The sequence below is a fragment of the Pongo pygmaeus genome, chromosome 1 (assembly GCF_028885625.2).
Source record: "Pongo pygmaeus isolate AG05252 chromosome 1, NHGRI_mPonPyg2-v2.0_pri, whole genome shotgun sequence".
In the NCBI taxonomy this organism is placed as follows: Eukaryota; Metazoa; Chordata; class Mammalia; order Primates; family Hominidae; genus Pongo; species Pongo pygmaeus.
Window position 1 is genome coordinate 35,119,064 of NC_072373.2, and position 72,089 is coordinate 35,191,152.

Consider the following 72,089-nt stretch of genomic DNA (forward strand, 5'->3'; position numbering starts at 1 on the left):
AGGAGATCATTAATGGCTCAAGTGCTGTGAAGTGGACAAAAGCCAGTCTGTAGTGGGGTCAGATGAGAGAACCAGGGAAGAATAATTTTTTTAGCACCTAGGATCATAATAATTCACTTAGTGGTTCCCCCCCAGCCACTATTACTTTCGTTCTGGTTTTATCATGTTGGGATTTTGCCTGTATCAGTTTTTTTTTTTTCCCCAGGCGCTGATAAATGAAAACCTTAAAGAAATCCTATGAGTAAGTTTCTTTGCCCTTATTTTTGAACTGAAAAATAAAGAAATAATAAATTCTTTTTCTGAGCTGTTCTATGTGCTGGAAATGCTCCCATATAGAAATCTTAATATTACACTGTACATGCCATTTAAAAACAGAAGAACTTGATCGCCCAAGGTCATTTCACATGCCTTTTTTCCTAAGTGATTTGTGTATATTTTATCCATAAAAGACAAATTATTATGAAAGGATGTGAAATATAGGTTTAAGAAACTCAAAGAACAAAGTGCATTCTTTGCTCTTTGAATTTCTTAAAATTAAGTTCTTAAGACTCCTGCTGCTTACCTTCAAACAAGCAACCTTGAAACTGCTCTATGAAACCCGGTTAAAGGACGAACCAAAGAGTTTCACTTATTAAAAAAAAAAAAAGGCACATGGGAGAAAGAACATTCAAGTCTTCCAGTATCCATACTTATTAACTCAATTGAATGCCTGTGGTGGGTCTCCTGGGAGCACACAGCAGCAGCCTCTTTGTATTACAGCTCAGCCAGAAGCATGTATTCCCTTGTAATTAAGGCCAAGGGTGCAACCAGTGATGCGAAAGGAAGTAATTAGACGGATTATTCAGTTCCCTCAACATTTCTCAAGAGTTTGTGTGTTTGTGGTTTTATGTTTGCTTGAAGTCCCTGTATAGCTCCCTCGGTTCCCCTTGATACTGTAGGTCCAGCCGCAGACGATAACAATAACTAATATTGAAACAGCACTTATATGCCAGGTGCTGTTTTAGGGGCTTTAGATATATTAGAATCCATTGCTTAAAAACTGTATGAGGGCTAAGTGTTAAGCCCTAGGTTCCCAGGAGCAGACACTGAGAGGTTTAAATGCATGGGATGTATCCCTGAGATGGTTCCAGGAGGGACCTGTAATGGATTGGGGAAGGTAAGACAGGGAAAGGAGGCTGCCAAGCAAGGCTCTATCTCAGGCCAGGGTCCCTCAGAGGGTAGCTTCAGCCTGGTCCCATAGCATGACTGTAGGGTGCAGGCTAGGAAAGGGAGCCTGGCGCTCATCCTGCTGCACAGTCATTGGTTGACAACCTCCAAGGATGGCACAGAAGGTGTATATGTGTGATCTGTGGAGGAATGTGTCAGGTGCACACCGAGAGGAGTGCAACAGAAACACCTACTTTATCTGCTACAGGTAGATACTATCGCTACCCCACCATGTGACAGCCAAGCCACTGAGTCTTGCCCAAGATCTCAAAGCTTACAAGTGGAAGAACTGGGATTTGAAAACCTGCCGTTTGGTTCCAAAAGCCATGTGCTTAACCACTATGCTATTTTGGATAAGATCCAATCTTTACCATGTGCTATGGTATTATCAATAAATTTCTACAATTTTCACAATGGACTATGTAACATATAACTTTTGATTTTATTGGATTTTTAAAAACGCTGAAAGTATGTCTGAGATGAAATCCATTAATACTTTGTTGAACTAAGCTTCAGATACTCAAGCCCCTAAGCCTAAGATAAGTTCAGAGAACAGACAAAATATGAGACAATTGGTATACTTTGAAAAATGTAGTACTCCCAACCCTCTCTGACAGCATGTGCCCAGTTCTTATAGAATTATGTAAAAAGTGATTCCATAAGTCTTTTTTAACGAGACATACTTATACAGAGCCTATTTTTACATTAAGATGACAGTTTAAAATGCTGCGTTGATTTTCTATATACACATCATCCTCTTAAACCTCAGCCCTACCTTTTTTTTAGTTTTGGTGTAATGCTATATCTGATTTCTGAAAGTTTTAAAAATTTCTTTGTTTTAACTGTAGAAGAGTTTGCTTTATTTTCACTAAAAGAATTCTCTTTATTTTTCTGTTCTAAAAACAGGAGTATGTATAATACTTGTCTATCGCTTTTGCTAGATAAAAAGAGGGAAGGTTTGTGCATAGCGGTGGGTGACCAATTTCGTAACCTCTTCCAGATTCTTAGATTGGTGGTGCTGGAGAGCAAGTGACCAGAAGAGAAACAGTGGTAACCCAACCTGCATGAAGAAAATTCAGTAGAACCTTGCTGGTGTAGAGAAGATGGCGCAAAGAAGAGTGAGAACACTTTTATGAAAGGCTTAGGAAATGTTGAAGTTTTCCAGTTTTCTTCCTATGTGAAGGAACATAGTGAAGGGGGAAAGGCCCCTTTTTTTGCACATACCTGTGGAGGGTAACGCTGTGTGGGTGCATTTAGCCCTAATCTCTGCCGTGGATCAGGATCGTTGGTTGTGGAGGAGGGAAGAAGAGAGGGAAAGGCTTGAATACTTACAAAAGATTTTGAGAGCCTAAATAATGAAAGCTAACAGTTCTACAGTGTTTACTAAGTGCAAGAAACTGTTGTAAGAGTTTTGCATGTATTAACTCCTTTGATTCGATTCTAATGACCCTATGAGGTAGGTGCTATTATTATCATCTCCATTTTACAGAAAAGGAAATTGAGACACAGAGAGATTAAATAACTTGACCAAGATCACACAGCTATAATAGTCAGTTGTGGAGCTGGGATTCAAGCTCTGGTGTCTGCTTTCAGATTCATACCCTTACCCATTACCCTGTACTACCCATCTGGAATGTGGAGAATGTGCTGATAACATTGCTAATAATCATTTGTCGTTTATTTCTGACTGGTCTCCAATTTTTTTAAGAGACCTGTATCTAACCCTTGGTAATAACTAAACTATAGGAGAAAACTTGAATTCTGATAGTAAGAAACATTTATAAAATGGTCTGAAAGTTGATATGAAGTCGAAAACCCTTATATGTGTTAGGAAATTCTAGAGAAGAGGTGGCAGCCAGGCAGATGAGCTCTCTGTTCTGTGCAGAGCTGATGGTACTCCCTGCCCTGGGGAGCTGGCACTGGCAGCGATTACATCACTAAGTCACCCTCCATACTCAGCTGCTTGCTAAGAATTAAATTGCTGGAACCAGATCTGGTAAGCCTCATGATACCATGGCTTGTTTGTGGAGAGCACGTTAGTGTGATATATTCAGTCTTCAGAAACAGTTAAATTTAAGATCAGCTTTATTACCAAAAAGATAGTGTATGCTGTTATTACTCCTGGTTACTTGGTTCAGCTCCTCAAGTGAACAGTCCCACACCTATTTAGCCCATTGAGTCAAGCTGACCTCCTTTCCCGGTTACGGGTTTGTGGACAGGAGTGACTCAGGCGGGTTCACTTGCAAGGGAGCCAGAGAGCCGCTCGTGCCTCTGCTGCCCTCTAGAGGCGCGTCAGGCCAAGGCTGCTCATCTCTGAGCCTTGGCCGGCGGATTGCACCACCAGTCCACCTTTGTCTCCCTTTTGAATCTCCACTAAATACCATTTGTCAAAAGGGTGGAGGCAAAACCACTCTGAGCTTCCAAAACAATAATAAGACTTAATTAGAATTCCAAGCTAAGCCATTGAGAGTTGCTGTTTATACTGGGGAAGATGTAACACTTCAGTCCTGTGTTTTTCAGCCCCTACATCTCAACCATCAAAGAGAAATGAGTCAAGCTTGTTTTAAAACTATAAATAGAGCTAACACTTACAAAGCATTTGCCACATGCCAGGTACTATTCTAAGCGCCTCGCATATGATGACCTATTTAATGAGGTGGGTGGTATGAGCATCTCTATCTTATAAATAGGGGAACTGAGGCAAGGGACTGCTAAGTATTTCTCACAGTTCATGGGTGGTAGAACTGGCTTTGAAGCCCGGTAGTTCTGGCTCCATGAACTTGGCTTATAATCACTTTACTGTACGGCCTCTATTATAGCTATCAAGGCATGCATTGCAAGTCCAATTTTTAGGTAAAGGTTTTGTTAAAAATCTTTAACCTTAATCTTGTAATGAGGAAACAATTGGCCTGGACCCTTTAAAAATGTCAATGACATAATAAATAAAGAAGAAGAAGGAGGAGGAGGAAGGGGGGAAGTATTTTAGAGCTATGACAACTAAATATAATTCATTGTCCATGGTTAGACCCTGGATATAAAGAGACAAAAGTATAAACAATATTATTGGGAAATTAGGAAAATATGAATATGGGCTACATTTTGGATAATCATATTAACGTTGCATTTCTTGAGTATGATCTCTTATTGTTATTATATAGCAGTATGTCGTTGTTCATTAGTGATACTTGAACTATTTAGGGGTAAAATATCATGATATCAGCAAATTACTATCAAACAATTCAGGACAAAAATATACCTGAGAAAGAAAGAGAAAGCAAATGTGGCAAAATGTAAAATAATTAGGAAACTAGGTAAAGGGTATGTGGTGTTCATTATGCTATTTTTAAAACTTTTTTCTAGGTTTGACATTTTTAGCATAAAAAGTAGAGGCAAAATAATTACTTATTTCAAAATAAGAGGTAGCCATGGCTACACCCAAGGTATCTGCCTGGACACCACAAGTGGTACAAATAAGCAAAGTGTGTTAGTTGGGAATCCACAGGCAAGCTTTGAAATCTGTAGACATATGTTATATGAAAGTGTATGAGATATTACATCTTATTTATTCATGTTTTTCCATTAGTACTAGGAATTACATGCATCATTATGTATTTTCAAAAAAGATCAGGTTTCCATCCAATAGAAAATAAATAGTGCAAATTATAAAGCCTTGTATGAAACTAAATAAGGTCTAATTGTAGTCTTGGGATTATTCTGTTTTTATCATCAACAAATAAGGCATTTGTAGCAGAGTGCCTGCCCTATTTATTCAGCACTGTGTTTCAGGTACCGATTCAGTGCTGGGGATACACCAGTGAGCAAACCAAGATCTCTGAACTCATGGTGCTCTCCTTCTGACGGGACAGAGAGACAAACATTATAGCTCAGTAAACTGCAGAGAATTTTAGAAAGTGATTATTGCCAAAGAAAAGTAGAAAAATAGAGCAGCATAGTGGGAAATTGGGACAGGCAGTTGCAGAGAAGAGGGTTTTGGTTTTAAAGAGGATCCCCAGGGTAGGTTTCATCAAATATGACCTCATGGCACCTGGAAGGAAAGTAGAAGAGAACAGAGAAGAACAACCCTAAGGTGACAGCATGCCCAGAGTATGGCTGGAGCTGAGTGAGCAAGGGGGAATGAGGAGAAGGATATGAAGTCAGAGAGGAAATAGAGGATGAGTTCACAGAGGTCACCATGAAGGCTTTGGTTTTCATGCTGAGTAAAATAGGAAGCCACTGGATGATTTTGAGCAGAGGAGTGAGGTGATCTGACTTAACACTTAAAAGAAACAATCTCGTAGAGGGACAAAGGTGGAAGCAACATCTCCCGTTAGGAGCCTATGGCAACAATCCAAGCAAGAGAGGAGAGTGACTCAGCACAGGCTGGTAGAATTGATGGTGGAAAGGTGTGATCAGATTCTGGAAATTTTGGTAGAGCCAACAGGAAGGATTTGCTGATAAATTAGATGTGATGTCTGAGAGAAAAAGACAAGGGTGACTTGATATTTTTGTCCAGAGCAACTGGAAAAATGAAACTGTCATTCCCACAGATAGGGAAGACTAGGTAGAGCAGATTTTGAGGGAAAAGATTAAGAGTTCAGTTTTGGACATGCTGAGTTACAGCTGTCTATCAGACATTCAGATAGAGATGTCATAAAGGTAGTTGGATATATATAAGTTTTGAGATTGTAGAGAGGTCAGGGCTAGAGATTTAAAACTGGTCACAATTGGTGTACTGATGGTATTCATAGCCATGAGCCTGGATAGGATGACCAAGACAGTGAGTGTGGATGGAGAAGAGAAGAGTATTAAGGAATGTGCCCTTGAATTATTGTGTTTTATTGTTTATTTATACTTGTTATGTTTCTCATTTTGTTTGGAAAATTATTACGCTGTGTAAAATAAAAAGGAGAGTTGACAATTATTTAAATTACTGAAGATAGTCAATCAAATAATTAAATTTGCAGAGTATATTAATTTTCTTTAATTATCCGGTTTGATTTTCTACAAATGTCTGCATTATTCAGATACTATGACATCTACATTTTGAGCTGCTAGTGTTATTTACTCAATAACATACTCATCTTTAGGACAGTAAAGTTCAAAAATGCTTTCAAGCAATTCTCTGGGTGGAGGAATAGTCCGCATCTGTGTTTATTTTCTTAAATTAAGTGTGTTTTGTTGGAATATAAGAATTCTTTCCTCTTTTTCTGTTGCTTATGACTCGACAGTCCTCATTTTGGTGATATAGTAAATGGCTTTTAAAGGTTATGCCCAAGCATAGCTACTATAAACAAGGACTGAGAGGAAAGGAAATGCTATCTCTGGGGGGTGGGGGGGAATACACACACACACACACACACACACACACACACACACACTCACATATATTTGTTATTTTCATAAAATAAAAATAACTGGTGAAAATGAGGAGTTTACTCAACTGCAAATAAGTCCCTGTGGTGAATGTATTAATAAGTTTTGAATTTTAGTGTCAGACCCATTTTAACACTCTTATAACTGGATAACTGTTATAACTGGTTAACTGAACAACTGGTTAACTGGGTAAATGTAGGCAAGCTCCAGAACATATTTTCCCACCACAATACACTGTATAATGGTAGTAGACAAGCTAGATAATACAGACATATGATGAGGTTTATCAGTAGAGGAAAAACCCAATTTAATCTAACTTTGGAAACACAGGGGCTTATTGAGTCATATGTTGAAAAATACAGAGGTAGACCAGGCTTCTGTATTTTTTATCAAGAATCTAGTTTTATTTCTTTTTTTGTTTTTTTTTCTTGCTTCTCTGCTCTGCCATCCAAATTGTTGTCTTCCACCCAATGCTGACTTTCATCGCAGGTCTAGAGAGGCTGCCAAAAGTAAGCTGGGCTATTTGCTTTCTTGAAAATGCCCAAGGAGAAGAAATGCCTTTCTTCAATTTATCAGGGAAGTGATTTGAGTTTAGTGCCAATTCTTGTGGACAGTATAATGCCATGTGTTGGCAGTCTTACGGCCTCGGTCACCTGAGCCCTGTGACAAGTTCAAAGGGATTCCCTTGACTTGCATTTTTGGAGATGTTGGTGGCGCCAATGCCCTTTGAAGCACGGGCTGCTGTGCAGCAGGGGTTGGGGGGCATGGCTGTTGGGGAGATGAGCATCATGGCACTCCATGTGGCCTAATCACCCACATAATCCAAACTCAATTAATATTACCCTTGGATTTATTGTGGAGACTCAGGTCTCTAACTTTGGTTGATATTTCGCTCTCTCGGGTGCTTTCTCCATTTGGTAGTGATAGAAAATCAACTATATCTAGTTATGAAAAATTCTGAACTAAAACTCAGTAGACATGGACAAGAGGAAGATACTTCACTTTTTCCTTAGCTACTAGTCAATATACACAAATGTCTTTTTACTTCTATAGAGAATATCTTTTTTTCCTGTTACTTAGAGCAGATTTAGAACAACATATACATAAATATCATTTTTATATGACCATTTATCTGTCACTGATGTTGTTTGAATGAATTTTTATGATAGAAGCTTATTTCCAACACTTTCAAATTCCATTATATGGATGACTCCAAGAGAGACATTATATTTATGTCACAGTTTAATGGGGGCTTTTCAACTAAAGTTGATGAATTGAACATATATGATTACCACAGCTTCCTCACTGACACCATACTAAAATGAAGGTAAAGGTGTTTTTAAAGGCATACATTCTCAAGGACAAAGAGAATGTGAGGGGAGACAACAACAACAAAATGTTGGAAGTTGAAAGGCAATGGACAAATTCCAGATCATGAAAACTGAAAGCTTACAGTGGAAAAAGTAGAGAAGCAATCCAATTTGAGCCTCTAAACCACCAAAGGCTCAGGAACTGGCAATATGAGGTAACTTTGAAAGTGAAGGTGTAGACAGGGTGGAAACAGAATTGTTGATGAGATTGTTAAAGAATCAGTTAAGCCCCACGTCGGTATTCTCCTGCTGCTGTGAAGGTGGGCAATTGCTCCCCTTCTCATTCCTCCACTCCATAATATAAAGAGAGGAAATCTATTTTCTGGAGAGGTGAACCAGAGGATCTCTGGACGAGGGGACACCAGCACAGCTGAGGGTAGAGGATATAACCGGGTAATCAGGTGGAACTCTATACAATAAGAGGGGTGAAGTCCAATTTCATTGCCTCTCCAGACTCCCAAAATTCCAGGAGCCATGCAGAAGATTGGAAGTCCCTTCTTTGAGGAATTCAACTAACCCAAGAGCATAGACCTAAAATTATTGAAAGCCAAAGATCCAGTAATGAAAAGACCAAGCAAGGCTGGGCGCGGTGGCTCATGCCTGTAATCCCAGCACATTGGGAGGCTAAGGCAGGTGGATCAACTGAGGTCAGGAGTTCAAGACCAGCCTGGTCAACATAGAGAAACCTCGTATCTACTAAAAATACAAAAAATTAGCTGGGTATGGTGGCCGGCACCTGTAATCCCAGCTACTTGGGAAGCTGAGGCAGGAGAATCGCTTGAACCCTGGAGGCGGAGGTTGCAGTGAGCTGAGATCGTGCCATTGCACTCCAGCTCAAGTGACAGTGTGAGACTCCATCTCAAAAAAAAAAAAAAGAAAAAAAAGAAATAAAAGACCAAGCGAAATCACCTTAGAGTGAAGTCCATTACTCATGAAGCCTCAGTCCCTCACAACTTCCAATCAGCTCTTTAGTTCTCCACTTTAAAATATGAACAGGGCTGGGTGCAGTGGCTCACGCCTGTAATCACAGCACTTTGGGAGGGCAAGGCAGGCAGATCATGAGGTCAGGAGATCGATACCATCCTGGCTAACATGGTGAAACCTTGTCTCTACTAAAAATACAAAAAAATTAGCCAGGTGTGGTGGCACGTGCCTGTAATTCCTGCTACTCGGGAGGCTGAGGCAGGAGAATTGCTTAAACCCGGGAGGTGGAGGTTGCAGTGAGCTGAGATCACATGACTGCACTCCAGCCTGGGCAACAGAGCGAGACTCCATCTCAATAAAATAAAATAAAATAAAATAAAATAAGAACAGATTACCATACATTTGAGGGAAGCCTCTATCAGGAAAGACAGAGACCAAGCAACAGAAAATGAAATTTGGAGAAAATAGAGACTATGTGGAGAGAAAACTGTGAGGGAAAAACTAGCCTGAGAAATATAAGAGAAGTTATTATATCTGTGGAACAAGAACATAATGCTATAAAAAAAGAACAGTCAGAGAATATTAAAGAACCCTTGAAATTAAAACTATGATTGCCCCAGACTGGGCAACATAGTGAGACCTCCATCTCTACAAAAAATTAAAAAATTAGCTGAGCATGGTGGCATGCACCTGTAGACCCAGTTATTTGGGAGGCTGAGATAGGAGGATCGCTTGAGCCTGGGAGGTCAAGGCTGCAGTGAGCTGTGATTGTGCCACTGGACTCCAGCCTGGGCAACAGAGTGAGACCCCCATCTCAAAAAATATATATGATTGCAGAAATGAAAACGTAAAGGAGGAAATGGTGGAAATTTCCAATAAAGTAGAACAATTTGACAAGGATAGAAGATAGAAAAGATTAAAAATTTTAGAGGATCAGTCCAGGATTTCCCATATTTAAATAATAGGAGTTCCTGAAAAAGAAAATAGACCAACAGAACAGGTGGAAATAATCAGAGAAACAATTTATAAAATTTCTCATTACTTATTGAATGAGCCCACGAAGAGCCTAGCATAATGGATGAAAATAGATACACATTACAAGATATCACCATAGAATTTTAGCGTACTGGAGAGAAAGAGAAAATCATGACGTTTCTAGAGGGAGCAGGTAGTGGGTACTAAGTCACATAATAGAATATCAGAATGGCATTTGAGTTAGTCACAGCAACACTGGAAGTTAGAAGACAATGGAATAATGGCTTAAAAATTCTGAAGGTAAATGACTTCCAACTTGGAATTTTATATCCTTCAAAAGTATTATTCAGAGTAAATGTATTTTCTGACATGCAAGTTCTCAAAAAATATGACACCTGTGGCTCCTTTTCCCAGAACCAACTAGGGAATATGGTATAGCAAACAAGGAAACAAGTCAAGATGAATAACATGGTATCTCGGATACATATGATTGGGAGAAAAAAGTATCCTGGGATGCTAGTGAAGGAAGAACCTAGGACATCAGTTGCACAGCAGAACTACAGAGCTCCCAGTGCAGATTGGAACTAATCAGATAAAAGGGGGGAATGTTCCTGATCTTGCCTTCTTTCAGAAGATATTTATACTTTTAGAGAAAAATTTGTGGATGAGTTTGATAAGCATTTAGAAAACAACACAAATGAAAAATACAAAATAATATCTCTAGGAAAACAAAACGTCTGAAACAATAATCATAGTATATTATATTCCATGGCTTCTCGGCCTTTTGGCTAAGATCAATTGTGTTATATTCCATATTTTGTTGACTCTAAGATGCCATCAATTATATATGCACCAATGTTTCATGTACTACTAAGAAAGAAAAATCTCTGCAATCAAATAATGACAGAATGACAATGTTAGTTCTGTATAATGTATTAATCAGTCACATCTGTCTCTGCTGCTTTGAAATTTATTGCACCTATACTGAGGGTTTTGGTGTATTTTCCTGTCTTTAGTTGCATTTGCTATGATAGGGAATCTTTTCATATTCTCACTAACTAACATAATATAGTTTCATCTATTCGTGGATATCTTTTTGTTTTAGATTTTTTAAAGTACTCGATTATGCTTTGCAAGAAAATATTGAGCTACTGTCATTCCTCCAACATAAAACATTTATTACTAGTAAATTTATGCTCATTATTCTTTTTGTTGTCTTTCCATGTACACAATAACTTTTTGTTTTAATGCCAATTCTTCTTGAAGATATTTTATGTGGTAGTTAAACTCAGTTGATGTGTAATGCCAACCATGCACAAACTCACCTGAAGTAATGACATTATCAGTAGCTTTGACCAAACTTTTGCATATGCAGTGACAACTATATTACAATGACTCTCTGGCCAAAAGCAGTTTGAAAGACACACCCACACACCCAGTTTTCAGAGTTGATATAATATAGGGGGAAAAAAGAATCTTAGAATCAACTTAATAAAGTTGCTCATCTATTATTAGGATAAACATAGTAATAATACTATAAACACTGAATATGAATCAAAAGTTAAGATATAATTATATTGGGAGGATAGAGGGAAAGAAAATATACATATATATGATGGTGATGAGTTCAGCAAGTATATGTATGATTATACACACACACTAGTCTCGGTGTCTGCAGGGGATTGGTTCCAGGATTCCTGTGAATACCAAAATCCACGAAGTCCCTTATAAAAAGTGGTGTAGTATTTGCATATAACTGAGCCACATCCTCCTGTACAATTTAAATAATCTCTAAATTACTTATAATCCCTAATGCAATGTAAATGCTATGTAAATAGTTGTTATATTGTATTTTTAAAATTTTGTATAATTTTTACTCTTGTTTTGTTATTTTTTAGTATGTTTTTTTTTCTGAATATTTTTAATCCATGGTTGGTTGAATCCGCAGAGGCAGAGGGCCAGTTATATGCAAAAATCATATGTATATATGATGATGGTGAGTACAGTGATGGTGAAGAAAAGCTAAATCTTTAATTTCTAAGGTGAGGAAATCCATTGTTCATGGCTAATTTTGAATACTCATCCTGTACAAGTAATCATGTTATTGAAAGATAATATTAACAAATTAAATAGCTAAAATAATTGAGAGAGATTGTCTCTGGACAGTTTTTTTGGTGTCAGAGACTTTTTTTTTTAAAATAAGCCCTTGAGTTACTTGAAACTTTAGACTATCCATGTATAACATGGATAAATATAGTATTTAAATTTAAAATAAAGCAGTGGCAACACAAAGATTGCTAGCATAATTTTCTGTTCCTAGTAAGCTATATTGAAATTTACTAGTCTTAGTTGACATTCAAAACGTTTCTGGAACAATTTTCTTATGGCAAACATAATACGCAATATGTGATCTAAGTGTGGCATTGTAGATCTCTTGCTCTTATGAAGTTATATTGATCTAAGAAAGATAGCTCCTGTGTTGTTACTGAAGGTAAAATTTTGTGTTTTGGTTCAGATTTAATCTTACCTGAGATATATAGAAACGAAAAACGGTTTCTCTTTAAGTATCTTATTAATGAAGGCATTTATAGCTAAAATGATTCTCATGTTTTTGCATGTTAGTAATCATGACTGGCTGGGCTTCTAACCAGCCCCAAAGAAGGAGCCCCCACACTCCTCTATACAGTGTACAGATAAACCTCCCTCTCTTGCAATTTATTACATTTTTGTGGCTTCTCTTTCCTCTGCTCGCATCTTAGGTTGGATGTAAGCTGGTGGGTCAGATTTCTTCGTCAAGTGTCCGTATCTCCTGTTGTTTAATTAATCTGAACCCTGCTAATTAGTGACTATCAGGGCAGCGTGATTTAAGGAGGAAAGTACTGGACCATGAGTTAGGAAACTTGATTTTTATCCCAGCTGGGCCATCTGTATCTCACCTCTTTGTGCCTTAGTTTTCTTACTTGTTAATGAAAGGTTTAGTATAAGAGATCTCTAAGGCATTTTACAGTTACAACATTGTATGAACGTATATGCATTTATTTAAATGTTTTATTACTAGATTACATCACAGTGTAAATTTATTGACACCTTTTGATAAAGCTCTGGATATTGATATGTGCAATAGGTTGACAAATAACAGAAGGAACTACATAGACTTAAGTTACTGGGCAAAAAAAAATAAATCTAGGTAGAGCACAAACAATTTTTTAAGTTTAAGAAACATTATTAATGTTGCATTCTATGCTAGTAACTTATGTATAGCATGATATTCTAGGGATAAATGCTTCTTAACTGGTTGCAGCACATTTGTAAGGAAATGGGGCATATTTTTTCTAAATGTTGCTTCTAAGCAAATTAATTACCTTAAATATTAATCCATTATATTTTATGCTCCTGCAACTATCATTTCTTGTTTTCGCATCCTGTGATGTTGCCAACCAAGGCAGAAGCTGACTTTGCAAAATCAGATGAATATCTACATTGAAGACATAAGTCATCTGTACTCAGTTTGTTAAAGAATTAGAAACTATCCTAAAAAATGTCAGACTCTAACATAAAAATGCTCAGTAGGTATACATTATGTACCATCTAAGAAAAATATCTTCGATTTAGTTATGGTACTTAATGAAAACAGTAATAAACAAACACTGCCTTTAATAATAATAATTATGCCAAACCCAGGCAGGCTACAGTGTGCTCATTTTGTGACTGATAAGTACGGGCAGTATAGTCTTTCTGCTGCTAGGGGAGTGTTGGCCTACAGTTCGAAGACAATTAGCTTTTCTTTCTCAGTTCTACCCCCTCTGGCAAATGCCGTGCCATAAAGGGGAGCCAAGTAAACAACACAGATTCATTCTTGTTACTAGAAGAGTGAGTATAGAATGACAAGTCTTTGTTCAAATAATCATTTATTACTTGTTATTTAAAGCCCTTAAATATGGGCCAAGTCACTATTTCAATGGTTTTCAACTTGTGATACAAACTAGAATTATCTGAGGATTTTTATTTTTTTCAAATTCAAGTGCTTAGACCCTCAATATTTTGCTCAATCTATCTATAATCTAATTTTTTTGAAAAACTGCAGTAAATGCCAATTCAAATATCAACCAAAGGTTGAAAAAGATTGCTCTGTATGACAACTAACCCTTCAATGAGACAGATGTATCTGACACAATCCATTTCTCCTACAATTCATTTGAATTCTAGACCATAACTTTAGATTTGACCTTTGGGTGAGAAATGTTAGTGATAAGTCCTCTTAGCTTACCATGTTATGGCCTATTTGTTTTGACATTTTATTGCTTGAATGGAAATAATTAGTTGTATTCTGCCTTGTCTTTACATTTTTTCCTTTTTTTTATAAGATTTTACTGAATTATTTATTCTATACTTCTCAAAGCCTGGGGAGCAGGGAGACCTGTAAGTCTTAAGACATGGCATATGAAAAAAGTAGGTACAAAATTATGTTACCACCACTTTTAAATATCTCCTTTCTCCCTTCAGTTTTCCCTTGTTTGTATATAGGATCAATACCCATGACACGTGACCATTTTCTGATAATGTATAATTTCAGAACCTCGCATTGTTGGTAGGTTCTTATCTTTCTCGATCCCCTCAACTCATTTCCTCTCTGGTTCTTATCTAGTACAGTAGGTAAAGAAAAGTCCAAAGGAAATACAAGTTACAGGCAGAGTTCTCCTTTGCCCACCCCACCTCACCTGAATTTTGTTTCCTGTTATTCATGACTAGATAAATAGGGTTATGAGTGATGGGAGTGGAGGCAAGGGAGCAAAGATTGGAAAATTTTGACATACCTTGTTCTGTAGGAAATTAATTTCTTTAATGAAATCTTCTCCTCAGTAGATCTTGGTAAATTGCATGTTTTGACATGGATAGGAGGCTACAAGATCAAACTAGTTCCACATGCAGCAAGGAGCTGCCGTGTGCCTTTAAAATGTGGCTGGGCTGACTTGGTACCTGTTGCCTTCATGGTGGAGCTACTCAGCGGGACCCTCCATGGCCTTCTGATTGGGAACCTGAAAGTCCTCTTTCTGTTTTCACTTCTGGGCATGGACAAAGCCCTAGAGTCCCAGGCCCAAACCACCTTCACAGGTTTTAGAAACCAAAGTCTTTCTTGGGCTAGATTTTATCCCATCTTTTCCTAGATAGATTCTTTAATTCACACACACATGCACATACTTTACTTTCCAATGAACATGATGAAGGGGAGAGAAAGAAAGGTGAAGGATCCAAGAGAACAGACAGATCCTGTCTTTTATCTCAAGTCTCTTTGCTTCTATGGTTCATGGGACTTTGGTTTTGGAGTCTCAGCCCAATTTTAACGTTCAAGCTGCCTATTACTGGTGGAAAAGGGGGGGAAAAAAGAGCCGCTTCCCTGTCTCTTTGCCTTCATCTGCTGTTCACGTGGAAGTGTGTGCGGCTGACCCAAACCTCGCTGACATGTCAGCGTGCAGCCGCAGGACGAGGGGTGTTTGATTTATAAATGGAATGTATAATAGGCACGATGCCTTCTGAGCCGAACGTTCATGGAAAATCACATGCCGCTCACATGAGGGACCAAGATCTTTTTTTTATTATTTTAATGAATTGAGTTTTTTCAGTGCACCAGGGAGATAAGAAGATACCTGCCAATAACCCTCTGATTGTGTCCTCGGCCAATTGGTGGGCTTGAACATGGGTACTCCTCTCGTCAATTGAGTTTGTGTGTTAAGTCAAGGTTTAGCTTTGGATTTGAAGCTCTCGCTCAAACAAAGCCACAGACGCTCCGACAGTGGAAACCATCACATAATTCTCCTCTTTGTTTCTTTAAAAAGGACGAGGTTGGTAAAAAAATCCATTTTGGGAAGATTCAGTCTGAAGATAATGATAGTGAAGATGAGAAAAGACAGCAGGTTGTAAGTTCTGGTCTAAGTTCGGAAAGAGGAGGAAAAAAAAGGTTGAAAAGGCAATAAACTACAGCAAGGCCAACAGATCAACCAACATGAGAAAAACCAACAGGTAACAAGGGACCTCTGGAGCTTCTGAAGAATAGAGATCAGTAGGAAAGCGTTTTGAATGAGAAATAAAATGCTCCTTCCTGTCAGGGAGGAAGGGAGGTGTATGGTGCTTGAGAAATGGGAAAAAAATGCAATTAAAAGCCAGATATGAATAAAGATCAGGTGAGAGAGGATGTCACCCTGTGGCCTTTGGAACTGTGTTTCTGCTGCCTCCAATTTTTTTCTTTTCCTGGAACAAAGGAACAATGTTGTGGAAAAGTGGGTGCCAGATACTTTAGGAAAATGAGACACAGTGAAGCGGATAAAGGAGACAAAGACAATTGCAGTCATATGCAGTAAACTGGAGGCAGCTGAGGCCTGAGACAAAAGGTGAAAATTCAGAGCCAGCAAGATGACTGAACCATGGGAAGGAAGGAGGGAAAGATGATTCACAATAACATTTGAAAGACATTGGCTTGAATATTTATTAGCATGTTGCACACTGCTTGGCCTTGGGGGACTGCCTTTGTTCAGTGAACCATTTCCCAGTTTTAAGGCAATCAACAGGAAAAGAGCTCGAAAGATGGCCACGGATGCATGATACATAGTGTTTGAGAGCAAACCTGAGATAAGACTTTGGCTCTGAGAAAGTGGTGGGTTGGAGGCTTTGTCACCCAGGGGGATCATCTCCCTCCAGAATTAGACTCCAAGAGGAAATGCATGATTGAAGTGCCACGAAGGGATTCCTTTTCATGAGACTAAAGTCTGCAGCACATTCTAGTCTAGGGTAATTTCATTTAATTCATCCTGGATATAGATGAGAATAAAGAAATGAGTAAGGCCAACTGTAGGATAACTAACATTATAAACCCATGAATAATTCTCCTTTGGGGACATCAAGCCTATATACACATCTGTGTTCTTTCTTAAAAACAATCACATCAGAGGCCATTTGAAGTGAGACTTATGATCCACCCATCTCAGGATTTTTTTCCGGAAAATAGGACGGAAGGATAATTTATAGAAAAGATGATCATCATGCTTTAGGATGCTGTTCTCAAAAAGTTACTGATGCACTCAAAAATATAATATCCTTAACCCTTTCTTATTGGCATTATGGCTCTGTCCACAAAGAATTTCCCTTCTATTATTTGTTCTTAACAGTAAAATACATTTTTACTAAGCCAGTCAAGGACCTACTTATATAACTAGTTAGTTGGTGTTTATTCTGGTAATGAAAAACCACTCATAATTGTGGAGTTGCTGTTTAAGCATTTATTAGTAAGATTCTGCCCAAAATGGGAGACAAGAGAATCTGAATATAAATGAAAAGAATCCCAAAGTTCGTTTTCTACGGAGTTGAAATACTGGGCCAAATGGCACAAGAAAAGACATAGAAGAATGGAAAGCAAACTTGGAAAACAGAATTGTCTGAGGCATCAGTAAGCCCCTGAGTCGGCTCACGGTGTTTGTGTGCAGTTAGTGGAAAATGAATGACCTTGCTAATCTTCTAGAGCACTCTATCAGGGAGTAAATGCACCGGCGCTAGCTAAGGGAATGGAAAAGGAATTAAGTCCTGTCCAGCTCAATACCCACAGTGCCATATGTTTTCACTGTGGGGTTTGCAGAAGGGTGCCTGCATCACAGCAGACACAAGGGTTAGTAGAAGTGAGGCCATCGAGAGAATAGCACTCAGCAAAGACATTGACTTGTTGTTGGAAATGAAATAGATGTTCAGAATCTCAATACCTCCAAAATAATTGTTGTCATCTTATGTCTTCTGCAAAGGGGCAGCAGAACAATCTGGAAAAGTCCAGAGGCTCTTACTTTGCCCTCTTCTCATATTGATGATTGTGTAGATATACATGAGAGTACATGTATATATATGCGTGGGTCAGTTGAGCTAGGGCCATGGGGGTTTCTGGTTGGTTAGTTCAGCTAAAAGAACATGGAAGTTATTTTTCAGTCTTCCCAAATTAATGATGTGGAATCCTTGAGTTGCTCCATCATATATCAAAACATTTACCACTATTTCCTGAAAAGAAAAAAAAATGCAGAAGTATTTACTTCACATAAAATTCCAGGTTTTAAATGTAAGAAGCGATAATTACACGTAATATAAAACTAACATTTTATAGTTTGCAAGTGCTTTTAATATGCATTAACTAATTTAATAATTTGATGATTATTTGCCTTGACTAGATAAGATAATTGAGGACAAACTCTTTGTCTTATTTATCTTTATACTATCGTTGCCTAATATAGATTACAGCACATAGTAGGCATGTGATAGAGATTGCTGAGTAATAAAAAAAATTATTTTTATTTTGAAAGAGACTTAAGTGACTCTTTAATAATTCACTTAGTCTCTGTGGTCTCTAGTTTCTCCTGTAAAAAACAATATGTTTGGACTAGAATTGCCCACTTTGGACAGCAGGACAACTCTGGGGCTCCTTAAATGAACACATTCCTAGATTCCATCCCAGCCTACACAATCAGAATCTCTAGTTGTGGATCCAATAAAACCACATTTAAGAACCAATGCAATAGATAAGCTCTGAAGTCCCTTTCCCCTTTAAGATTCTCTGAAATAAAGAAGGTTCTATAACGCTTTTAAGTGTTTGTTTCTCATTAACTCCTTGACAGATAAATAAAGGGGGGGAGTTTTGATTCAGGCCTTTGTCTATTAGAAATGAAGATGATACATCTTGAAATTATCACATAAGAGAAAAGAAAAAGAAAGAGAAAAAGAAAAAAAAGAAAAGGGGAAGAAAAGCGTGCTTGTGATGTTTAATACTGAGTGTCAACTTAATTGGATCAAAGGATGGAAAGTATTGATCTTGGTTGTGTCTGTGAGGGTGTTGCCAAAGGAGATTAACATTTGAGTCAGTGGGCTGGGGAAGGCAGACCCACCCTTAATCTGGTGGGCACAATCTAATCAGCTGCCAGCAAATATAAAGCAGGCAGAAAAATGTGAAAAGGAGAGAATGGTCTAGCCTCCCAGCCTACATCTTTCTCCTGTGCTGGATGCTTCCTGCCCTCGAACATCGGACTCCAAGTTGTTCAGTTTTGAGACTCGGACTGGCTCTCCTTGCTCCTCAAGCTTGCAGATGACCTATTGTGGGAACTTGTGATTGTGTAAGTTAATACTTAATGAAATATATATTATCTATATATCTGTGTATCTATCTATCTCCTATTAGTTCTGTCTCGCTAGGGAACCCTGACTAATACAATGCTTTATTTATAATACTGTTTTATACACTTTCTAGAAGAAAGCCACAACTATTGTTGTAGGCTCTTGTGTTTGTGTAGCATGTTGTCAACCACTTCATCTCATTATCTTGTGTGCTTATTCCACAATAATTTCCCACCCATTATGTATGCGTCTCCGGAGACCCACACTGACAGCTTGGAGAGGAGAGGACAGAGAGAATAAAAGCACAGACAGCAAAGAACAATAGGAGGCAGCATGCTTGACCCTTCTGGTCATTATGGGATGTTCACATTGTTAGTCAACTAGCTGATTGCAATTTGGAAAGTCCTAATTTTCTCACTTACCTATATGAGCTCCATTTACCCAGATGCTTTCTTGCCATGGCTGATAATTAGATGGTGACTTCTGTCCTTCTTAAATAGGCAAATTTGGAGCCACATTAGATTGTTTTCAGCAAAGGGACACTGCTGAGCCTTCTGGGCAGTTAGGACAGCTCTGGGGCAAGATTCAAACCAAGAGCTGGTAAAGCCCCCTGGGATGGAAGAACTATTAATGAAGATTTTAAAAATACAGGCTAAAAATGTTTCTCTGCTGGTTTCTCTTCTCATTTTTAAGAAGTATAGTGTAGATCATTTTGAAATTAAAACCACATTAGGCCAGGTGCGGTGTCTCACTCCTGTACTCCCAACACTTTGGGAGGCCAAGGCGGGCAGATCACTTGAGGTCAGGAGTTCGAGACCAGCCTGGCCAAAATGGTGAAACCCCGTCTCTACTAAAAATACAACAATTAGCCAGGCATGGTAGCACACACCATCTACTCTGGAGGCTGAGGCATGAGAATCGCTTGAATCCAGGAGGCAGAGGTTGCAGTGACCTGAGATCGCACCACTGCACTCCGGCCTGGGCAACAGATTGAGGCTGTGTCTCAGAAAACAAAAAACAAAAAAACACACGTTAAATAAAAAAATAAAGACTAGAAAGAGCCATAGCCAAGAAGATAGGAAACTTACTTTTCATGTCTCTGATGACAAAGTCAGGTAAGAATGTTTCTGAGAAGAAGATAAAGATTTGGGGACGCGCCCATAGACAATTAATTGCACTTTGTCTTAGACAACAGTAGGGTGTGTGTGTGTGTGTGTTTGAGGGGCAGGAGGTGAGTTGAGGAGTGCAAGTTATCAGTCTTTCTTAAAACCCAAGTATCTTCAAAGGAAGAGGAAAGGGCTACAAAACCATTTTAGCTAAATTTACCCCAGAAAAATTCTCATTCAGACAGATCTAAGGCAACTGGAATAATCTCTTTCCTCTTCATTCCCTGGAGCTGTGGTTTTAATTGAGAAGCCTTGAGAAAGCCAGACTGTGAGCAGGAGGGCAGGAGCCGGTTGGAGGTCTGAAGGAGAGTAATGTTTTGCAGTGCTGGAGGTGGGAGAGGCGGCAGGGAGAGGCGGCACAGAGCGGAGAGAGAAATGAAGGGTTGCCTGGAGCTCACAGAGAACATTTTTGGAGAACAAATTCAGATTCATGAAAAGAATTTTGAGTTCGATTGTAACAATATGAAAACATCCACGTCTTTGCCAACAAAGATAAGGAGAACATTTAGAATACTATTTAAAAAGTCAAATTTTCGGCTGGTCACGGTGGCTCAAGCCTGTAAGCCCAGTACTTCGGGAGGCCGATGGGGGCGGATCACGAGGTCAGGAGATGGAGACCATCCTGGCCAACATGGTGAAACCCCGTCTTTACTAAAATACAAAAAATTAGCCGGACGTGATCGTGCACTCCTGTAGTCCCAGCTACTTTCCCAGCTGAGGCAGGGGAATTGCTTGAATCCAGGAGGCGGAGGTTGCAGCGAGCCGAGATCGCGCCACTGCATTCCGGCCTGGCGACAGAGCGAGACTCCATCTCAAAAAAAAAAAACAGTCGCATTTTCTTTTTTTGTGCAAAGATTTAAAAAGCTTAAATACTTTATGTTAAAAGAGCATTAACAATCAATGTATCAGGACATTAATTCATTCAACAAATACTGATTAAGAACCTACTGTACTCCAGGCATGTCTGAACTTCTGGGAGACAGCAGTGGACCCGATCCCTCGTTCTTGGTTCACCTGGGTAGCAACCGCAGCTGCTTCTCAAAGGTAAGCCCTCTATCTTGACCACAAACAGCATGAAGGAGCTGAAGCCCAAGGAAATGCAGTTTGCTATGTCAGCAGCCTCCTCCCTGCACTATTCCTGAAAGTGTACAGGAGTGAGTCTGAATGAAGTTAAAGAATACCAACAAGTTGATTTTATAGATACCTTTCTTTTTTCTGGCTGTCCTCAGAAAAACTCATCCTTTTAAATGACTATCAACTTGTTCACCTTCAGGAAATAGAAATAGAAATAGTCATGATATCACTTTGAACTATCAACTAGTTCCATGCCCCAGCATTAGTACTTTAATTTCCCTCATATAGAGCCATCACTTCTGCAAGTGTACTTCTCATCCAGTAACACCAGGGTAGACAGAGACCAGTCAAATTATGTGGTCACAGGGGGCCCAAGTTCAAGGCCTTCTGAATAGTTATCCTCTATACCAATGTCTACAAACACACACACACACACACACACACACACACACTTTCCTTGAAATTGTTATGAGGCTTTAGTATCGATGGTAAAGATTCTTATTTTCTAGGGTTAATGCTTGGAAAACCTAAAATGTGGCAAACATTAAAGAGATAGTATGACATTAAAAAAAAATACACTGGGCCTGTAATCCCAGCACTTCGGAAGCCTTGAGGGAGGGATCACTTGATGTCAGGAGTTCGAGAGCAGCCTGGCCAACATGGTGAAACCCCGTCTCTACTAAAAATACAAAAATTAGTTAGGTGAGGGAGCACACACCAGCTACTTGTGAGGCTGAGGCAGGAGAATCGCTTCAACCCCGGAGGCAGAGGTTGCAGTCAGTCGAGATTGCACCACTGTACTCCAGCCTGGATGACAGAGGGAGACTCCGTCTCAAAAACAAACAAAACAAAACAAAACAAAACAAAACAAAACAAAACAGAAACCACTGGGTCTATCTCAGCAGTATTTCTGCTAGTGCTTAGACCACCTACATTAAAATCACCTGGAAGGACTGATTAAAGTGCAGATTCCTGGACCTATACCAGACCCGAGGAATCAGTAGCTGGGGGGAAAGGGGAGATGAGAGGGTGGGAATTCCAAACAAAATTTTAAATATCAACAAGCAGCCTGGGAAATTCTGATGCACACTACATTTTGTGATCTAGTGCTTTAGAGAAGGCAACAAGAATGCTTTGATACCTCTATTTCCAATGAGCAAGTGTAGTTTATCAGCCAAGAACCATGACATCTTCTGATGCTGCCTTTAAAACTGGCTGGCCTTTGATGTCAATGGTGTTGTCCTCTGGAAAAACACAGTTAACTTGATCTGTGAGGTGGTGATGGGGCAAGGGTTGGCAGTATCTCAAGGTCAAAGGCATCCTGACTCTTTGTGGGTGAATAAGACTAATGTTAACCTCAGGAAAGTCTTCATCCTGACAGTTTGTCTGTACTGCTCTGTGCAGTCATCTGACTTAGGCTGGGAGGTTGTATTAGTTTGTTCTCGCACTGATATAAAGGAATATCTGAGACTGGGTAATTTATAAAGAAAACAGACTTAATTGGCTCACGGTTCTACAGGCTGTACAGGAAACATGGCAGCATCTGCTTCTGGGGAGGCCTCAGGGAGTTTTTACTCATGGCGGAAGGCAAGCAGGAGCAGGTGTCTTACACAGCAAGAGCAGGAGGAAGAAGATGGGGGAGGAGCCACACACTTTTAAACGATCAGATCTCACAAGAACTCATTCACTATCATGAAAACAGCACCAAAGGGGAAATCTGCTCCCTTGATCCCATCACTTCCCACCAGGCCTTACCTCTAGCACTGGGGATTGCATTTCAGCATGAGATTTGGGTGGGGACACAGATCCAAGCTCTATCAGAGGTATACAGCCTGATTGAACTGGTTAGCCAGATCAACAATTCCTAACTAAATGGGATTTTCATAACTGTGACTTCACTTTTATGAGCAGCAAATCAAAATCTCCAGACATTTTGTTATACAATTTTAGGTTCAGCTTCTATTTAAAATTATTTAAAAGTCCGTATGGGAGTGTTACAGGTCTAAAGTAAGATTTCTAAAGTTGTGGTGTTATCATCCTGCCAAAGAATTCTAATTTTGAATACATCAATCAACACGGGGACTCACAGACTATAGAAAAGCCTGCAAGCTTACCTGTGTTACTTATGTCATTCACGTGTCCCCTGCAAGAAGCTGCTGATCAGTCTCTCCAGGGCAGGCTGTGTCCCAAATTCGCTTCTAGACCTTTCCTCTTTTCTTCTTCGCCATCCCCCACTTTGTTCCTTCTTAGGATTCTTTTGTTCAAATGGACTGCATTCTGATCTGCAAATTTTTTTCTATGTCTTTATATATTTTCTTACCTTTCCCTCATCTTCCAGGCTTCTAACAGTTCTCAAAGGAAGAGCTTTAGAGGGTGTTTCTAAAATCCATGGAGAAAAGCCTGTGGAGCCATCTTCTTCCCCATGATCTTCTCCTCCCATGTCCTCCCTGAATAGAGGAACACAAATGAGTGAGACAGACATGAAGGTCACCTTGGAACAGTCCACCCAGGAATTCCCAGATTATTATATGTGATTGATGAAAATGTTGATGACGATGATGGTGATGGTGGTAAACGTTAACTACCTCATTGTGCCTTAGCTAATGCCACAGGAACTTCTCTTTAAATGTTATAGGTTGGATTTAGTTCTTTGGCACTGCTACTCTACTATCTGAAATGGTAGCAATGAGTCATCATTGGCTATTCCTTTCCCAACATGCAGAACATTATTTTATTAGAGACAGGAGAGAGGAAACGATACAATAATGTAAGACAATATAGTCCTTGTTGATTTTAGGCTTATAATACAAATGGTAAGCAGGTACATACATATGAATGTATACTACACACATATTTAAATCTATGTATATTCATGTATAAAATATATACTATAATTCAATATGTGTACTAAATATGTATTCTTTAATACATATATATTTTAACACCTTATTTGCCCTTGCATTTTTGGACAGCATGATAGAAAACTAGAATACAAAAATGCTGAAGAGCATTTAAGAATGAATGAGCATAAATGCAATCTTTAACAATGATGTGGAGGAAAAAAACAAAGGAATGATTAACACCATTTAGATTTGAGAGATTAACCAAAATGAATAAATTAGCTATTAATATTGTAGCATCATAAAACAAAAAGTGCTCATTATGATGACTGACTGAAAAGTTTGGTTTTGTTTTGCTCATTAAAATGTGTGAATCAACAAAGTTAAAAATATATTGCTCTCCATGTGGGAAAGCTGTGATCACTGAAAATTAATCTGCTTCAAATATTTCCATGAGTTATCAGCTACCCTTTAAGGATTCAAGGGATTGTTGACATTAACCAGGATTTCCAGGAAATCAAGATTTGATTTAAATTGAGACATGTAAGATTTTATGAACCCAAAGATTTAAAAGGCATTAAAATAAATGTTGACTAATCCCTTAGGGAAATCAGTCTAGGATTAGATTATGTTGCTATAATAAATTAGAAATATTCAAGAAAATGGATAAAACACTATGCACACATTAAGATCTATGTTTTACCTGGAAAATATGAAGAATGATACATTTATGTTGATATTTTGCCTTTTAAATCTACTTGTAATTCTTGTTTGCAAAATTTACTCAATTTTATTTAAATATCATATCATAGAATAATGCCATGGACATGTTGGATATTTTGTTGCTTTTTCAGGGAGGAAATAATGCTTACACCTAAAAATATATAGTCATAGGATGACACGGCTACAAAGATCTTTATAAGGTGATAGCCTTTCCCTTCTCAGGAGGGGAAAACAAGGCTCAGAGGGACACGATCTGCTCTAGGTCACACCCATAGTTCTCAAGAGAGACAGGTCTAAGATTGAGGTCCACAATTTATATCTTCTCCAGAATTGTCATCTTTGACAGATGGTTCCTCAAAAGGGAGAAGCAACCAGCCGAGCTGCCTCTTGAAATTTTTCCTGATTATTTTAAGTCACTTCGTGGCTAAAAATGTGGTAGAAGAGGAAGAATTAATTCCTTGCCAAAGAAAAAATCAACTGTTCCCTGAAATCTGAATGGAGTTTAGGGGGGAAAAAAATGAGACCACATCAAGGGGTCTAGTTACCATTAAATAACAGTTAAAATGTGTTGAGTGTTTACTATGTCCCAAGGGTTGTGTGCTAAGCATTCAAAATGATTTTTATTTCATTCACTTTTGAGAAGCATTATCTCATTTGATCCTCCCAATAACCCTATAATATAATTATTAGTTGCATTATTATTAGGTTCAGAGAAGATAAGTATAATTTGCCTATGGTTTCATAGCTGGGAGGCTAGGATTTGAAACCAGTCTGACTCTGAATCCTTAACCAGGCTTGTAAGCTTTCTACTATGTCCCATGAAGGAGGGATATTTCTATTGAACCTCAAGAGAATGTTGCAGGTGGGAGTGCTGATGTGGACAGTTCAGATGGACTTCTCCAGGATTCACAGGAACTCTCCCTTAAAACTGGGTCTGGGAACCAACCTATCATTTCTCTCCAACCTTGAAATAAAGAATTCCCACCCCATAAAATACGACAAAAACCCTTGCTTTGTTTTATACTTTATCAACAAGGTTTTGTTTATTTCTTTTTTTTTGTGAGACGGAGTCTCGCTCTTGTTGCCCAGGCTGGAGTGCAGTGGTGCGATCTTGGCTCACTGCAACCTCTACCTCCTGGGTTCAAGCGATTCTCTTGCCTCAGCCTCCTGAGTAGCTGGGACTACAGGCACCCGCCACCATGCCAGGCTAATTTTTGTATTTTTAATAGAGATAAGGTTTCGCTACTTGGCCCGGCTGGTCTCGAACTCCTGACCTTGTGATCCGCCTGCCTCGGCCTCCCAAAGTGCTGGGATTACAGGAGTGAGTCACCGCACCCCGCCGGTTTTCTGTGTTTGATAAATGTATTTTACTGGGCTACTAGAAATCTGAGGTTGGAGTAGCATTGTTCTCCAGGATAATGTAATGCAGTGTTTCTAAAACTCTGGTCTCAGGTCCGCATTACACACTCTTAAAAATTATTGAGGACTGGCTGGGCATGATGGCTCATACCTGTAATCTCAGCACTTTGGGAGACTGAGGCGGGGATCACTTGAGGTCAGGAGAACAAGAATTACAAGTAGATTTAAAAGGCAAAATAGCAACATAAATGTATCATTCTCCAGGAGTTTGAGACCAGCCTGGCCAACATGGTGAAACCCCATCTCTACCAAAAAATACCAAAATTAGCTGGGTGTGGTGGAGCATGCCTGTAATTCCAGCTACTTGGGAAACTGTAGTGGGAGAATTGCTTGAACTCGGGAGGCAGAGGTAGCAGTGAACCAACATTGCACCACTGGACTCCAGCCTGAGTGATGGAGTGAGACCCTGTCTCAAAACAACAACAAAAAATTATTGAGGACTTCAAAAAACAAGACAAAACATTTGTTTATGTGTGTTATCTCTTTTTTTTCCTTTTTTCCATTTAAAAAATTTAATAAACTGGAGCTTATTTCCTTACACATCGATAAAGCAACAGAACACAGATGTGAGGAAGCACAGCACGACCCAGTGGGTTAGATCATGCTATTTTTATCTTCTTCATAGAGACATGGGCAATTTAGATATATTTTAAGGGAAAGAAGACATTTTTCTTAGACTTTTTTTTCCTCAATGCAATTTTATTTTGCACATTTTTTTAAGTTCTGGGTTACATGTGTAGAATGTGCAGGTTTGTTACATAGGTATACATGCTGCACATCTTTTTTTAAAAATCGGTGTGATGGTAAACTTAACAAAATATATTTTAACTTTTATTTTAGGTTCAGGGGTACAAGTGCAGGTTTGTCATATAGTAAACTTGTAACTCGAGGGTCTGGTGTACAGTTATTTCATCACCTAGGTACTAAACATAGTACCCGATAGGTTTTCTTTTTTTTTTTTTTTCTGAACTTCTGCTTTCTCCCACCCTCCACCCTCAAGTAGGCCCCAGTGCCTTTTGTTCCCCTCTTTCTGTCCATGTGTTCTCATGATTTAGCTCCCACTTATAAGTGAGAACATGCAGTATTTGGTTTTCTCTTCATGCATTAGTTTGCTAAGGATAATGGCCTCCAGCGCCATCCATGTTCCTGCAAAGAACATGATCTCATTCTTTTTTGTGACTGCATAGTATTCTACGGTGTATACATACCACATTTTCTTTATCCAGTCTACGTTGATGGGCATTTAGGTTGATTCCATGTCTTTGCTATTGTGAATAGTGCTGCAATAAACATACACAGGCATGTATCTTTATAGTAGAATCATTTATATTCCTTTGGGTGTATACCCAGTAGTGGGATTGCTGGGTCAAATGGTAGTTGTTTTTAGTTCTTTGAGGAATTGTCACACTGATTTCCACAATGGTTGAACTAATTTGCGTTCCCACCAGCAGTGAATAAGCGTTCCCTTTTCTCTGCAACCTTGCTGGCATCTGTTATTTTTTGACTTTTTAATAATGGCCATTCTGACTGCTGTGAGATAGTATCTAACTGTGGTTTTCATTTGCATTTCTCTAATGATTAGTGATATTGAGCATTTTTTCATATGCTTGTTGGTCACATGTATGTCTTCCCCAGACTGAAAACTGGACCCCTTCCTTACACAATATACAAAATCAACTCAAAATGGATTAAAGACCTAAATGTAAAACCTAAAACTATAAAAGTCCTGGAAAATCAGCTAGGAAATACCATTTTGGTCACAGAAACTGGCAAAGATTTCATGATGAAAACACCGAAAGCAATTGCAACAAAAGCAAAAATTGACAAACAGGACCTACAATAACTAAACTGAAGAGCTTCTGCACAGCAAAAAAAACTATCATAGTAAACAGACAACCTACAGAATGGGAGAAAATATTTGCAAACTATGCATCTGACAAAGGTCTAATATCCAGAATCTACAAGGAACTTAAACAAATATACAAGCAAAAAACAACTCCATTAAAAAGTAGGCAGACGATATGTGGGTAATTTCTAGAAATATTTACCATGATGGAAGTGAAAATCGATAAATTTTTAAGATATGAGAATACATAAGCCCACCTTCTATTAGCTGTCAGAGTGTTGCTGTCAGCCCACATCACGTAGCTTCTGGAAAATTCAAGTGTACATTCATGAAAAAACAAAAGTGAAAAAAGGCAAATAACTCAGTATTATAAAAATAGTTTTGGCCTCAGAGATGCCCATTTCTATAATGAGAACCTCTGCTATAATTTAGGTTCAAATTCTGGATCTGTCACTTACTAATTAGCCAAGTTGCATAATCTCACTAGGATTCAGTTTCCTCATCTTAAGATGTGTATAGTAATGTCTCTTCATTCAATGAAATAATGTGTATAAATACCATAGCTTAGTTCCAGGTAAGCCCTCAATAAGAAGTAGCTTATTAATATGTGTTGTATATCTAACTGAGAAATTTTAGCCCACCAGCAGAATTAGGTAAGGGAGCAGGGATTGTCTGTACCCAGGCAGTATTATATCATCAATCCTAATGAGGTCCCACCCAGCCTGTTTCCCTCCATTTCTGAGTAAAGTATATTAGTAAAACTGTATTTCTAAAATGAATGTGACTGACAGAGGAAGAAAATAAAGTAATAGTTACTGAATACTTTTATAACTTCTGTGCATTTTGATCTATTAAAGAGGAACATTTATGTATTTTATTCACATTATTAAATTTTCGTTAAAAAATAAAATCTATTTTTACAGAATGATCTATTCTACAAAAATGGTATTTGTCCAAAGGAAAAAGGCAGTGAGGAGCTATCACAACAAATATTACTAAAGTTAGTATCTCTGATATCCAAAACAGATATTCTCTGATTTATTATCATTAGTTTTTTGAAACAGGGACTTACTATATTGCCCAGGCTGGATTTCAACTCCTGGGCTCAAGTGGTCCTCTCACTTCAGCTTCCCCATCCTGAGTAGCTGGGATAACAGGCGCATGATATCATGCCTGGCCAAATTTTCAAATATATGATAATAGCTTACTTATTTCAGGATCTCTTTTATATATAACATTGCAATGACATTGCAGAGTTGGGAATTTGCTGAGAGCTGATTTGATTCGAATAATTTGTGAATAGCAATTGTTTATGGGGTAGGGTATTTTGTAGAAAAATGCTCTGAAAACATAGTGGGAAAGAATGTATAGTATAAATTTCATCTTGGCTCCATGTATAATGAAGTAGATGAAATATAATTTTAAATAAAAATCCCTATGAACTTCTTTCTCTTATTCTTGCTATCAATAAAGGGTCTGCTTAGTCATCAAAGAGCTAACACTTGGACAAGTTAGGATTGAAATGTCCACAGAAATCTGTAGCTGAATTAGAGGGAAAAAATAAGGGTCACAAAAGTATCTAGAGTTTTCATTTTTGAGAAAGTAAAAAAATGAGAAAGTAAAAGATGTCTGAAATTTGTTCCCCAAAGCAATGTCTATTGGATGTCAGCTGAACTTCCTGCTTCTTCAGAAGTGCTCCACAGTAACTGAGGGTTAGCATCAGAGTCCTGTCACTCTGCAAGACTCAGGACCATTTTCTAGGTGAGGATGAAGAGGGCTGCCTCGGTTCAGAGGGCTTCAGGATCAAATGGATCCTACTTGATCCTATAGATCCTACTTGGTCACATAGAGGGACCTTGAGGACATCATGCTTAGTGAAACAACAGTCACAGATGAGTAAATATTGCATGATTCTACTTAGATGATATAACTAAAATAGACTCATAGAATCAAAGAGAGGAATGGTGGTTGTCAAGGGCTGGGCAGAGGAGGAAATGGGGAGTTACTAATCAATGGGCTTAAAAATGCAGTTAAGCAAAATGAACACATTCTAGAGATCTGCTGTACAACATTGTTCCTATAGTCAACAATACTGTATTATATACACTTAATTTGTTAACAGGGTAAATCTCATGGTAAGTGTTCTTACCACAATAAAACAATATTTTTTTTTAAAAAGCAAACTATTTTCTCTGAACATTCTGGGTTAATGTACTGTCTCATGAAAGTAAAAGGAAACCGATCTAGTCAGACCCAAGAAACACAGTTGCAGGGCTTTCTCTTCAACTTGTGATCAGGCACAAGTGACTCAGGCAGATTCTGACTGTAGTTTCTCTGTGATGTGTTCTTCAAGTTAAGTGGTGTTTTGAGGAGCAGTCATGGCAAAAACTCCAATTAGTTGTGAAATTATTGAAATAGGATCTGCATGTGAGAGTTGAGAGGACATCTTGTGAACCTTAAAAGCAAATGGTAATGTTTGCTTTTATCCTATTTGTTTTTAGAGAAATCTGCAATGGCAGTAAAAACCAGATTATAGGCTAACAATGAAGAAGAGTCAATAATGAGCCACTTCAGGCGAGAAGCCTAAAATGACCCCTGCCAGGTGCTCCAGATGTTTCCTCTTGCCTTGCCTCATCTCTTCAATTTTATCTGTATTGCACTCTTGCCAATTTCTTCTACCTAATTGTACTCCCCCCACACTAACCAATACTCCCTTTAATGTCTTTAAATAAGCCACAGACTAAGAGTTGAGAAAGGACGTGTTGACAAGAGTGATCGTAATTCTTCAAGCAGTGTCTACTTATCCACAAGTGTAAAAACACATCCTTATCTCTTCTCAACTCACTGAATGATATTTCCATGCCATCTCCAGAAGGTGTTTGGGTACCTATGCCAACAGTTTTTCTGAAGCCATAGAGTGAAAAAAGAATTTTCCCCAGAGGACAGAAGATTATTTATGTTGGAGCTACCCAGATATTTTGCAGGATCCTGTACGATCATTTCAGCTGGTGATGAGCGGAAGTTAACTTCTTCTGACACGCAAAGAAGAAAAATGCAATGTTCTCCCTGTTCTGATGTCATCTCCGATTGTTATTTTTATTGTACTTCTGAATAATAGGATTTCTGACATAAAGATTTATCTCAGGATTCAGCATAGTAGTGTTCTGAGATCAGGGCCACTTGCGATGATGGATTTATACCAGTTGTGATTCTCTGACTAATTTGCTTTGAATGAAATGAACACTTGGAAAAATCAAAACATCATTCCCAAGATTTTACCTCCCAACTAAAAATACAACAGGAAGTATAATGCAAAAATTTATTTATTTTTGCCACGGAATGACAAGATGAACTTTTTCACTTGTTATTTTAAGTAATTTAAAAAATAAATGCTGATAAACTCAGTGGGACTTATTTTTTCTTTACACAAAAATTGGAAGACCCTGCAGTACCTTTTTCCCTTTTTGCTAATGTGAATGATTTTAAACACTTTCCATTTTGCTGGAAGTATTGATTGTTTTCATGGCTTTCCCTCCATGTTCCATAGATATGTATGTTCACGTTTTCACTTTCAACAACAGAGATGAGGAGGGAGTTCAGGTCATGGTAGGGGTCTGTATGAATCTGCTGGGGATCCCATAACAGAATGCCACATACTGGGTGGCTTAAACAACTGAAATTTCTTTTCTCACAATCCTAGAGCCTAAAAGGCTAAGATCAAGGTGCTGGCAGGGTTGATTTCTGGTGAGGGCTCTCTTCTTGGCTTGCAGAAGGCCACCTTCTCACTATGTCATCACATAGCCTTTCTTCTGTGTGCCTGTGATCCTGGTATCTCTTCCTTTTCTTATGAAGACACAAGTCCTATTATGAAGACATAAATCCTATTGGATTAGGACCGTACCCTTATGACCTCCCTTAACCTTAATTACATCCTTAATTATCTCCAAATATAATATATAAATTCTGGGGAGACACAATTCAGTCCATAACAAGGTCTCTGATAGCATCTTATGATTATGCAAAAAAAGTTTGTAGAGTTCTTACATTGATGGAAAAAAAGGGAAAGAAAAATGATAGTTACACGTGGCTGAGAGCAAGTAGTTATTTGGAATTTTATGTATGGAAAACAGAAATTAAAGAACTGCTAATTCCCTTCTGCCAAAACAAGTGGCAGAGAGGGCCAGTGTCCTCATGCAGTGAAATGGGGGCCTCCAGGGCCAGGCAGCCAGTCAAAGTCCTTGCAAATCAAAGCAGAAGCAAAAGCATTTACGCCCATCATTTGGTGTGTAAGAACTTTGGCTGAACCCAATCATCTTTTCTTTAAGACTTGGGGAGTGTGGTGCTCGTGGTGATCAGCCAATCTGTTTTAAGGCATCAGGGCATTAACTTGATTATACTTTTCTGATATTATTATTCCCTTCTGGCTACTTGCATAAAATCTGAAGTATGTCAAAAGTTTATTTTAAATAAAAGTACACTATTTCATGGTTTGTGATCAATTTGATGAGGTGGAATAGGGGAGGTTTTATTTTTATTATTGGGAAAAATGTAATACAGGATGATTTTTTCAAAAGCTTACTTAAAATGAAAGCAGTGGAAGGAATATGGATATTGGAATTACATCTCATCTTGTCACTTGCCAAGTTACCTGTGTGACTTGCTTAACTACCTCTGCTGAAAAATTAACATTTCTCCTTTTTTTTTTTGAGATGGAGTCTCGCTCTGTCACCTAGGCTGGAGTGCAGTGGCACGATCTCGGCTCACTGCAACCTCCGCCTCCCGGGTTCAAGCGATTCTTCTGTCTCAGCCTCCCGAGTAGCTGGGATTACAGGCTCATGCCACCATGCTCAGCTAATTTTTTGTATTTTTAGTAGAGATGGGGTTTCAGTGTGTTAGCTAGGATGGTCTCCATCTCCTGACCTCATGATCCACCTGCCTCATCCTCCTAAAGTGCTGGGATTACAGGCATGAGCCACTGTGCCAGGCCAACATCTCTGCTTCTTGCAGTAGTTGTAACTATGTGACAAAATGAATCTAGCTCTCAAGGAACACTTAATGAATGCATGTTATCTACCAATATGTGCTAGGTAGTACCAAAAATATTTTTATTTTTTATTTTTACAATTACATAAAATAATATGAATTTGAGGCCCTTAAAAAATTCATTTATAAGTACTTTCAAATTACTAATCTCATTTTATCAATAACTGGAGTGGGAAAAGCTGTTTTTTTTTTAAATGAAAGAACCACTGCACGTTATAAAATATAGGCCTAACACGATTCTTAGGGATGATCTGATCTAACTCTTCCTGTCTTAAATGAGGAAACTGAGACCTGAACAAGTCAAATGAATTGCTCAAGGTCACACAGTAAGTTGTGGGACTGGATTTATCTGTCAAACAGTTTCAGAGATTTTACTCTTGGCAAGCATCCTGCTAGGTATTGAGCTTGTTCTTGGTGTGGAAGAGGAGTCAGCCAAACACAGACCATGATGATGCATTACTATGCATACTGAGATGAAGATGGTCTTAAGGTACAGTGAGAGCATGTAGGAGGCAGGCTGGGGTGGTACGGGAAGGCTTCCTGGAAGAGGAGGTACCTGATAGGAGTTTTGATGCCTGAGTACATTAATTAGGAGAAGGAGCAGGGCAAAGACCACATCTGACAAAGGAAAGAGTATGTGCGAAGCTACAGTGGCTTGACAAGGCCTGGTATGTCTAGGGAACTACCAGTGGTTCAGGACGGCAGGAGCCCAGAGTGGTTATGATGTGCAAAAAATGAGAGGCTGGAGAGGCAGGGCAGGGCCACATGGTGCCTTCCTAACCTGTGTGCCCTGCTGAACAGTATGGATTTTCACCAGAAGGTAAAGGGGAGTAGCTGAGGGATCTTAAGCAAGGATTGAGAGCTTGTCCTTGAGGGGAAATAGAACATCTCTTCCACTGGGTTTGGCAGAAAGGAAGTAAGAATTAGGTACTGGTGTTAAACTGAGAGACAATCCAGGCTTATCCCAGCACACTTCCTTCCACAGTATACTGTTTTAATTCTTGTTACTACATGTATGTTCTAAAGCACCATGTCTTGAAAAAAATTATGTAATTGGATCACATTCTAATTCAGAGTAATCAAGGCTAACATTTCTCCATAGATTTGTGGACAATGGGAAATGTATACCTGAAATGTTACCTTAGTACATGAAACAGTAAATATAAATCCAATTCTGCTCCAAGTTAGGAGAAAAAGCTAGGAATATGCAGCTTAGGAAAGTAAAGACACGGGATCTGGGAAAGAGCACTAGGTGAGGAGTCTGGAGAGTGGGTTTAGCCATAGCTCTGCCACCAGCTCCCTTGGTGAACCCTGAGAAACTGAGTTTGCACTAAGAACAAACACTTGCATTGTTTGCATACAGTACGCCATGGCATGGTCCTAAGCACTCCATACGTTTTAATTCTTTTAAACTCTCATAATTGTCTCCTCAGGTAGGCTTAGTAGTATTATCCCCATTTGAAAACTAACACATTGTGGAGTTCACAACTTGCCCAAGTTTCTACATCTGGAAAAGTTCGGGTGATTGCGAAGGCTCACCCGGAGCTATGAGAGTGGAAGGTTTTACTCACATAGCTTCTGTAGCCCTTTCTTTCCAGACGTTTTTTGGAGCTTCTCTGCACATTTCCATTAAGGAGCCCAGAATAGACCCTTTGCTGAAAGGTGGTCACACAGATAAGGTCACCCGGGAAAAGCAGGTGAGGTGGAACAGATGAGAGGAGCTGCCATTCCCTGAATGCCTCCGGGTGCCTGGCCGTTTTCTCCCACACATCCCCCAAGGAGGATGCATGATCCCAACTTTGCAGACAGGAAAACTTTGGCTTGCAGTGAGTCAATTGTACGTCTAATTTACAGAACCCGTTCGTGTGGGAATCTGGATGGGAATTTGCGTCCACCCAACTGCAGGAATCATTCATTGCATCCTGTATTTATGTCTAACTAGAGTGAGAGGTCGTGTGGAGTGTTCTGAGGGGTAGAAGTCAATGTTGGTGTGGGCATTTGGATTACATTAAACAAAATGTTTTGAATGCTTTGGAAGAGTTTCTGCAAGAAAATTATCTTTTTCTAACTCCTCAGCTGGAAAAGTTCCTAAGATAGGCCCCAATTCTGGGAGCTTCCCCTCTGCCGGCTCTTTCATGGATGATCCTTCAGAGTCAAAAGTGGAGCCACTCCTGGAGGCTGTGTTGTGACAGGTGAAGGAGGTGGCCACTAGGTTGCTGCTGATTGAGACCCCCTGGTCTGTGCATCACCCCCGCCACCAGGGCTGGCTGCCAACTTACACAGTGGCACCTCCATCCTTTTCCCCCCTTGGAGTGGTCCATTTTTTCATTTAAGCCGTTTTCTTATGTATCTGTGTATTGCTGAAAAGGAAGAAAAAGATGCGATTAAAAAAAAAACAACTGAGTCACACACACCATGCAGCTTGCCTGACACACTCACAGGAATTTTATATGATTTTCAAGAACTTCATTAGATCCGTACTTGGAAACCACCTTTCATATTCTCTTTCTCTTTAAGTGATAACATTTTTGTATGAATAAGTCACACAAACTCTGCAGGCCTCACAGTTAACTAAACTATGAAAAAAAGGGAGTTAAATAACATAATATTAAATGTATTTAATATAAGGTTCTGCAAATCCCAACTGTGTGGTTATATATATATCTATTTTAAAGCAAGAATGTAGAAACAACTTGATCGTGTAGACCGTAAGCTTAGACCATAAGCTCTTCAAGGGCAGGGACCACCTCTTTAATTTCTTTTGATTCCCCCTAATGCTTGGTGCTTAGCACTGAGCAGGTGTTTGTAAGTGCTTGTTGGCTGTCAAGCCAAGCGCTAAGATGCAGAAGCTTTATTTGTCTTCATGAATCTGTGCTGGGGCCATCCCTGCCAAAATAGGCCAGCGAATTATATTACAGTGTTCCACCAGGCACTCTGTGTTCCTGCTTGTCAATGTGTCTCCACAATGACGTAGTGACAGTTGCCAGTCTCTCTGAGGCCTGTGTTCAGCTGATGAGAATGTTAATTTCACTTTATTTTTATTCTTGGCAGAGGAGAAACTCATCATTCAAGCCTATCACAGAAGGGCTGTTATTTTATAATTCAAGAAAGGGATTTTCTTTGCCTTGAACTGCAAGTAATGGGTTGGGGGTCTAAATTAGAAAATTGAAAAAAGATCTGTCTGTAAAGTCAAACAAATGTAGTGTGAGTAGTCTGAAAAGGGAAATACATACACAATTCACTCCCATTTATTGAGAACTTATGTGTCAAGAATTTTGTGTATAATATGTTATTATCCCACTTTATCTTGACAGAAACTCCCTGGCAAAGCTCTTATATTATTTCCCCATTTTACAGATGAGGGGATGGGTTCAGAGAGATAAAAAAGCTTTCTCAAGGTCACATAAATGGTGTTAAATACAATTTGCAGGAGGCTACTGATATGGCTAAGCCACATGCACTAGGCTCTAATAAACCGAACCAAAATGGAATCACTTCTGCTAAAGTTCCATGTCACCTAAGTGGTTAATCTAAACTTCCGAGAAATCAGGAGAAAGAGATAATAGCCAAATATCCAAAGAGGACAGTTTTAGCAGGCATGATAAGTAAGTCCCTCTGTTTAAACCCTTACCAGGAAAGTAACTTTGAAATGACAGATCCACTTGGTGTTCTTTGTTTCTGCTCTCTTCAGCCTTTTCCTGCCTGTGAGTACTCAATGCCCACAGTTTGGAGTAGAGTTCTCTGAACCTCTTCTTGTCCTGAGTGCTGCCTCTTCGTGAATCGCTCTTTGATCAAATAAAATTTAACAAGTAAACTTTGTTAAATTGATTTTGACTAAAGTTTTCATTTTATCATTGGAGACTGGTGAAGGGGTCTCCAGCATGTCTCTCTGATCTCAAACTGTTGTGCTTAATCACTTCCTTTCCTCTCCCCTACCTCCTCTTCCTCTCTTGCTCTCTCCAATCCTGCTTGGTAGTTAGCCAGGGAGCAGGCACTGGTGTGTGTTTGCAGTGGCCCTTCTTCCTTCTCCCTATCTATAGTCTGGGTTAAACAATAAATGTATAGTTTTCTTGAAAATCTTCTAGAATTGTTCTGTTTGTAGGCATTTCTCTGTTGGGCTCTAGCAACTGTATATATTTCACAATTTTTTTTCATGTGCATTCTTTTTTCATTTCTATTACTTTAGCCAAAGAAAGAATAGAAGCTAGGATTAGGAACCATAGCCACCATAAACACACCAGTGTTTGGCACTGAGGTTTGGTTTTACTTGATCCTCACAACAAATCCTGGGGAGGCATGGAGGGCAACATGGCGAATCCTCAATTTTTTCTTGAGGAAGACGAACCTCATATTATAAGTGCTCAAGATCACTCAGATGGTGAATAAGACACCACACTGGAATCCAGGTCATTGACTCTAAATGTGGGATTCTTGAAAATACAGTGGAGTGTGATTTAAATGCTCAATTCCCAAAGGTTTCTCAGGGATTTGGGGCAGATGGCAACCTGACTCCATCCCATTCCCCGCTCTAAACTTGTTGTCTGCCCTGAGCCTAGCAGCTGGGGGGCTGGCAGGCAGCTCAGAGCAATTAAAAACTTGGGCTCCATGGCGATTCCAACAACTGGGTGAGGCCCCTAAGAGCAGGCAAGCAACAATAACAACACATACAAGGACACCCTTCAGCCAAATAAGTGAAGATCAAAGAGAACAATCTGAATAAAGTGGAGCAGGCTGGGAGATATTTGTCAGCTTTAATTAAAGAAAATAAGGTGACCTAAGGGAATTCAAGGATAGTTCAAAGAAGACTTTGCAATTAAAGGCTATGATTTGAGAAATTCAAGTTAATAATTTGGAAGACCAAGTAGAAAAAAATAATCTTAAAGGAAAAAGAAAAAGTCAACCAACCAACCAAAGGGAAGAAAATAGTGGGGAAAAGAAAAAAGCATTAGTGAATAAATCCTGGATGGCTAACATGAGACTATGAGGAGTATAAGAGGAAACAATGGAAGAGATGGAGAAGAAGCAATAGCAAAACAAAGAAAAGGAGAAAAATTTCCTGAGTTGAGGCTATTAAAGAAAACTAAGGGGGGAATGGGGTAGCTAGCTCCTCTAGCCCATGGGATTCAGACTTTGCCTGTTCAGCAATGAGAGGTTATTAATTTGTACACATGGTCCTTGACTTACCATGGTTCAACTTACAATTTTTCAACTTTGCAGTGGTGCAAAAGCCATATGCAATCTTGGCTTAATGATGCAGTTACGTCTGGATAAATCCATTGTAAATTGAAAATATAAATTGAAAAAGCACTTTTAACTTATGATATTTTCAACCTATGTTGGGTTTATCAGGATGTAACCACATTGTAAGTTGAGGAGCAGCTTTACTTGTTTCTATGAATTGAGCATTATGTGTATGTATATGTATAAGTTTATATAGTCTAAGGGTTGAAGAGACATATATGGGGAGAATAGATATATAAAATTTGTATTGCTATATATGGATGTATATGTATACACGTATGAAGGTATTGCTTGCAAACCCTGCCCCCACCAACTGTGTGTGTGTCTCTTTGTACCTTAGATTGTAAGTTTTTTTTTTTGTTTTATGGTTTTTTTTTTTGAGAGATAGGGTCTCACTCTGTCACCCAGGCTAGAGTGTAGTGGTACAGTCATGGCTCACTGTAGCCTTGAACTTCTAGGCTCAAGAAATCTTCCTGCCTCAGCCTCCCGAGTAGTTGGGACTGCAGGTACATGCAACTATGCACAGCTAATGTTTTAATTTTTGGTAGAGACAGGATCTCACTATGTTGCCCAGGCTGGTCTTGAACTCCTGGGCTCAAGCGATGCTCCTACCTTAGCTTCCCAAAGTACTGGGACTACAGGTGTGAGTCACCATGCCTGGCCCTAAACTACACGTTTTTAAAGACAAGACCTGTATGTTTGTGTTCTTTGTGGGTCTCTGTGGTGGCTTGTATTCTGAACCTGAAGGTATTTAAGATTGGTGACTAATTTACTTTTATCTTTATGTTCTACTTCTTTCTCTTTGTACTCTGGCCAGAACTTTAGGCTTTTTTGTTTTGTTTTGTTTTTGTTTGTTTAGACGGAGTTTCACCCTTGTTGCCCAGGCTGGAGTGCAATGGCACCATCTTGGCTCACTGCAACTTCTGCCTCCTGGGTTCAAGCGACTCTCCTGCCTCAGCCTCTTGAGTAGTTGGGATTACAGGCATGCGCCACCACGCCCAGCTAATTTTGTATTTTTAGTAGAGACGGGGTTTCTCCATGTTGGTCAGGCTGGTCTCGAACTCCCGACTTCAGGTGATCTGCCCGCCTCGGCTTCCCAAACTGCTGGGATTACAGGCGTGAGCCACCCCACCGGGCCTGTGCTCTTGATAAATGTTTGTTGAATATTGGCTGCTTAGGGTGGGAAGGAAACCAGAATAAATAATCTTGGGAGGGGAAGGTGGCTAACATTTTTTTTCCTTAAAGTCACAGCTGCTTCTAGGCAAAGTTGGGAAGAGGCACGTGGTTCCTCACCCACCCACCCCAGCCTCGGAACTCTGTGTCTCAGTCTTGCTGTCAGCTATCCGTCCACAGAGTCTCCAGTTCAAATGGGTACTAATAATCCTTGCTTTAGTATGCAAAACCTCTCAAAGTTGTTTGTGATTCTTCCTTTGGTTCGACCCTGAAAAAACCTATAGGAACAACTTCTGAAGAGGTGAAATATTAGATATTAACAGGCCATGAAAGAAAGTGGGGGCAGGAGAGCCTTTCATGAGCCCCTCAAATGGCAGGGATTGGCCCCTAGAAGAATCGTCGAATAAGAAACACTAGCAAGTGTGTGGGGCAGAATCATTCCGCCCAAGTGACGAAGAGGCTGAGCCAATGCTCTGCAGTTTCAAGCCGGTGGCGACTGGATGGGAAAACAGGCAGATTTCCATACAATCTTCTTCCCCACTCACCGTCTGAATTACCCCGCTCTAGAGTGGCAAACCGTGTGTAAGATACTCAGCCTTGTTTTAAAGTGGATCCAAGAAAGGCCTGACAGATCAGTGCGCAGCACGGACTGGGGAATATTCTACTGGGGGAAACTGAGCAGGAAGAAAAGTAAGCAAACAGCTGAGAGGGTTTCCCATTAGTATTAATTTAGGCATCAAAGAGAAACCTGACAACACAATGAAAGCAGCAGTCAAAGACCTTGGTTGTAGGAACAGAGGATAATAAGGCAGAATTAAAGAGCTGTAAAACACTCAGTGCCAGCGCCTCCCCAGAGCCAGGTGTCGCAGCTCCTAACTAACGAGGAGGGTGAGGAGGAGGGAGGAAGAAACGGGAGAACTGGAGAGACGAATTTTGCTCCCTATCAGTGTGGGAAACCAGGAAGGATGGAGGAAGGGAAGAGCCTGCAGCACTGCGCTATGTGACCTGCTTGGGCCAAGCCGCTGTCCCTTTCTCTCACCTCCCATATGATGCAGTGCCTGGCCCAAGGAGGGTGCTTGGTGAATGTAGAATGCCATTTGCTTGTATGAAGTTGGGTCCATGTTTAGTTGAGACTTGGCTGACGGTAACTTCTCTGCTTCCTTATTCTTGAGACAGAGTCTGAAGCTGGGAAGACAGCACCAGTTATCTTTTAATAATCTGCAGAGAAAGCAAAAGCAAATTAACTAAACCCCACAAATCCCTAGAAGTGAAAGCCTAACATTCACATCTAAGGGTATGTTTTACTCATCAGGGTACTGTAAATTCCGTTTCTCTCTTTCCTCCTTCCTTTTTTTTTTTTTCTTTGTGGGCGGCTGGGGGCATAATTAGTAAATGCAAAATTGGAAGAAGCCACACTTCTGAAGCCGTGTTTAGGCCTTCATTACTTCTCTCTTAGACCAATGCTTTCCAAATTTTGATGTGCATTCAGATCTCATAGAGATCTTGTTAAATGTGGAGTTTGATGCAGTAGGTCTGGGGTGGGGCCCTAGATTCTACATTTCTTTCTTTTTTTCTTTTTCTTTCTTTCTTTTTTTTTTTTTTTGAGATGGAGTCTTGCTTTGTCGCTCAGGCTGGAGTGCAGTGGCGCAATCTGGGCCCACTGCAGCCTCTGCCTCCCAGGATCAAGCGATCCTCCTGCCTCAGCCTCCCAAGTAGCTGGGATTACAGATGACCGCCATCACACTGGGCTAATTTTTATATTTTTAGTAGAGACAGGTTCACCGTGTTGGTCAGGCTGATCTTGGACTCCTGACCTCAAGTGATCCACCCACCTCAGCCTCCCAAAGTGCTAGGATTACAGGCATGAGCTATGGTGCCCAGCCCTCCATTTCTAACAAGCTCCCAGGTGATGTCAGTGCTTCTTGGATCATGGTTCTTGGTTCCCCTTGAATCTCCTGGGGAGGTTTAAAAATACTGATGATGGCTGCCTGATGTGGTGGCTCACACTGGTAATCGCAGCACTTTGGGAAGCAGAGGTGGGAGGATCGCTTGAGCCTAGGAGTTTGAGACCAGCCTGGGCAACATAGTGAGACCCCATGTCTACAAAAAATAAGAAAATTAGCCTGGCATGATGGCACATGCCTGTAGTCCCAGATACTCAAGATATTGAGGCAGGAGGATTGATTGAGCTTGGGAGGTCAAGGCAGCAGTGAGCCGTGATTGTGCCACTGCACTCATGAGTGACAGAGCGAGACCTTGTCTCAAAAACAAAAACAAAAACTAAACTGAAGTCAGTCTCCCACTCCAAAGATTCTGATCTTTAACTCTGGGTGCGAGAGTTTTCCAAGCCCTCCAGGTGACTTACATGTGTAAGTCAGGGTTGCGAACAACTGATATGGAGGGTGGAAGGAGGGTGGAATGGTGGTGTGGAAGCACATGAGCTGGCAGCAGATTCACCCTGGTTTGAATCCGGCTCTGCCCTTGACTGGCCAAGTAACCTTGGGTGTGCACTCCACTATATGAGCCTCAGTTTTCTCATCCATAAGAACAGGTGATAATACTGCTTCCCTCTTAGGATCGTGAGGCTTAGCCCGTTTATGCCTGAGGTTGCACTTTTTTGAATTTTTGCAATCAGACCTTGGCAATGACCTTGAGCAGTAGGATATCAATAACTCCCACATGCTTAGCACTCCAATAATGGAACACTAGGTATAAATGCGTTTTAAACACATATGTTCAGTTCCTAATACAGGGCAGGGTATACAGGATCAATCCATATGAATATTTGTTGCCTTCCCTCATGTTACCTTCTAGTCTAGAAACACCTGGAGCAAGATTAAAACTCACGGTTTATGATTCAAATTTGGTCAGTAAATGAGTTTTAATGGACTTGGATAGTATTTAAAATTTTTAAAAATCTATTGTTTAAATATCCGAGGGTTACATACAAGTCTAGATTTTGGCTTCTTTGGAAGCATATCAAGATTTGGTAATAATGGGCAACATTTGGCCTGTCTGGAGCTCAGTAGCTCTTTCCTCCTTTAGAAAGGGCATTGCCTTTCCGTTTGCTGAGCATCCTGTCAGTGTCTCCATCACATCCTCAATATCTACATGTGCACCTACATTACCCTTCCAGCTTTTGCATTTACAGTGCCTGCCTGCACCTCATCAACATTTGAGCTTGCCACTTCTGGTCTACAAACTCACGTTGCAATTCCTCATCTTCCAGAATCTGGTTACAAACCACTGGGTATGGCACTTCTTGCCATTTGTTACACAAACTCCAAATTTTCACACAACAATGCTTAAAGTTTTCTCCCTGCTTCCTGGGAGTGAAATGACTTTCCTTCTTCATATGTTGCTTGTCTCAGTTGTGTGGGGAAGAAACAGGTGTTATGGAATTTTATCTCCTTCCCAATTCACGTGTTGAAGCCCTTTGCTAAGGAATATGTATATCCCCCCTTTTTTTTTTTTTGAGATGGAGTTTTGCTCTTGTTGCCCAGGCTGGAGTGCAATGGCATGATCTCGGCTCACCACAACCTCTGCCTCCCAGGTTCAAGTGATTCTCCTGCCTCAGCCTCCTGAGTAGCTGGGATTACAGGTGTGTGCCACCACACCTGGCTAATTTTTGTATTTTTAGTAGAGACAGGGTTTTGCCATGTTGGCCAAGCTGGTCTTGAACTCCTAGCCTCAAGTGATCTGCCCACTTTGGCCTCTCAAAGTGCAGGGATTACAGGTGTGAGGAGATGTTTCAATAGATAAATAAATTAGTACAAGATTCAAGGAATCAAATCATTTAGTTATACTTTGGGGAAAAGCCCCTGGATTATTTGATTCAGCCCAAAACATCCAAAGGACATTTGTCTAACATCTGTTGGGGTAGGCATCAGCCCTTGGCTCATCCAGAAGTCCCTCAGTGGCACCAGTCTGATGCCCACTTTCCCTGGAATTACTCATCTTCCTAGTATGTTGACCGCATCACAACTGGCTCTGACAGCCAGAGATGGTATGTCAGAACAGGCTTGCTCAGCGGTGAGATGAGTTTACCTTTGATGGGCCAGGAAAAGCAGATTAAGTGGCTAGGGGAGAAGCAGTACTGGAGGAAATCCTAATAGCAGTAGATAAGAAGTACAAGGCCAAGCGCGGTGGCTCACGCCTGTAATCCCAGCACTTTGAGAGGGTGAGGCAGGTGGATCACGAGGTCAGGAGATCGAGACCATCCTGGCTAACACGGTGAAACCCCATCTCTACTAAAAATACTAAAAATTAGCTGGGCGTGGTGGCGGGCGCCTGTAGTCCCAGCTACTTGGGAGGCTGGGGCAGGAGAATAGCTTGAACCTAGGAGGCGGAGGTTGCAGTGAGCTGAGATGGTGCCACTGAACTCCAGCCTGGGTGACAGAGTGAGACTCTATCTCAAAAAAAAAAAAAAAAACTATGGCCAGAAGTACGACCAGGAGGGAAATGCAGTCTCCATGTGGTAGCCACGTACCCAGCTAAAACCTGGAATTCAAATACTAAGGAATGAAAGACACACTTTCACACTCCTTAGTATGAAAGCCTCTGCCCCAGTTACTCAGTCTTTGAGTTCAGGGTTCATTGGGTTTCCTCTTCCTATGGTTGAACTAGTTCTAGAATATCCAGAGAGGCTTGGGGCATGCATTCATTCATTCTACAAATATTTAAAAGTGAGCCCTTTCTATGTGTCAGGCAACATGCTAGCTGCTGAATTATGAAGGATAACAGGCAGACAAATTCACAGCTTGGGCTATATCTGTTTCTCTTAACCTGATCTCTTCTATTGATTTACATACTTACCTGTTGATGACAATAATAATATCTCACATTTATTGCTTTTTATATGCTTGTTATAATTTTATCTTTATCACACCAGATAAGATAGGTGCTATTATTACTACTATCTTCATTTTACAGATGAAGAAATTGTGGCTCAGAAATATTAAGTAACTTGCCTAAGGTCATAATTAGTGGATGGCAGCTCCAGGATTTGAGCCCAGATACGTCTGACTCAAAGCTCATGCTTTAACTGCTACTTTATATGGTCTTTCTAAAAACATAACAGTGGTTCAAGGCCATGAAAGATGGAAATTTCTTAGAAGATGATGGGTCTTTACATTTAAAAAATTTAACAAAGATATATATGCACATAGTTTAAAAGTCAAGTGGTTCTGCAAGGCTAATTACAAAAACCACCAATGCCTTGCCTACTTATATCTCCATTTGCCATTCCCTAGCAACAAACATTTCCAACTAGTCTGGCTTTTCTGCTCTTATTTCTTAATTTTTCAGTTTTAGGGATTATCCAATGAATTCTCACCATGGAAGACAAAGGTTTATCTCTCTTTAACTGTCCACCTCCACTGTAACACACATGTTGCTTTCTGCCCACCCACCTGCACCCTCACAGTGTGGTTAAATCATACTTTTGCTTAGCTCTGAACCCAGCATTTACATGATTTTGCCTATATGAATGCTAATCACATGTGAGCCATGTAGTACATATGATTATGTCTCTTTTCTTGTGCAACTGTTTGTATTCCTGGAGTTAATAATTATCTCATGCTTTGCTTTGCTTAGCTTTTCTATGTACTCATCACTAATTCATCCTCCAACCCCTCTCCCCGTTGTCTAAATCTCCCTCACACACAGCAGGAATTCTGTCCATTTCTTCTCCTGGGAGACAGCTCTCCGAGAGCCTCCTGACCTGCTCCATTCTGGGCTGCAACAGAACGGTCATCCTGGATTTTTTTTTTCTTCAACATGTTGAGGATTCCCTTTATGTTCCTCTTGAGTTAGATCCTCCTTTTCATGGATCCATTTTCTTCCTTTTCCTTGATCTAGAAATTTCCTGAGAAAGGTGCAGAAAAGGAATATTTTGAGACTTCGAATGTCTAAATATATCTTTGCCTTCATGTGTCTTTGATAGTTTTGCTGGGTGGAGAATTCTGTGTTGGAAATATTTTTCTCCTCAGTATTTCAATGCATTACAACATGTTCTACAATGCTAAACTGATTCCTGATGCTTTTAAAGGGACATGCTTTCCCCCACCCCTAGAAGAGGTAAGGATCTTCTCTTAGTCCCCAGTGTTGTGAAATTTTACCAGGATGCGCTTTGTGTTGTTTTATTTTCTTCCACTGTTCTGAGCACCCTATGGGCTCTTCATCTGGAAAACTTAGGGAAACTCAATATGGGAAATTTTCTAAATTGTTTCCTTGATGTTATCCTCTGAGGGAGAATGTTTCTTAGAACAATGGGCTGGGATTTCTTAGTTCCCACAGGGGAAAAAAATTATATATATATATATTTAAAAAATTTATCTTTACATTATTTAGCAATAGCACTGGGCACTTGGTGCTCAACAATTGTAAAACTCAACAGAATTGAGATAAGCTTCTTGCAAAGTTGATGTTTTAGGATTTAAATTTATGACTGTATTTGTCATATTTCTCAACAAAGGCACAAGATGCTCAGAGTGCTGAGTGACTGGCTCTGCTGGTGGTCCCTCATTCCATCTGAGGGTTCAGTCCAGCCAAATTTCAGAATGACTACCTGTAAATACGAGTGCTCCCAAACTTCCCATAACTTTTCCCTGAATTATTCCTCCATAGCCAACTCATCACTGTCTCTCTTGCCACAATGATGCTGGATTTTCCGTGGCTAGGGTGGGTTGTGAGGGCAGGGAATAGTGGTCAAAGAAGGAAGGAGGAGACGCATCCCCCAGTTTCCTGCTGAGTTGATGGAAGTGTTTCCTGCTTGACCTGCCTTTAGAAAGAACTGCCTGCTAAGGCATATACTGATGGCTGGGAGAGTCAGGGGCTGAGGGTAGGGCCGGAAAAGATGTGCAAACCTTTTGGGAAAATCCAAAGGAATGAAGGTTAAGTGTAAAAATTGTTGAATTTAAGTGGAAATCCTTTGGAATACTTTTTTCGGGATAGTTTATGTTTTAACTCAAGATTTATATTTGAAAGGCTTATGGTTATAGAGAAGAGGAATACTCAAATATCTTCTTTAAAAAATGAACAAAAATGTCATTCTCACCTCCAAAACACTGCACTTAATTTTAGATTAGTAATAAGTAAGACATCTGGATGGAACTGAACAGAAGTGTTTCTGAAGAATTTTGGGAGCTGGACGGGCTTTTCTGCAAATGAACAGCAGGCTCTGTTTTAAAAATGTATTTTTTAATGTCTAAAGAGACAGCTAAGGACAGGTTTCCCATTATTTTCTCCCCGGGTTACCTTCACCAACCACAAAAATTTTACGGAGTGTCTTTGGGGCCAACTCCTTATAAGAAGTGATCTAGACTTGGCTTATTACTTATTACTTAGGAAGGGGAGACTGGGTGCTGGTGGCTTATGCCTGTAATCCCAGCACTTTAGAGGCTGAAGCAGGAGGATGGTTTGAGACCAGGAGTTCAAGATGAGCCTGGGCAACATAGTGAAACTCTGTCTCTGCAAAAAATAAAAAATGTAAAAAGGAGGCGAAAGATTGAAAACAAAGCCAACTTTTTATGAGGTCTGGTTTAGTTTAAACCAAAGGTAAAAAGGATACCCCATAAGGAGTAGCAGCCGATAGGATTAGGTTAGTGAGGAAGGATCGTTGATAAGGGGCAACCCAGGTATTTTTTTTTTTCCTTTCTATCTATCTTCTGCTTCTACAGAAGCCATGCCAGAACTGTGGGATGGCCTTCAATCTGGTTTTGCTCTGTTCCCTTCCACAAATATTGATAACACAGTCAGCCTTGCTGTCCCTGTGTCCTCTGTTCAATGCCCGGCTTGACCACAAGGTAAAGCAGAGGAAATATAACATAGAGCTCTAATAATGTTTCCTGTATTCAAGAAGTTAAATAGATATTGTGAAGTCCACTTGTTTTGTCCCCAATATGTACAGGTGGCTTTGAGAGCATCGACTCTGGGTGAGGCACTGGATTGTTCCTCATGAGAGGAGTACAAAAGAGAAATGGCGGCGACTTTCAAGAAATTCTTGTGAAAGGAGTGGATGAAAGGCCAGCACAACAAACCCATATAAACAGATTCTCAAATGTGTATGATTTCTGCTATGGAGAGAGCTCTTGTAGGAAGAGTCCTCCAAGCTCGGAACAAGGAATCTGCTCCGGGAGATGATGTTGAAAGTGTATCCCAATCCGCCTTCCCCCATTCATGTTTCATCCCTCAGCTGTTGCATGGGGCGTGTGTCCCTCTTCAAGTAGATCCTAGGTCAAGAAGGGCCCATGGAACTTTGACTCTTGTACGTAGGTGTAACGGCTTAAGTTTTTATTTTACTTGTAAGAGAATCCTCTCCTTAGCTAATGGGCTACTTTTCACCAAACATGTGGACTTTTCTCCTTGTAGTCTTCATCCCTGCTACATAAAGGTGGAATACAACTCCTGCTATTGTAGTGTGTTGTTTCATTAGCATTGCACTTTTGGAATACTGCTATTTGGGAACTACTTTCATGCCATTTCATTGCTCAAGAAAGATCCTGGTTAAATTTCCAAATTTAGAGCGAGTCCTTATGTTTTCATCACTTTGTATGTTTAATTCTAGACAGAAAACCCACAGCACTGAAGATAAGCATGCTACCTGAATAACCAGGCTGCCTGAAATCCTGCCTAACCCTGGAAGCATTGCAGTTGCATGAGTACAAAAGGAGGAAATCCCCCTGAAGGCAAAAATGAAGTCTGTCTGGTCGTGCTGAATACCTATGTCTGGCCCAGCACCTGGCACATAGTGCATGCTCGATAAATATTTGTTCAGTGAAGGAGAACAAACAGCGAATGCAATTTAATAAACTCTCCCTGGTCCTTGAAAATGTTCCTGTCTGCATCAGATTCTGACACAGCTGGTATCTAATGGACAGCCATTAGGTACAAGGCTCCATGTTTCACATTTGCCAATTCATCGAATCCTTCTAGCCATCCTGTGGTCTTGCTTAAAAAATCAAATCTAACAATTACAGTTTTCTCACCAGACTTGAGTAGAATATGCTTGCTAAACTTGTCCCAAACTTTTCCTGTAGTGTCAGGTTTTACCTATAAAAATTCAAGGCAGGTTGGGGCAAAATTTCTTTAGCAGCCTGGAAGCTCAACACATTTCCCTGTTACAGCCTAACAACAGAGTAGTTCTCTGGGGCGTTATCTGATTTAAAAGTTAAAAAATATTGTAAAAGTAACAATATGCTTTGCCAAACATTTAAACCATACAGAAGCATGTTTAAGCAAAGACGTTACATGCCTGGTCTCTTCTCTCTTCCCCAGACCTTTCTCTGTGAACTTCATTCACCACAGGTGGCTACCACAGCCACCCATCATCTTCAGATGCTTCCCTGAACTTCTTCTGGGCCTTTCCCTAAGAGCATAGTATTCACATTGCTTTGCAACCTTGGTTTTTTAATTTAACCATATGTTGTGGACATCTCCCAGGTCAGTACATTTGATTTAACTCATTCTTTTTATTGGCTGCCAAACAGTGACGAGTTGCCAGTACCTAACATTTGTTGAGTGTGTCTATGTACCAAATACCAGGTGTCATTTTTATTTTATTCTCACAAAAGCCATATGAGGTAGGTACTTTTTTCTACCCTATTTTTATATGAGGAAACTGAGGGTTTTAAAAAATTATAATCCACTTAACTAGTCCCTATTAAGGCAGAGTTAATTGAATATATATTTATATACACATACACACACACATCTGTAGGGCAAGTCCTGGATTCATTCATCCCACACTGATTTTTGAGAGCCCACTATGTGCCAAGAAATGTCGTAGGCACTAGGAATGCTGTGTTGAAGACAATATAGATCCTGCTTCCGTGGCGCTTATACACTAGTGCCTAGACAGACAAGAGTCTTGACATCAGGTGGTGACGTAAGCTAAGAACAATTAGACAGTGGAGGGAATGGAGAGTGACAGAGTTACTATTCCAGAGTGTGTGGTCAGGAAAGACTTCTCTGATGAGAGACCCGAATGAAGCAAGGGAGAGAACATTCTGGAACAGGAAATCAAAGATGGAAATGTGGCAGGTTCAAGGACAGAAGAGCATCTCAAGGATGACTCCAGGGTTCCAGGACTTCACTAATATGCTGAGTGGCAGGGCCATTTACTAAGAGGGGATGGGGAGCAGGGGCAGTTTTGAGAAGGTAGGGGAAAGGAAGAAGAATTCCATCATGGACTGATGTTTGCTGTGTTTATTACACATCCAAAGGGAGGTGTTCAGAAAGGAGCCTGGGGCGCAGAGGAGAGGTCAGGGCTGGAGACTTAATTTGGCCACTGTTAGTCTACGGGACATGTTGAAAGATACGGGACCAACTGAGTGCACCTGAGTGAGGGAGGCAGAGAAGACTAGAATTTCTAAGTCAAGGAAATGCAAACATATTCCTAAAAGTTGTCAAATTGTTCTTGAAAAAGTTTTGCCAACTTATACTTACCAATACCCCAGGAGAAGGCTGGCTCCATACCCAGCAGTGAAAAATAAACTACTGTTTCCATTTAAATTTGTATTTATTTACTATGAATTAAACTGAGCACATTTCCAATGTTTTATTGGCCCTTTGCTCCATTTTATCCTCTGATATGCCTCTTCATGGCATTTGCCCATCTGATCAATTTATAAGAATATTGATTTACAGGATTTATTGATATATACATAGATTTATATGATATATACATTTACAGGATTTAATGATATATACATTTATCAATTTATAAGGGCTCTTAGAATATTTATATTTAAGAACATTAATTCTTTGTCATATATTTTACAGCTTTTTATTTTTTCTTCTGATTTTCAAAGTGCTTTTTGAAGTTCAGATGATTAAAATTTTTATGTAGTCAAGTTTAATAATATCTTTTCCTTTTAAAGCTTCTGAGTTTAATACTTAGAGTGGTCTTTTATAATCTAAGATGGCAATAGGATTCCCCAGGTTTTCTTGTAATTAAAAGTTTCCAGTGTGTCTGATGTCTCTTATTTTCACTGCAGAATTACTCAGCAAAGGAATCCATGGAACTAATTTCTTTTTAGGCTCATTTGGCAACAGTTTGCTGCTGGTGAAGCAGGAGGAGGTTAAATAGCAGCTGTCAGGCTTTTGGTTGTGCCCAGAGCCCAGCACATGATAGGTGCTTAACATATCTTTGCTGAAGGAATGCTTTGCTGGCTTTTGTCTTAACATGGGTAAAACTCTTCATAGTTGCCAAGTACTTCCCTGATGTTATCTCTTCCGAAGCTCCAGCCTTTCCTGCAGTAGAAAGAGGGGCCGGGGAGGAGGCCAGGGTGACTTGGTCAGCACTGACCAGAGCTGGGGACGACAGCTTTATAGAGGAAACACCTCGCAGACGCCACTGGGGCAGTTCCTCTTCACCTTTCTAGGATTTGGTAACTGGAGAATTTCAAATACACAATTGCAGTTTCTACTCTGGAGCTCGCTTTGAGTTTAGAGTGTTTGCTACTCTAAACAAACTATATTGTAGGCAAAATGCATTTTGTTCTGCAAGCAGGGAGCTAGTGTGTGTGTGTGTGTGTGTGTAGTGGTGGTTTGGGGGGGCGGGTTCCAGTTTCCAGTCCTTTCCTTGTCACTTTCTGCCATCTACCGGCCATAGCACAAAATACTCTGGAATGACTTCAATGATGCCTATGAGGAAGGAGGCTTTATTCCGGTACATTCTCAACCTGAAATGTAATTTCCCAGATAAATTGTGCCATAATTCACCGGGATCCAACATTTTTTTTTTCAAAATAACAGTTCTGTGAAGGGACTGAATTATTTGAGCAGTGACTTTATTATTTTTGTTCCTTTGTCTGAGAAGCAGTATTTGAACTCTGACCACCTGAGTTTAAATATTGGCTCTATAATTTATTGTCTGTGTGACCTTGAGCAAGAAACTCAACCTCTCAGTGCCTTATTCTCCTCATTTGCAATATGGATTTGATACTAGATCTTGCCTCTTAGGATTTTGCTTAGATTACGTGAGTTCTCAAATATAAAGCATATAGTATCTTGCACTGCAAGAGTACTTCATAAATGTTATCTGTTATTTGCTTGAAATCTATGTGAGTTTAGGTAGGCATTACTCTGGGACATAGAGAATTCCATAAATTAGATATTTATAACCTATGCCCAATATTTGTGTAGCAATTTTGTTTCCAAACTGCTTGCATTTTAACTCTGGAAATTCAGCCCAAAAACAGCAGCCTCTGTTCTGGAGCCCTCTTTATTACCTCCTGCTGGAATAATCCATATTCCCTCTGAGCTCCCATAGCCCAGTATCTGGGCCTCTCTTGGACTGACGATTTCACCTCGGAATGTGAACTTGTCTCGCCCTGTACATTGCCTGGGTCCCTGAGGGTAAGACGCAGTCTGATTCATCATTATCTCTCACAGTCTCCCTTACACTATGTTATTCAGCAACTACTCAACAAATATTTGTTGAAAGTCCGAATGAATAATCTCATTTGATTCTCCCAGGAATCCTGAGTCAGAGCAGATATGAATTGTACACATTGAATAGATGAGGAATTGTGAGACTTGCCCCAGGTGAGATGGAATGGGGCTAGAATTCAAGGCTGGGGAGAGTCTGTGACATGCCAAGAATGTGCATGAAGGAGAATCAAGGGAGCAATATAGAGGAGAAGGCTCATCCCCAGCCCGTATGCAATGGAGCTGCACACCGAAGAATAATTTTGGTGGGGCTAGGAGGAAGGGTTCGTGTCTGAAGTTGATCTTCTGGCTGTCATGCCTCATCCAAGTCCCATGGAACTGCGTTTTCATAGTCCAGTGCCAACTTCCACATTTCCACTGTCTCATCAATGATTGTCAGTCTCATGACTAATGCTTTGGGACTAGATGTCAAAATATTTATTTCTCAAAATCATTTATGATTGTCAAGGGGCCGGAGAACTCCTTCAGAACGTCCCTGTTACTTATGATTAGGTACAAAGATCCTAGCTTTACTGGGAGTCAGGGACCATGAAGATGTCTCTATTCTACTATTCTCTATTACATTTTCATCCTTTACTTCCACAGACAAAGGCCAAGTGAGTCTCTCTTGATGATGTTCAACCTTCATTCAACAAGTTGAATAATTACAACAAGCCATAATTACTGTTGTACATGTGTACAACAAGTGCCTATGGAGCACCTGCTAGGGGCCATGCTGTGCTGTGTGCACAGGGAAGATGTGGTCCTTGTCCTCTTGCTTACAACCAGGTGGAAAGCCAATTGCACATATGAGCCATTGATATCAGTCAACCTGGAGGGTTTGATTTTAACTGGATAACTCAATCTAAACATTTTTTTTAAGTAGAACTCTTTGGGTTATTTCAGACATACAGAGGCTGACTGGCCAAGGAATCTATTCCTCTTTCTAATATTAGAAAGGAATATATTCTTAGGAATCTATTCTTCTATCTAATATTTATTGTCTTTAGGCTCACTTTTGCATTCTTTCATAAAAGGTGGCCAAGTATCAAGAAAAGGCAACCCTTTCCCACACCTGCAGCTACTGGCTGGTCATCACCCCAAAGAGAAGACCTCTAGCTGAGAATAAAAGTGGTACATCTTTACAGTCTAACAGATACCGTTCCCTTGTGTCAGAAACCATATCTCAGATTTGTAGGGAGGTGAGACTACATAGCTAGGAGATATTATGGATCCTAGTGAAACATTCTAACCCCAGAAGTAGGGGTAGCACATGACAGTGTTAGGACCAGATGAGACATTACTGTCCCTCTGGAACCTGGGACTGCTGGAGAAATTGGCCTGTATCCCCCAAGGACACCATAGCTGTGGAGGTTACATGGGGTTCTCAGCCCAGCCAACAGACACTGTACATGTCAGCAGTGGTGTGATGCCAGCTCTTGGGTGTGGCAGATGGGACAAAGAAAGTGAAGGGTTTTCTTCTCTGTCCAGCTCTCTTAAGTAACTAAACTTTGGCCCCCAATTCTCCGACCCCCACTGCTGATTTTCTGTAGCCCATCCAAGCAAATGAGATCAGAGAACCAAACCAGACCAGAAATGTGATATCTTTTTCCTCCCTATTCCTCATCTACCAGAGCTCTATGATTTTCACCAGTCTAGCCAGGAGAGAGAGCTCTGAATGAAGAGTAACTGAGACAATAATATCCAAATATCCTAGACCATGCTAAATTTTGAGAGCTGGGTAATGTAAGTGTTTGGCTCTCAGCAGAGCAAAGTGGAAAAATGTGAGGCAGGCAGAAGGTGTTTGAATCTCCCACCGTTAGCTTCGCAGCCACAGGCAAGTCATTCACCTTTGCATTTGTTTCCTCATTCAAAAAATGGAGATGCTAATATATCCCTTTCAGATCCATTATAAGGATTAAAAATGTATAAAGCATAGAGCATAATACAGCATCTATTATTATTGTGAAGAATATGTTGTCTTGCCCTCAAGAGACTTGTAGTGTAGTTTGGAGAACTAAGACCATCACAATAATCATCACAAGAATGTGGTCTGTAACAAACAAATGCCTGCGCAAGTCAGATAGAAATTGAAAGTAGGGAGAAAATTATCCCACCAATTCCACTACATCTGCTCAGTTTTGTCCAAATACATTTATTAAACATCTACCATGTAGCAGGCTATATTATCATAGTTGTGTAATTTACAGGTTCAGGAGTAGTGCAATTTACAGGTTCAGAAAGACCTGGCTTTGAATCCTGTCTCTACCACTTACCAGAGGTATGACTTTGGCCATTACTTAAACTCTCTGGCTTTGGCCATTACTTAAACTCTGAGTTTATTACCAAGTGTCTTCATCTATAGGATAGGGTTGTTAATAGTACCTGGCTCACAGGTTACTGTGAGTAATAAATGAATTAATATATATAATATATATTATATATATATACTGTGAGTAATAAATATATAAGTATATATAATACTGTGAGTTATAAATGAATTAATATATATAAAGGAAACAGCAAAGTCCCTGACACATTGTAAGTGCTCAATGAACAGTTGCTGCTATCATCATCGTCATCATCATCATCATCATCACCACCACCACCACCACCAGCACCACCAGTCCCTATGCTTAATGTCAGGGATTTTAAAAATGAATGATACATTTTCTGCCTTCAAGTACTTCACAGTTCAATAGGTCCTGGTATTCCACTGCATCCCAGAAGCCTTTGGTAAGTGATCCAGATGAACATAACCTATTTTTCTAGAACAGAAACAAATTTTGCTTAGGAAATTTGCAATATTTTGACCTAGAGCAGGGCATTGGCTTTTACCCCAACCACGTCTGCTTTGGGAATGTGCTTCCCTAGAGCTCCCTGTGAAACTGAGATAGAAATTTGAGTCTTTCCTAGGCCTATTGGTTTTTACAAGAGTGAAATTTATCCTGTTCAGTCCTTATAATTATGCAAGTGAACGGACTTATTTATAGATTAGGAGTCTCAACTTACTGTATCCTTTTATATATATATATATTTATGCATAGCTGTGGTTTATATATTCCAGGGTATTCTAGAGTTCCCAAAAAATAAGATTGAGCTGCAATTGTACTGCATAAGATTAGGAAAGATTGTACTGCATTTAATTAGGAAAGTAGCATTTTAGAATTAAAATGCATAAAAGTCATAAAGTGTGCTGCAGAAAAAGGATTTCCTAGTATCTGAACTCAGAATTGAGGATTTCACTCCTGGTTTATGGGGTTGGAGTGGTAGAATCACGAGAGCTGATTAAAGTCATTTAATCTAAGAATATTGAATGGTTATGTGTAACTCTGCTCAGAGGTGGGGGCTAGACCAATTGGCTTTAAAGATTTTTTTGCTTTGCAGTGTTTAGCTCAGCTGGTGGAAAGATGAAAAGAACACAGAACAGTTAAGTGGGAACTCCCACCAATCACAGGCTACATGGAATTCTCATAAGTTTTTCAAAGCTGTCCCCAAACTATCTATAACAAGTTAGCATCCACTAAGGAGAAGGACATCTGTGTATTTTTAGACAGAAAAGTGCTGTCTCCTTGTTACTTTGTAGAAAACCCTTTTCTGTCTGCTTCCTCTCATTGGGCCTTCTGATATCTCAGAAGGGAAAGGAGCTACCTGGTAAATAAAGATAAGCTGTGCTTATTAGCAGAGATTTGCAAGGAAAGTGGCTGTTTAAAAAGGGATAAGGAGGTCATTGTGTTCATCTGGCTCTAAAGCAGGGACTCATTTTCCCCAGCCAGGGCAGAGCAGCCACGAGGAGCTGAGCGAGTTGCTGGCCACCCCAGGGTGACCTATCGTTCACATGGAGGAAGCTGCACTCCCTTCGTCGCAGGAATCCTTAGGCCTTTGAAGCTGCTCAGTTGTCCTGACAGTAGGTGCCTTCCATGAAGGACTGATGCTCTGCCAGGAAAGCAAAACCTAGTGATTTTTAGCGGGCCCTTTGGAATAAAAGACGCAGCTGTGCCTTGCAGCCCTGGTGCCAGGCTCACATCCGATGGAGCTGCCATTGTTGAGTCACCTCCCTTGGCCCTTGGCTCCTCACTGAGTGAGGACTGGGACACTTTAGGGCTCTTCTGTAAGTTGTTGGGGGGACCAGGTAAACAGTTGGCTACGGAAATGGTGGGTGGTGGGAGAGGCCGTGTCTTGGGATGCCTAACCTCTGGATCTAAACTGAGTTCAGTCAGCTCTCCGGATGTTTTTACATGCACAGATGTTTGCCAGCAGGAAGACAAAGCAATCTCTTGACCGCATGTTGCTGTTTCCATCTGATCTTTCTGCAGAAACTGGTCTGTGCTATCAGGTTTGCGTTTGGACCTGACGAAGTGATCAAAGCCAAAAGACGAAGGCACCCAAGTTTCTCTACTTAATGTTCATCTCCGGCATATTCCACTTCCCTGCCATCCGCATCACGAGCTGTGTGAAGCAAGCAGAGATCTCTATGCTGAGGCAATGAGTCTGCTCTTTGTCCGCACATGAGCTCAGCTTATCCCGATTGTGCTGACTCTGTGGGATTCCCAGAAAATAAAAGCCAGCGACAAAGCACCAGGAAAATGACCTGGTCCCCTTGAGCCTGGCCTCTTTCCCAAATGCCTGCTGTCTGTGCATAGACGGGAAGGCGTGCTTGGAAAGGTTATGCTGAGAAATGTGGCTACCTCTGCAGGCCCCACGTCCTCTTCAGGCTAACTTAGGAGGCAGAGCGGGCGTGTGTGTATCTGATGGCTCAGACGGTGTCTCAACGCAGAACACAAAGACTGTTCCCTGGTATTAGCTGCAGATCAGTTGTCATCCCCTACCCCCACCTACTGTGAGTTTTTTGCTTAAGACATTTCAAATATCGTCTGGATATTTGGTTCTTTCTGAGGAATAAAGAATAGCTGTGTACTGAATGGTATTGGAACATCCATTTACAACTGTGATTTTAATTGCTTGGAAATGTGGAAATTCAGTTTTTAAATGTCCTGACTCCATTTCTTCCTGGCAGTGTCTCTTTAGGCTTCCTTTGCAAAAATAGAGAGACCCCCAGATACTTCTGGACTAAAACTGCAATTTAAGAATACCCTCAGTTAGAGGTGTGTTTACCGTGAATGAATAAAACTTAAGCTGCAGGGCTTCTCAATTTCACAGGTTGCTTTCAAGGACCTAAGAAGGGGTCTGGTGATGTGGTCACATGGTCCCATGTTTTTGTTAAATCTGTGAAAATAAGACTTTTTAATACAGTTTTCCTTAAAAACTTTTTGATACAGTTTTCCTTAAATACCCCAATTGTATAAGCTTTAGGCCCCTGAGCAATCTTAGAGCATGTGAGTAATTTCTTATTGCTGCCAGTATCCATCTTAATCAGGGAATATAAATTAGGCTAACAGAATAATTTAGGAGAGAATTTCTTTTTTTTTTTTGCAATTGCCGTTATCCTCTCAATATGCAAAACACCATTTATTATACTTGGATGTGTCTTGAGAAAAATTGCTGCAGATGATTGAAGAGTTTCTGGAGGGTTTCACAATGCTGAATAATGGGGAAGAAAATAATACCTCATATTTCATGACAGAAAGGGCTGCCTCCTTGTTATTTGGTGAAACATGAGCTATTGACAAAAGAACTGCAAGGCACATCCTCTGGGCCCTTTCTCCAGCACTGGGAAAAATGAGAGGAATGTTTGAAATGACATAGGGGCCTTCAGATTTCCTTTGCTCCTTTCATCTATCAATTTTTTGGGTGGCAAGGCTTTGGCCTATGCATTTCCTGTATTTGGCCTTGGTGAATCCAGTGGTTCCAGAGAAACAGGGAGCCAAGAAGATCCCTAGGGCAGTGTGTGGGCTTGGGTGGGGGCCTGAGTTTCTTGAGGATCTGTGTTGAGTTTCTTGAGGCTCAGTGAGTTTCTGGAGGGTTTGTGTTGCCTGGACCCCAACTCTGCTTCTTACAACTGCACCATCATAAGGGAAGCTTGCTGAATCAGAGGCAGGACATATGAACATCATGTGCCCCGGGATTTAGTTAGTATGGGCCAGGCCTCAGTGTGTTAATGTACCCTCTCTCTTTCCTTCTTGCTTTCCTTGTGTGTTTTACATTAATTCAATAACTCATGTGATCAGAGCATTTTGACTTGCTCTGTGAGCCTTTCTGTTCTGTGACCTCTGAGGTAGTCTGCCTGATAGTATCCCTGCAGGCTACCTCTGAATCAAGGTGAGTTCCTACATAATCTCATTAGGGTTATTTAACTCTGGTAATAATAACTGCTAAATTTAACAAGTTTAACAAACTGAGTTTTTTGCTCAACAATGATTTAATGTGGATGCTTGTTTTCAGGCAGCTTTTCAGAGCAGGTCTCCTTAAAGCTCTGATTTGGGGACATGGAAACCTTCCATCTTTTGGCTGCACCTCCTTTAATCATTAGAATTCTCTCCATTAAATGGGCAGATGGGGAGGATTCCATGTGGGAGGATTTTATGGGCCAGAACTAGAAGTGGTACACGTTACTCCCACCCACATTCTATTGGCCCAAACTAGGACACATGGCTGTGCCCAGGTGAAAGGCTGCAAAATGTAGCCTAACCATGTGACCAGAAGCAAAAGGGAAACTGGGTTGTCAATACTCAACCAGTGTGACAACACACCTGTAGCAACTATGAAGGAAGCATGTGGAATCTTCATTCTCAAAATTAGTGTAGCAAGATTATTCTAATTATTTTCCTTGAGGCAGGGCGGTTGAAGATAGTGCCTTCTTAAGCCAATTAAAAATGGCACAAATAGGCCGGGCGTGGTGTCTCAAGCTTCTAATCCCAGCAGTTTGGGAGGCAAAGAAGGGAGGATTGCTTGAGGCCAGGAGTTTGAGATCATCCTGGGCAACATATAGCAAGACCCCATCTCTACAAAAAACAATTCAAAAAAATTAGCTGGATATGGTAGCATGTGCCTGTAGTCCCAGCTACTTGGGAGGGAAGCTGAAGCAGGAGAATCACTTGAGCCCAGGACGTTGAGGCTGCAGTGAGCTAAGAATGTGCCACTGCACTCCAGCCTGGGTGACAGAGCAAGACCTTGTCTGAAAAAAAAAAGACAAATAATCAATGCCATTTTGGTAAAATGAATAAACACAGATTTAGGCAGCTATTTGTTATACATTTTCATCAATGGTATAATATATTGGTACAATTCTGCTGGCTGGTAAGGCATGTGCAGCATGATCTTTTAAGATTATATTGAATCACAGAATAATTTAAGCAAATAACTAAGAATGATATAATTTTAGAATTAGAAGAAATCTTAGAAATCACTTAATCCGAAGTTTTAATGAATGATGAAACTAACTGAATGTGAAGCAAAGGGAAGGTAAATTTCTTGATCCTCTATGATGCTCTGAGGTTAATGTTCTCTCCATTCCATAGAGAAGCATAATGACTTGACTTGCCCAAAGTCACACAGCTAGTGAGAGAAGTGAGACTGGGACCCCATGCTTCAAATTAGAAGTCAATGTGCTCTTTGCGTATATTTAATTAACACTTCCCTCTGTACATGCACACATACATTCATGCCTCTCTTCCTACCCATTCATGTGAACTTAATTTACAGTCTGCTGACATGGAAGGCAGATATGATTAATGTGCATCATTCTCAAAATATGAGGCTAGCCAGTCTGTGGTGTTACAACTATAATAGCATCATTTTCACGGCTTGTACGCTGTTTTGCAAATAGCCAGAAAGTATTTTGCGTGGTGGTCACCAATTTCCAAGAGAAATGAGATATTCTTCTCACTGGTCTGGAAAAGAGCAAGTTGCAGTGGCTGACTTCAGAATGACCCATTGTTCCAAGCCTAACAGGTGCAGGTTTCGACACTAAGGGTCGGATCCCATTACCACTCAAGTTGCATGGATCACTGATTTTGAAAGGGGTCTGCACACACATCAGTGTGGGATCTGTCCTTTAGGAGCCAGGGCCACTAATCTGAATGGCTATTTAGGGTGTGAATAGCATTTAGCTGGCGTCCCTCCATTCTTCCATGCTCATTGAAGAATCTCAGTCCTTCTCCTCCTGCTCATTAGAACTGACACTTCCCAGGCCAGAGGGATGACCAGGGTGAGTCAGAGAGATGAGATCTTCATCGTGAAGGACAGGGTACAGTTTGGGGCCAGCTGGGAGTGAAAGAAGGCACGTTAGGCTATTGGGACTTGGAGCTTATGATTGTGCCTCCATCACAACAAACACACAGTGACACGGAATATCTCAAAGATGCCTTGGCTTAAAAGTTGGTTGATCCAATCAAGTCATTTTATAATGGCCTGTTAAAAAAAGAACAAATCTTTTACCTCTCCTGGGTATACCACCCTTGCCTACTCCTGATTTCTCAAATAATTAGGCATTTTCTCTCTGAAGCTGGTTTAATTTTTTTCTGTTTTCATTTTATTTCCTCTGTTTAGTGTGTAGTTTGCTTTTGTGTACATGGAGGTCATATTTATCACTTTGACTAATTTCTGGATATTGAAACATGAGAAATGGCACTACAAATGTTTTAGGAATCCAACTGAATTTTGAGGGCATGTGGCCACTGCCTGGCAATTTCATGGAGCAAATTTATTTGCTACTGGGTGCAAATGAGATATTTGCCACTCTCAAATCCCATAGTTATTGTCAGTTGCTTAACTAATTCTCTGCTGATTGATTGAAGGCAGTAAATAGCATTACATAGAAGTATCAAAATAACTTTTGTTTAGAGACGCCAGGGTTTTGATTATCTAGCTAGTCCATCTATTTTAATTGAAGTAGATGCAGTCTACAGTTGTGGATGTGATTACAAGGAATGATGCCAACATGGGGAATGATCGCCTCCTTTATATACTTTGAGGATATCATGAGTGATCTTTTCAAAAAAACAACACTTTGAAAAATTTTCAATTATTTTGAAAAGTATCACTGTGGCTTACAAGTGATAGTTATTTATCGTATTAATTAATGCTTTCATTCATTCGTTTAGCAAACAATTGAATACTTCCAATGTGCAAGGTGTCAGAATACAAAGATCAGTGTGACATGATCCTGGCTTTCAAGGGGCTCACAATCTAGTGGAGAAGACAGACGAACTCCTGACTATCACATGATGTGCTAAGGGTTTTGATGGCTGATACGGCTTGGCTGTGGCCCCACCGAAATCTCATCTTGAATTATAGCTCTCATTATCCCCACGTGTTGTGGGAGGGACCTGGTGGGAAGTAATTGAATCATGGGGCTGGGTTTTTTCTGTGCTGTTCTCGTGATAGTGAATAAGTCTCACGAGACCAGATGGTTTTATAAAAGGCAGTTCCTCTACACACACAATCTTGCCTGCTGCCATGTAAGATGTGATTTTGTTCCTCCTTTGCCTTCGGCCATGATTGTGAGGCCTCCCCAGCCATGTGGAATGGTGAGTCCATTAAACCCTTTTTCTTCATAAATTACCCGGTCTCGAGTATTTCTTCATAGCAGTATGAAAATGGACTAATACAGCGGCCATACATGCAAACTTATGTATATGTAGGCATTTATACACTCATGCTCCTCTTCCTAGCTATTTATGTAAGCTTCATTTATAGCTGTCTGGAGGACTAGGGCAGTTCTCTAAGGGGCATGTGGAGGAGGGATAATGAGTTTTTCCAAGGAAAGTCAGAGAGGGCATCAGGGAGGAAACGTGGGGGGCTTTGCTTGGAAGGGTGAGAGAGGGCATTCTAAAGACAAGTTATTTGGCCCTAAAACTCGTAAACATAGAAGAGTAATGAGGGCAGTGGAAACCTAAGTCCACATGCTCAGGTGCAAGGGGCATGTACCTTCACTTATTCTTCTATTGATCAACCTATTTTATAAAGCTCTCATTCTGCCACGTGAAGAAAACTTAATCTCCATCTATTCTGGAATCCTCTCTTCTTTTCCTAAGTTTTCCCTGGGTTCCAAGGCTTTAAGTAGATATCAATGGGAGTGGAGAATGGTCAGGTGACTGCTATCCTGTCTGACTCTTGGTCGTCAGCTCTTGATGGCTGCTGCTAGGTCATTCTGGGAAGGCTGCCGAGCTGCTCCCAGGGTCCCAGGAGGCAGCCTCAGGCTCTGCGGCTCTCTGACACTAAGATCTGCTTTGCTTAATCACACTGCATTCACTTCTCTGAGCTCCAGTTGCCTAGTTGGGGCTCTATATGGGAAGTAAGGCACAAGACCTTCTGATTTTGGATCCACAGACTTATCAAGAAGGACTTTGTCTCCCTTCTCCCCTCTACCCCAGGAAGACAGAGTACAAGCCCTCCATTTCTCAGAGGCGACAAGCTTCCAAGCGCTGTCCTTACCTCCTTTTCGACTCTCTTCCCAACCAGGGTTAGCTTTTATCATTTTCAGGGTGTGGATTTAGGATGTAGAAATGGTGGTGGTCATGATGGAGAATCTTTGCTCTTATCCATTGTGCATTTTACAAAATTTTTGTTTAGGTCCTGTGTTCTGTTCATTTCTTTTAAAGCTAGGCTTTTGACACTCAAAAGCTGACAACAGACCCCTTTTGTCCTGATTTCTACCTTGTAATTTCTTTCCTGAGGGATCTAGAAAGGTCTAGCTCAGAGTCCTCCACCACAGATGCATGTTACTATCAATCTGAGCCATAACATCGAATACAGATGCAGAAGTCTACTGGCTGAGGCTCTGATTTGATTGGTCTGAGGTGGGGCACAGATATTGGTATTGTTCTGAAAGCTCCCCAGTAGGTTCTAACTATAGTCAGGTTTGAGAACTGCTAGTCTAGCTGAATTGTTAAGGAAAGGTCCAAAGTATTACAGAAAATGATGCAGGGAAAACATTGGCTAATATTGCAAAGCATTATCCAGGCCAGTAGGTCAGGGTTGCACTTGGAAGAATTGTGAATGCCCTCTTATGGAATTTTGACTTTATCAGGTTTAGAATACAAAACTCCGAAAGAAAAAGTTAATTAATGTTAACTTGCTTATCCTAGGTTAAGTGATATGCTTTATGTATCTATCTATTTTTAAAATGTTATTGTAAATTGACAAATTATAGTTGTATTATTTATGGGGTACAAAGCGGTGTTATGGTCTGTGAATACAATGTGGAATAATGAAATCAAGCCAATGAACGTATCCATCACTTCAAATGTTTATCTTTTTTTGTGAGAACATTTGAAATTTATTCTCTTAGAAATTTTGAACTGTATAATACATAATTAATTAATATACTTAATAATAATGTATATTGGCAATAGACCTAAAAAACCTTATTCTTCCTGTCTTACCAAGGCTTTGTATCCTTTGACTATCATCTCATTTCTTCCATTCCCTACCCTCTGGTAACAACGATTATACTCTCTGCTTCTATGAGTCTAGTTGTTTTAGATTCCTTATATAAATCAGAACATGCAGTATTTGTCTTTCCATGCCTGGCTTACTTTACTTTTTGTTAGGACAAACGACAGAATTTCTTTATTTTTTAAGGCTAAATAGTATTCCCTGTGTATATGTAGCATATTTTCTTTATTCATTCATCAGCTGATGAATACACAGGTTGATTCCATAACTTGGCTATTGTGAATAGTGCTCCAATGACCATGGGAGTGCGGACATCTCTTTGACATGCTGATTTCAAATCTTTTCGGTAAATACTCAGAAGTGGAATTGCTGGATCATATGGTAATTCTATTTTCAGTTTTTGAGGAACCTCCATACAGTTTTCCATAATGGCTATACTAATTAACATTCCCACCAACTGTGTACAAGGGTTCCCATTTCTCCACATCCTCGCCAACGCTTGTTATCTTTTATTTAGATGGTAGCCATTCACACAGGTGTGTGGTACTATCTCATTGTGAGTTTCATTTTCATTTCCTTAATGATTAGTGATGATGAGCATTTTTTTCATAAATCCACTGGCAATTTGTATGTCTTCTTTTGAGACATGTCAATTCATGTCCCTTGCCCATTGCTATGTCTTACCTATTTATCCAATGTTAGCTTGAGATGAATCCTATAAGGTAGGTCTTATTGCCCTTGATTTTGCAGATAGGGAAATCTAGCTTAGTGAGATTATAGGAATGCCTCACAGTCACTGGGCATGAAAATAGCAGGTTGCTGATTAGAGTCCAGTCTGTCTGCTTCAAAACTCAGGCTGTTTTGAAATGCTGTTGCCTCCCAAAGTGAAATAATAAGATAGTGTATTAATTGAACAAATCAGTGAATAGTTCTGTCAACAAAATAGCTGGAGGTAAAAAAATTAGCCCTGAGGAAATGACTTAGCTTGTTGGCTGTGGTTGTCTTCTCTTTCGGGTGCCTGTGGTTATCTCTTGAATGGTTACTATTGCTTAGGTCCTAAATTTCCATTCAACATGGATAATACAGGTGGAGTATCCCTTATCCAAAATGCTTTGGGCCAGAATTGTTTTGAATTTTGAATTTTTTCAGATTTGGAATATTTACATTCTATACTAACCAATGGAGCATTCCTGATCTGGAGATCCAAAATCCAAAATGCCCCAATGAACATTGCTTTTGAGCATCATGATGGTGCTCAAAAAGTTTCTGATTTTCTGGTTTGGAGCATTTCAGATTTTGAATTTTCAGATTAGGGATACTCAACCTGTGTAGAGAACCAGAATTCAGCACACAAGTTAATACACTTGCTTGTACTTGCTCTACAAAAATATAATTCTTTAGTAAGTAATCAGTTTCATAATTAATTTTAGTGTTACTTTGCACAAATGGAATATAATATTACAGTCAGAGCAAAGATAAAAAAGCTTTGCTTTTCTCATGTACTTTGGAGGAAGACCCTTATCTTATTTTCACCTGTGAGTTATTTCAATCACTTTTCATGACAGTTACCAGCGTTATTCAGATAAAAGTTGCTAATTGTTTTCTTACCTGTGAAAATTACTTTTCTCACTTTCTGTTCATTATTATTTAGGGTAGGTACATGACTATCCATTCTTACTACCTCCATTTCTCCTTCTTAAGATGAGGGTGGGCAAAGCTTCTTCAAAACTTGTTGCTGAATAAGTTGCTTTCTTAGAGATTGTCCTCCATTTTTTAAAGTAGTTTCTTATAGATGATACCAGAAAATCAGAATATATGTAAAACATGGTTTTGCCCCCACTGGTTATCGTATATTTACCTTTCCCAGTAATCCAGGCCCTAGCAGAGTACCTGGAACAGCTCAATAAATGTTAATTCTAGTGGGATCTTCATGTGCTAGAGCAGTGTGGGATAAGCTAGGTACTTTTAATCATCCATTGTTGAAATGCAGATGTCCTTGTTATGCATCAGGTGTCCAGAGGTATATATACAATTCTGATTTGAGAGGAATGCCTAATGAATCTGCCTTCTTCTGATGTTTATGTCATTAATGCACAACCCTTTCCTCCTCGACGTAATAGTGAGCTTTCCTTTGATGTCCTGCATTCTCCATATTTGTTTCATTTCCTCTTCTGGACTCACACACTTACTTATTCTCCCTGTGCATGTTTTGGGGACATATCTGCTTAGTGAAAGAACACTTTCAGTGACCCCTTCTGCTTTTATTATGTTTCTATTAGCTTTGCCCTTCTATTACACAAATTGACCTGGGCCCCATCAAAGAAGGAAGGGGCTTTCCACTTACATGATCTGGGTAAGAGAGAATAGAGACACATAACGGTGGAAGCAAAATTTAGTGCTGAAGGTCAGGGCATGTAGAAAGATGGAGAAATCATGGCTAGAAGTAAGGTGACTGGGTGGTGGGGTGGAGAAGCTGTGCCTCTGGAGGAATGGAAGCAGCTACTAAGTGACAAGTTGGCGAGTAGCATGGATATGCTGGATGAAGGGAGGATTCACATCTTGGGTGGAACAGAGTGGAAAGGTGTGAGATTTTGTCATACTACACAGAACAGCACACAATTTAAAACATAAGTTGTTTATTTCTGGAATTTTTTATTTAATATTTTTGAGCTGCACTTGACTGTGGGTAACTGCAGATAAGAGAGGTACTACTGTAAACAGAACATTTTATTTTATTTATTTATCTTTTAGAGACAGGCTGTCACTTTGTCACTCATGCTGGAGTACAGTGGCTCCATCATGGCTCACTGTAACCTCAATCTCCTGGGTTTAAGTGATCTTCCTGCCTCAGCCTCCTGAGTAGCTGGGACTACGGGCATGCACCACCATGCTGGCTAATTTTTTTATTTTATTTAATTTTTTTTTTTAGAGACAGGGTCTCGCTATGTTGCCCAGGCTGATCTCCAACTCCTGGGCTCAAGTGATCCTCTGCTTTGGCCTCCCAATGTAAAAGGAACATTTGTACTGCAGAGTATACGGAAGATGAAAAGACCAGGAAGAAAGAATGGAGAAATTGAAAGGAGACACTCTGCAATGTTGTTAAATAGTTATAAACCTGATGCTTTCTTCAGGGAAGTTGCTGCCCTGAATTTGTCTTTTGCTGGCATTCTTGGAGCTCTCTAAAGTGGTTCAGCATTGGTTTTAGATGAGGTTTATTCTTCCTGTTTTGTCCTGTCCAAATAACTTCTCATTTTGGTGAATGAGATCTGGATCAGTTGTAGTAAGCAATTGCAATGGCATATAGAAAAATAAGATGCAAGCAAATAATAACAAAACTGTGCTTTGAAAATTGTTTCCTGCAGATTGTAGGTAAACATACACAAATAATGCCACCCTACTCTCCCAAATTTTATGTGCGATTCTGTCTTAGCTCAATTAATTTATATTTTATGAAAACTTTTTTATGTCTCCAGCAGTGTTTGTTATTCCCCTTCCTTGCCCTATGAAAAAATGTTTAGCTTTGTCTTATTCCCTTTTAGACAGAGTTAATGCCTTAATTTCTTAAAACTTGCATTTAACAAATGTCCAGTAAATATTGTTGAATGAAATATAGGTTGAAATGCATGGAAAATATTAAAGATTCTTTATAAACTGAATTGGCATGCTCTATTTTCAGTTTGTAATAATTGCATAGCTATATCTATACACACACACGTGCATTAACCTTTACCTGTGTACATGCGTGTTGGAAGGCAGTGGTGGGCAGAGATTTGGCATTCAAGCTCTGGAGCTGCCTACCTTCACTTTCTTTTTGTTTTTGTTTTTTGAGACAGGGTCTTGCTCTGTTGCCCAGGCTGAAGTGCAGTGGTACAATCAGGGCTCACTGCAGCCTCAACTTCCCAGGCTCAAGCAATCCTCCTGCCTCAGCCCCCCAAGTAGCTGGGGCTCCAGGCATGTACCACCATGCTTGGCTAATTTTTTTGAATTTTGGTAGAGACAAGGTCTCACTGTGTTGCCCAAGCTGATCTCAAACTCCTGAGCTCAAGTGAACCTCCTGCCTCAGCCTCCCAAAGTGTTGGGATTACAGGCATACCCAGCAACCCCTGCTTTGGCTTTGAATCCTGATTTTATTCAGGTGGGTGATCTTCGGCAAGGTCTTCAACCTATTTTATTTAAGTGTTCTCTTGTATAAATGGGGATGATACTAGTATCTGTCTTGTAAGACAGTGGTCAAATAATACATGTACAGCTCTTAGAACAATGTCCTTCATTAGTAAATATGTGATCAAGATTACTATCAATATTATTATTATTTTTACTGTCTTGCTTACAAATTCTTTCATCTGTGTAAGTCTCATGTCTGATTTCAGGTTACAAACTTCTTTTGAGTAGAGACTGTTTCTTTTCTATATTCCCTAGCTCAATCCTAAGCATACCTTTTAACAATTATGTATTTCTTAATTGTTGGAATTAAAGTGATACACCAGAGCCCAGAGAACTCATGGTGCCTCACAACATTTCCCTGAAGCATTCCAGGCAGTAAAAGTGTGAAGGTAAATGATAGTTCCTAACCCAGAGAATCCCATATTTGGCTGGAAAAACCAGGGGCCTCTGGAACTTTCTGAGACGGCCATAAGAAATATTTATAGCTATAGGCAAACTCTTTTTCAACAAATAACATTAAAAAGAAACTATATATATTCCAAGCTCTAAGAAGGCCCATGTTTTAGGGGTGCTGGATTCTAGCACATCTGAAGAATTTGGAGAATTTTTCTTTTTTTTTTTGAGACGGAGTCTCGCTCTGTCTTGCCCATGGCTGGAGTGCAGTGGTGTAATCTCGGCTCACTGCAAGCTCTGCCTCCCGTGTTCACGCCATTCTCCTGCCTCAGCCTCCCAAGTAACAGGGACTACAGGCACCCGCCACCATGCCCGGCTAATTTTTTGTATTTTTAGTAGAGACGGGGTTCCACCGTGTTAGCCAGGATTGTCTCGATCTCCTGACCTTGTGATTCACCCGCTTCGGCCTCCCAAAGTGCTGGGATTACAGGCTTGAGCGACCGCGCCCAGCCTATTTTTTCTTATTGTTTTATTTTAGCAGTAAGATTTGAACTTAAGCTCTGCTTCATTTCCATGTCCTGAATTAAGCTTATCTAGGACAATGTTGGTTTCTAGTTGGTACAAAATGAGCCTGGGAATATTTTAGTGCAATTTTGAAGACTCTATTCAAGGAGGTAAAGGAATACAGGACCTAGCAAGACTATGGAATTGTAAAGATAGCTTCATCTCTTTTTTAAACATTTTGGGATGAGTGAGACCTCACATGCATATTACTAAATAAATGCTTCCTTTACCACAAAACCATCAAATATTTCAAGAGAAATGAAATCCTTCAGACCCCGATTCTTTTACGCTTGACTCATCAGGCTCTTCTTTTGTAGGAGGAACTTGATAGTTAAGAATGCCTGAGAGCCTTTATTCTTGAAGTAGGAGGTCACAGTTTTGTCAGTGCTCATTGCAACTTGGACTGACGGAAGCTCAAGTTCAAGTTTGGAACCCACAACCTTGAGTGAGTTATAATGTTGGTAAAATCTATTCTCCCTGTAAACTCACTCAGAGGCAATGCTTGGGACTGTATGGACATCACAGAAAAAATATGTGTTCCAGGGGAGGAAGGAATTGTTAGGCTAGTCAAGATGTGTCCAGTGGGTCAGGTCATGGGCAGAACTCAGTCCCTGCTGTGACATTCTGGGAAAGATGAGAAGTGGAATTCCAAGGTAGTGAACCCCATGTGCCAGCTAGGGAAAGGGGTAAAACATCAGTGCTTGTGGACAAGGTGAATGAGTTTTGTGGACTGAGCTGTCAATGAATTCTCCACAGTGAACCTCACTATATGTATTCATTCAATAAGCAGACACAGTGAACAAAGATTGAACAAATACTGGAAATATGGTAGTAAGCAAGGCAGAAGGGTATCTCCTGTCAAAGATAAGCAAAGCTGGGCACTGGTTAAAGTGGTAAGGGCAGATTTTAATCAGTAATAACTATCGCGATAGGGAAAAAAGAGTACAGCATGAACTGAACTGAACTTCAATTTGTACATTGGCAATTGGGAGACTTAAAGGTAGAATGAGGGAAAGGGAGAGGGGTGAGCAAGGGCTTAGTACAATCAGGGAAATGGAAAAATACAAAACGTGGGAAGGAAGGGTTGGTTGGTCCATGAAAAACCCATCTGGTTTTTTGCTAAATTGTGCTGAATGAAGTTAAGCTCCTACCTTCCCACGGAAACTGGAAGACAGCACTTTATCTTCATGTGTTAGCTGGAACCAACAGTGAATTCTTTCAGCAGCCTTAAGTTTTCTCAAGCTGGCACTTTCAAGGGGACTAGGGTCATCCCAGGGTTATGTCCTTGAGCTGTTAGAAACTGTGTTAGTGCATGATCATAGTCTTTATCAGCCAAGGTTAAGCCTCGTCAATAAGAGGGCTCAGATCATGGGCAAATCTATTCTGGAGGGCTGGAGTTTGGTCAAGAGGAGAGACTTTCTCATTTCTCTTGTGAAATGTCATTCTCTCCAGAGATTACAGGGTAACACTTTTTTTTTTTTTTTTTTTTGAGACAGGGTCTCACTCTGTTGTCCACGCTGGAGTGCAGTGGCACAATCTCAGCTCACTGAAGCCTCAACCTCCCAGCTCAAGTGATCCTCCCACGTCAGCCTCCTGAGTTGCTGGGACCACAGGCATGGCCACCACCATGTCCTGTGGCTAATTTTTATATTTTTTGTAGAGACAGGGTTTTGACATGTTGCACAGGCTGGTCTTGAACTTGTGGGTTCAAGCGATCTGGCCGCCTTGGCCTTCCAAAGTGCTGGATTACAGGTGTGCACCACCAGGCTCGGCTGAGAGTTATGCTTTAATGAAATGTCTGATGAAATCTTTTCGTATTTCTTTATGGTAGAGTGCTCGTTTTGTACTTTAGATATTCCTAGCAGGATTGGTAAAGAGGAAACTTGTCAACTTTCCATGAAATTAGTTAATGTGGGAAATTCATGCAAGAACCACACTAAGTCATGTGTAACATGTAAATGAGATCCTCCTGATCTGGGCACACTTGTTTCACTGTGCTCAAAATGTCTGCTAAGATTCTCAGTAGTCCACTTTTCATTGGGCATCCCAGAATGATCTATGTAGGTGATGTTCCTGATGTATGTCGTATTCTGAAGGTCTGAACTCTCCAAAATCAATGATTCAGATAAGTCATTTCAAACACATGCACACATTTCCCCTCCAGATTTTAATTTTGACAAGATGACTTGAATACTTTCAAGTATTCAAGTCCCTATCTGGAGATAATTTCTGACTTCAGTCTCCAAGCTCTACCTTCCTACCATTTTTGTATTTTCAAAGTGGGAAACTCGTAATGTCAGGACACAATAAAATATGAGCAAAAGTGGAACCTGAGTTCTGATTTCATCTCAGTCACACTTTCTATAAGATACAGGACAAGTCAACCCTTTGGGATATTAATTTCCTACTCTCAATTCAGTGGGACAAGTGCAAAGAGATGTTCCCAGATGGAAGGGCACTGTGAAGACCAGAACATGCTATGCACCTGCTAGTTTCCATGGACTTTGTAAGCGTGCATTGAGCCTGAAGGACACAGCACTGGATTAGGTACTGTGAGTGAGGCAAACTATGTATAAGACTTGATTCCTATCCTTAAGATACTGACAATAAATTTGAGTTGATGATATAAGGAATTAAAAGTGAAAAAGAGTGATACTACAATTTTTGTTGTTTTGTGTTTATTTTAGGGGAAGGAGTTGAAAGGAGCATTAATACTCTTTTTTTTTTCTTTTGTCGTAAGCCCTATATCAGAGTGGCTAGAAAACATACTTATATTTAATATGGATTATGATTGATTAGTACACAGGATGCAAAGTTAGGTAGTGATCTGACCACATACACAAGGAGATCCAGACATAGCCTTCTCTGCTGCAGTGTGTGATGATGATCAGGGGGCCATGTGGTGTCTGTCTCCACGGGGCCTTTTGCCCGGAATGATGATGACTGATAGGCTCTCATTGGGGAATGTTACCATTCAGAAGGGACTTTTCTTCTTCTAAGAGAGGCATTAGATACTCAAAGTGGATCAAAATCTCATTTCTTCCTCACCTTCGGCTAAAAGGGTTCACTTATTTGTCAATTTAAAAGCAACTGAGGTTCGAAGTCCTGTTAGTTCACAGTCCTTGACTTCTTGTCTGTTCTGGCCCCTTATCAATACTCTTCAGAGGGGGCTGTGGCAATACAAAAGGAGCAAAGAGCTATTGTGTGCATCTTACAGAGGTCCTTGGCATTCTACACCGGGCATGCCAGGTCGTCTCCCTTCCACCCCATTGCCCTCACATGAAGCAGTGGTTGAGGACTGAGTCTGCAGCGAGTGTAAAGCTGTGAAGCAGTCGGGACACAGTGTTCCTGCGGTCTGCTTTCCTCTAGTGTGAAAATTACGCTGCATCCCTCTGGGAGAAGCATTTGCAGCCTAGGAAGGGTGTGGTGCTCATAATAACTCGCTGAAAAGCCAAAATCCTAGGCCTGATTTTCCTTTGGTTTGAAATGCATACTGTTGCAAGGGCAAGTGACCTTCTGTTATTGACGAAATACCTTGAACATTTCTTTCACAGTCTGTTGCTGCCATGCCTGACTGAGCAAATCCTGCTTACTTCCTCTGCTCCCTAGAGGAATGCCTCAGGACCACACTGGAAAAAGTGAATGATCGATTAATGATGAAATTGGCCAACTTGCCAATAACGATAAATTGCTTTGTTCATCCCACAGCAAGTATGCCAGCTCAGTGTGT